General features: G+C 37.7%; 2 protein-coding genes across 2 annotated transcripts; both read left to right on the plus strand.

Moving 5' to 3' along the window:
• The first annotated feature begins 33,168 nt into the window (after window positions 1-33,168).
• On the plus strand, window positions 33,169-35,705 carry LOC128124226 (vomeronasal type-1 receptor 4-like). The gene is made up of 2 exons (XM_052760407.1): window positions 33,169-33,192; window positions 34,650-35,705. The coding sequence occupies exons 1-2, from the start codon at window positions 33,169-33,171 to the stop codon at window positions 35,703-35,705; spliced, it is 1,080 nt and encodes a 359-aa protein (XP_052616367.1).
• Window positions 35,706-55,502: 19,797 nt separating this feature from the next.
• Window positions 55,503-56,414, plus strand: LOC128124227 (vomeronasal type-1 receptor 4-like). Its single transcript, XM_052760408.1, has one exon. The coding sequence runs from the start codon at window positions 55,512-55,514 to the stop codon at window positions 56,412-56,414; it is 903 nt and encodes a 300-aa protein (XP_052616368.1). The 5' UTR covers window positions 55,503-55,511.
• The last annotated feature ends 15,675 nt before the right edge of the window (window positions 56,415-72,089 follow it).

Raw genomic sequence — 72,089 nt, forward strand, 5'->3', positions numbered from 1 at the left:
CTAATTTTAGCTTTCTTTCCCTATATTTCCTCCACTGTCCTGCTCATTTTTCTACATTCACCCTTGATTCTCCTGTCCCATCTCTCTATCCATCTGTAACAATCTATTATATTTCTATTTCCTATTGAGGTCTATCTTTACCCTCTGTTACCTTAGACTATACCTAACCTCCATGTTTCTATGGATTGTAGCCTTTTTTCATTGGTGTAAAAGGCAATAGTCTCATAAAAAGTAGTGCATGCCTCATTTTCTTTCTAAGTTGGGATGCCTCACTCAGGATGAATTTTTTTAGTTCTATCCACTTACCTGTTAGCTACATGATTTTATCTTTTTAGTGGCTGAATAATATCCTATCATGTAAATATATCACGTTTTCTTCATCCTTTCTTCTACTGAGGGACTTCTTTTTTTTCTTCTTCTTCAAATTTTTGGCTATTAGGAACAGAGCAGCAATACATTTGGTTGAGGAAGTTTCTCTGTGGTTGTAAGAAATGCCTTTTGGTTATGTGCCCATGAGCAGTACATGGTAGTTTGAGTGTAATTAGGTCCCATAAACTCACAGGGATTGGCTCTATTAGCAGATGTGGCTTTGTTGGAATGGGTATGGCCTTGTTGGAGGAAGCATGTCACTTTTGGGGTGGGTTTGACATTTCCTATGCTCAGAGTACTACCCAGTAACTCAGTCAACTTCTGTTCCTGCAAGATATAGAATTCTCAGCTATTTCTCCAGCACAACATCTGCCTGCATGCTGCCATGCTCCCTGCCGCTTTGACAATGGCCTGAAACTCTGAAACTGTAAGTAAGCAACCCTAATTAAATGTTTCCTTTGTGAGGGTTGCCATAACCCTCACAAAGGAAAACAATAAAATCTCTTCAAAACAATAAAAATCTTAATTAAGAGAGAAGGTTTTTACCAGTAGTAAGGTATTGTTCTTGAAGACATCTCTGTGCAATTTTTTGGAATAATATGAATTGTGACTGTGAGTTAGAAAAGCAGTTGAACATTGTAAGTGCTGCTTAATGGGCCATACTAGAGTCAAGGACGATAGTGGTGCTGAGTGTAATTGATGAAATATGGAGGGTTTACTCAAGAGGTTTCAGAAGAGAAGAAGTTTAGAATGTTGCCCAGAGATCACTCTTGTGATATTTTGGTGAAGAATGTGGTTGCTTTTGCCCTTGTCTGAAGAGTCTGCCTGAGGCTTAAGTGAAGGGTTTGAATTAATTCTGCTGGCAGAAGAAATCACAAAACAGCTCAGTATAGACACTTTTGTGTGGATATTAGTGTTAACTTTAATGAAGATGGATAATGAAAAGGAGCAAGTTGAACATGGTAAATTACAAAATGTAAATTTTGAGGAGAAAAAAGAATACCAGGAAGTGGAATGTATCTAAATTTTATGTGGAAGGAGATAAATGGATTAAGAAATATAATAAAGGGAGTAGTTATCTCAGAGAAAAATCATTCTGAGCAAAGTTTCCAACTTATGAAAAGAAACTGAAGAAAACCTTTTGTGGGGGCATACTTAATCCTAGCACTGGGAAGGCAGAGGCTAGTGGACTTCTGAATTTGAGGCCATCTTGATCTCTAGAGCAGGTTTAGGGACATCCAAGTTCAGGCAGTGAAGGACAGAAAGCTAGTGAAGATGTAATTGAATGAGGAGGCCATGTTCTAGCCCCAAGAAACAGAAGAATTCGGCAGGTTCAGCTACATGGTACTGGGTTTATATTTAAGGATAAAAGAAAAGAGTCATAGAATAAAGCTGTTGAGGCCAGATGTGTGTCAGGTGTGTCCCTGAATGGAGGACCAGAGAGGACACTGTGTGAGGCTATGAAAGTGAAGTCTGAATTACCTTGGAGAACAGAAGTTGTTAGAGATGACAGATTCATGGGATACCTGCCAAGGATAGCTACTAACAGAACAGGCAATCAGTCCAAGAGAAATAAGTCTGTTGGAGTCAACAAAGCTGAATGGAATTGGAAATCTGAAGAGCATTTTGACATCAGACATGGAGTTGCAGAGTTTAGAGTTTGCCCAGCTGATTTTTGCTCTTGCTTTGGTTCAGTATTTCCTTACTATGCTCCCTTCTCTTCCTTTTGGAATGGTAATGTACATACTGTGCCATTATAAGTTGGAACCATGTAATCTTTTTTTATATTGATTTTAAAGGAGACTATAGTTAAGAGATTGAATGAATCTCATAAGATACTTTGAACATTGGATTTTTAAACATTGTTGAGACGGTTATAGACTATGGTGACCTTTGAAGTTGGACTCAATGCATTTTTGCATTATGATATTGTTACAAGCTCAGGGGGTCAGGGTGTGGAATGTGATACTTTGAATGTAATTGGCTCTCATAATCTCACAGGGAGTGACACTATTAGGAGGTGTGGCTTTGTTGGAGTAGGTGTGGCCTTATTGGAGGAATTTTGTCACTGTGGAGGTAAACTCTGAGGTTTCCTATGCTCAGAATACCACCCAATAAGTCAGTTGACTTAATGTTGCCTACAAGATGTAAGACTCTCAGCTATTACTCCAACACCACATCTGCCTGCATGCCCCATGTTCCCCATCATGATAAAACTCTGAAGCTGTAAGCAAGACAACCCAATAAAATGTTCCCTTTGTAGGAGTTATCATGATCATGGTGTCTGTTCACAGCAGAAAAACAAAAACAAGAAACAAAACAAAACTTAAATAAGACAGTGATATAACTTGTTCTTTGTATAGATGGATTCAGTCTTCCACAGAACTGCCACACTGATTTCCATATTGGTGGTATAAGTTTTCACTCTGACCAGCAGTAGATGAATTTTTCTCTCACTCCACAACCTCTCTTGCATGAGCTGCTACATGTTTTATGATCTTAGCCATTCTGACAGGTGCATGATAAAATCTCAAAATAGTTTTGATTTGCAGAAGTGAATTTTGTCAGTACACTGCATGATGGTGCAGAATATAGCTGAGGCATTTCCAGGGTCTTCATCCTACCAACCCATTCCACAGAAATTGTACTTCCAGTCTCAGTCAAACCATCTTTCTCCTTAATAGACTTCTCCTTTTGCTGCCATTTCTTTAAAGTGGTACATAATTTGTCACTGCAAATGTGTAATTCATCAATATAAATTTCCTGTTTGCAATCTAAAGTTATGTTTGAGTTTGCATATTTATGTTTTGTATGGGGAATAATCCATAATTGCCAGTTCATTTTATATGTATAATGAACAAGGGGGGTCAAGACACTAACAGGGAAAACTGCAAAGACAACTGAGCCAAGCTCGTAGGAACTCGTGAACTTTAGTCTGACAGCTGTGGACCCTTCACAGGACTGGACTAGGCCCTCTGCATAAGGCAGACAGTTGTATAGCTTGGTCTGTTTGAGGTGCCCCTGAAAGTGGGATCAGGGTCTATCCCTGGTACATAAACATGCTTTCTGGAGCATATTACCTATGGTGGGATGCCTTGCTCAGCCTTGATAGTGTGTGTGGGTCTTCATCCTGGCTCAACTGAATGTGCCGGGCTTTGTTGACTCCCCATGGGAGACTTTAAACTTTTGGAGGAAGGGATGGAAGGTAGGTTGTGGAAGGAAAGCTGGGGGGGAGTGGGAGGAGGGATGGGAGGGGGATCTGTGGTTAACACATAGAATGAGTGGAAAAATTTCTTAAATAAAAAATTAAACATATATAAATATATATGTTGGCCTAAATACACACACACGTTATTTTATATATATAAATAATGAGTGTGTATGTGTGTGTGTGAGTGTGAGTGTGTATGTGTGCGTGTGCGTGTGTGTGTGTGTGTGTGTGTGTGTGTGTGTGTTATCCATATGACAGAGAGCATGTGGATATAAGAGAACATTTTGTGTGTGGGTTGGTACTGTCCTTCTATCCCTTTGGTTCCAAGAGATTGAACTCTGCATCTATACCTACTGAACAATGCTGCTCACCTTAGAAATCTATATTTAATGCATTTCTCCCTCCCAACACGAGAACATTTAACAAAATCCTATGAAATGTCTATATGTTAATATGGAGAACATGTGTCTACCACAGTTAGAGAAAATTTCTAAGATTCATTTATTTTTAATTTGATGCCTACGAGTGTTTCACCCTCATGTTATTCCTGTGCAGCACATGTTTGCAATGCCCTGCTCAGACAGAAGAGAAAGTTGAGACTTCTGTAATTGGAGTTCCAAAATGCTCTTAGCCAGTCTGTTTGCTGGCAATTGAACACATGTCCTCTGAAAGAATAGCCAGGACTTTCAACTTCTGTGCCATTTCTCCAGCAACAAAGAAAATTCCTTTTCTGCTTCCCAAATTCCTTCACACCACTACTTGACTGATAATTAAAATATTTTTCTCATATGATTTTTTATGAATAAAGAACACAATAAATGCACACTTCCTGCAAGTATCCTGATCCAATTTTCCCTTCATTCCACTCACTTCATCACTGTCCTCTGTGCTAACCATGTTCTAATATTTTATATTACTTAATATTTGCTCTTTGGAACTAAGAGGTGAGTGACTCTTATCCCACCCAGGGAGTCCTACCTATAGGACCTAGGCCCTGTGGCAAAAATCCATGCCCTCCCACCCCCACTCATTGCTACCCCAGATGCAGGCCAAGAGGAAAGAATCCTATAGGCATGCCTCCCCACCACCACCACCCACTGGACACTGCATGCAGTCTATAAGACCCACCTGCTACTCCAAACTCATCCATCCCCCTGTTATCTCAGTGGCTCCCTGAGACACAGAATCCACCAACTCTGATTCGACCAAGAGGTGAGGGACTCTTCTCCCAACCAGATGTTCCTGCCTCTAGGACCTAGGCTCTGAGGCACAACATGTATCCCAACCCCCACCCCTCACTATCCTAGTTACAGGCCAGCAAGGAAGACTCTTGTGGGCAGGATTCCCCGTACTGGACCCTGCAATCCACAAGAATCACACCCTACCCCAAACCTACTCATTCCACTATGATTTAAGCAGCTCTGTGTGAAACAGAACTCACCAGATCTGATTGGATAAAGAGTGGTTCCCTGAGACACGGACACAGCAAGAGCAGATTGGACCAAGAGAAGCTCGCTCAGAAACAGACACCACTTACATCTGTTGGAGTAAGTATTGGTAAAATTATTAAGGCCACTCCACGTAGTTAAAAGGAGATTTATTTAATGGCGTAACTTACAAATTAAGGGATAGGTAGGTCGCGGGGTCTGGGGAAGGTGTATCACAGTCAAGCGGTGTTCTCTGGAGCTCTGCTTGGTCCACCTCCACTATCCAGGGTCCCCCAACTGAGCGGCTCTCCGATCCAGATCTCAGGTCCCCAGGCGCCTCCCTTGGCCCCGCCTTGCAGGCATGACAGTTGCTAAAGTATCAATGGGGGTTGGAACTTCCAGATCCATGCTGGAATGGCTACCCACTACAAGGAAGAGATGGGTAGACACCAGTGCAAAAACACTTACAACCTAAAAAGCAATATGGCACAACTAGAACCTAGCAGTTCTACAACAGCAAGCCCTGAACATCACAGTGTAGAAAAAGGAAAAGAAAGCAACCTTTAAAAATAACTCTATGAAGATTATAGAGGCCTTTAAAGAGTAAATGAAAAATTCCCTTAAAGAAATTGAGGAAAAGGCAAACAAAAAATTGGAAGAAATGAATAAATCCCTTAAAGAAAGCCAAGAAAACCAAAAAAAAAAAAAAAAAGAAATTAAACAGGTCAAGGAAACAGTTCAAGACTGAAAATTGAAATAAAAGCAAATGAGAAGACAAAATGAGGGAATGCTGGATATAGAAAATCTGAGTAAATGAACAGGAAGTATACATGCAAGCAAAACCAACAGAACACAAGAGATGGAAGAGAGAATCTCCAGCATGAAGGATACAATAGAGGAAATAGATTCATCAGTCAAAGAAAACACCAAAGCCAAAAAAGGCATAACACAAAATGTCCAGGAAGAGGCCAAACCTAAGAATAGTAGGGATAGAAGAAGGAGAATATCACCCCAAAGGCACAGAAAGTATATTCAACAAAATCATAGAAGAAAACTTGCCTAACTTACAGAAATACCTTTAAAGAAGCTTATACAACACCAAATAGACTAACTCCCTCCCTCCCCCTGCAAAGTCCCCTGGCCATGTAATAACCAAACCGCTAAACATACAAAATAAATGAAGAATATTAAGAGCAGTAGAAGAAAAAGGCCAAGTAATTTATAAAGGCAAACCCATCAGAAAAACACCTGACTTCTCAATGGAGATTCTGAAAGCCAGTAAGTCCTGGACAGATATAATGCAGACACTAAGGGACCATGGATTCCAGCCTAGACAAATGTACCCAACAAAACTTTCAATGATACTTTTAATCACCATAGATTCAGTGCACGAGATATTCCAAGACAAAACCAGATATAAACAATATCTACCTACAAATCCAGCCCTACAGAAACACTAGAAGGAAACCTCCAACCTAAGTAGTTAGATGCACCCTCAAAAAACAGGCAATAGATAACCACATAGCAACAAATCCCAAAGAATGGAAATACACACACACTACCACCAAAAGATAACAGGAACTAACAATCATTGGTCATTAATATCCCTTGATATCAATGGACTTAATTCACCTATAATAAGACACAGGCTAACAGAATGGATATAAAAAGAGGATCCATCCTTCTGCTGCATATAGGAAACATACCTCAACTTCAAAAACTAACACTACCTCAGAGTAAAAAGCTGGAGAAAAACTCCCCAATCAAATGAACTTAAGGATCAAGCTAGTGTAGTTATTGTAATATCTATAAAAACAGTCTTCAAATTAAAATCAATCAAAAGAGAACAGGAAAGACATCATATATTCATCACAAGAAAATTCCACCAAGATGTAGTCTCAATGCTAACCAGTCATGCCCCAAATACAAGGGCACCCACATATGTAAAAGAAACAAAATTAAAGCTTAAATTGCACATCAAACCCCACACACTAATAGTAAGAGACTTCAACACCCTAATTTCAGCAATAGACAGATTTGCCAGACAGAAACTTAACAGGGAAATAAGGGATCTAAAAGATGTTATGGCTCAAATTGACTTAAGGGATATCTACAGAACATTCCACCTTAACACAAAAATAAACCTTTTTCTCAGCACCCCATGGAACATTCTCTAAAATTGACCACATACTCAGCAACAAAGCAAATCTCAACAGATTAAAAAAAAAATTGGAATAATCTCCTGAATTCTATCAGACCACCATGGCTTAAAGTTAGAATTCAACAACAAAATTTAGGAAGCCTACAATCTCATGGAAACTGAATAATACTCAACTGAATCACCATGGAGTCAAGAAAGATTTAAAGAAAGAAATTAAAGACTTCCTAGAATTCAATGAAAATGAATGTGCAACATATCCAAACTCATGGGACAATGTGAAAGCAGCACTAACAGGAAAATCCATAGCACTAAATGCCCACACAAACAAGGTGGAGAAATCTCAGATTAGTAACTTAACAACGTACCTGAAAGCTCTAGAACAAAAAGAACCAAACTTACCCAGGAGAAATAGAAACCTGGAAATAATCAAATTATGGCCTGAAATCGATAATAGAAAAAAAAAGAACAATACAAAGAATCAATGAAAAAAAGTGTTGATTCTTGGAGAAAATCAAAAAGATAGACAAGCTCTTATCCATACTAGCCAAAAGGCAGAGAGAGAATATCCAAATTAACAAAATCAGAAATTAAAACAGAGACATAACAAAAAAAATGAGGTAATCCAGAGAATCATCAGGTCAAATTTCAAAAATCTGATTTCCACAAAATTGGAAAATCTAAAAGAAATAGACAAAATTCAGGATATATTCCACATATCAAAATTAAATGAAGACCAGATAGACAATTTAGACCTATAACTCCTAAGGAAATAGAAACAGTCATTAAAAGTCTCCCCACAAAATAAAGCCCAGAATCAGATGGTTTCAGTGCAGAATTCTACCAGAATTTCAAAGAAGAACTAACACAAATACTCTTCAAATTGTTCCACACAATAAGAACAGAAGGAACCTTACCAAACTCTTTTTATGAGGCTACAGTTACCTTGATACCCAAACCACACAAAGATGCGACAAAAAAAGAGAATTACAGACCAATCTCCCTCATGAACATTGATGCAAAAATACTCAATAAAATCCTGTCAAACTGAATTCAAGAACACATCAAAATATTATCTGCCATGATCAATTAGGCTTCATCCCAGAGATGCAAGATGTTTCAACGTATAAAAATCTGTCAATGTAATACACCATATAAGCAAAATGAAAGAAAAAAAAAACACATTATCATCTCATTAGATGCTGAAAAAGCCTCCAACAAAATTCAACTCCACTTCATGGTAAAGGTCTTGGAGAGATCAGAAATACAAGGAACATACTTAGACATAAGAGAGACAATTAAAAGCAAGTTGATAGCCAATATCAAATTAAATAGAGAGAAACTCAAAGTGATTCCACTAAAATCAGGAACAAGATAAGGCTATTCACTGTCCCCATAATTATTCAATATAATACTCAAAGTTCTAGCTAGAGCAATGAGGCAACAAAGAGAGATCCAGGGGATACAAATTGGAAAGGAAGAAGTCAAACTTTCTCTGTTTGCCAATTTTATGATAGTATACATATGTGACCACAAGAATTCTACAAGGGAATGACTATAGCTGATAAATACTTTCAGTAATGTTGCAAGAAACAAGATTAACTAAAAAAAAAAATCAGTAGCTTTCCTATATACAAATGATAAATGGGCTGAGAAATAAATCGGAGAAACATCACTATTTTCAATAACCACAAATAATATAAATTACCTTGGGGGTAACTCTAGCTAAGCAAGAAAAAGACGTGTATGGCAAGAATTTTAAATCTCTGAAGAAAGAAATTGAAGAAGATATAAAAAATGGAAAGATCTCCCATGCTTATGGATAGGTAAGATTAACATAATAAAAATGGCAATCTTACCATAAGCAATCTCCAGATTCAGTGCAATCCCTGTCAAAATCCCAACACAATTCTTTACAGACTTGGAAGTAATAATATTCAACTTCATATGAAAAAAAACAAAAAACCCAAGATAGCTAAAATAATCCTATACAATAAAGCAACTTCAAGAGGCATCAATATCCCTGACCTCAAACTCTACTATATAGGTATAGTAACAGAATCAGCTTCGTATTGGCATAAAACCCCACATGTGGACCAATGGAATCGAATTGAAGACCCTGATATTAATCTACACACCTATGAACACCTGGGTTTTGACAAAGAAGTCAAAACTGTACAATGGATAAAAGAAAACATCTTCAACAAATGGTTCTGGCATAACTACATGGCAACATGTAGAAGATTGCAAATAGATCCATATCTATCACCATGCACAAATTCAAGTCCAAGTGGATCAAAGACCTCAACTTAAATCTAGTTACACTGAACCTGATAGAAAAGAAAGTAGGAAGTGGTCTTGAACTCACTGGCACAGGAGACCACTTCCTAAATATAACACCAGTAGCATAGACACTGAAACAATTAATCAATGGTACCTCTTGAAACTGAGAAGCTTCTGTAGGCAAAGGACATGGTCAACAAGACAAAACGACAGCCTACAGAATGGGAAAATATCTTCAACGACCCCACATCTGACAGAGGGCTGAACTCCAAAATTTGAAGAATTCAAGAAACTAGACATCAAAATAACGAAAAATCCAATTAAAAAATGGGCTATGGAACTAAACAGAATTCTCAACAGAAGAATCTTAAATGACCAAAAGACATTTAAGGAATTGCTCAGCATCCTTAGTCATCAAGAAAATGCTAATCAAAACAACTCTGAGATACTGTCTTACACCTGTCAGAATGGCTAAGATCAAAAACACTGATATTGTTGGAGAGGATGTGGAGCAAGGGGAACACTCCTCCACTATTTGTGGGAGTGCAAACTTGTACAGCCACTTTGGAAATCAGTATGGCAGTGTCTCAGAAAAAGGGAATCATTCTTCCTCAAGACCCAGATGTACCACTCTTGGGGATATACCTGCTGCAAGCCATAAGAATATGAAATAGAGATTCAGCTGTATATGATAAAGCTATATCTAAAAATATCAAAGAACCCTTCTAGAAGGAAGCCATATATGAAGGAATATTTTATGTTATTTGGCTTTTAATATCAGCTGTCTTCTGCTATGAATTTCTTGTATGCTCATATATTACTAGGCCACAATTGCACACAGTATATATTTCTCAGACCTACTGCTGATCTTAACTAGGTAATACCCCTACAGAGACAATGCCTGTCTCCTAAGCCTAGGAGACAGTCAGGTTGTAGATGTGTAGCTTTGTTTCTTATGTAAATGAAGCTCAGACCTTCCTTCCCCAGACAGGCCAAATGGCATTCCAGTGTAATTGACTCAGAACAAAGGGGTTTTTACATAAACAGGTGCAGTGAAAACTGGGACAGAGTTCCTGACTCTGGTTTAGGTTTTAATATGGCTCAGCCTGAGGGGAGAAGAGCAAGGAAAGGAAAAACTTCGCAGATTGTCAGTGGATTTTGAGTCAGGTCAAGGGAGTAAGAGAGGTAGGAAAGATGAGAGATGGAGGAACAGAGGACAAAGATGAGATTGATAGCAGAAGAGCTTAGTTAAGGCTATGAGAAGACAGGAAAAGAAGAAACAGAGAGGAGCAATTTATAAAAACAGAAATAAAGCTGTGTAGATAGAATTTAATCTCAGAGGAATAAAGTGAACAGATGAAAGAGCATGGTGTACATAGAATCTATTCCTTCAGATTACCCCATCTGGCCATAGCATCTTACCCAGGACTCTGGGAGAAATCTCCTCAGGGCATGCCCCTGGGAAAATTTTGATATCTGGCATCTTTTAACATGGTACTCATAGGACCAGGGTGAAAGGACCAAGCAGATGCCATATCAGGCTGCTCAGTCTTCTCTCAGAGAGCAGGCATCAATTTCAGTTTCCTGAGACTTGAGCAAGCAGTTTCTGAGAGGGCCATGAACAAAAGACATAATCCTTGCAGTAGCTCCCTTTCTGCACGTACTCTGACTGCTCAAAGTTTAGACAGATGTTTACTGTCCAGGGCCCCTCACCAACTTAGAGTTATGTGCATGACATGCTAGGCCAGCCAGTCCCCATGGCAGCTCAAAGACAGAGCCTGGACCACTGAGCCTGCCCCCACAGTCAGTACGTGCTTGGCTAGCCAGCCCCCATGATGGCTCAAGGATAAAGCCTGGGACTTGTGCTTGACTGCCCCCAAAGTGATAATTGTAACCACCAACCAGTAAATTCAAAGGTTACATACCCTCACCCAATTAAAAGAGAACAGAGATAAAAATAAACCAATCCGAGTTGCACCCATGCAAACCACCCCCCCCCCCCAACCCCCCTGAAAGGCTTGTGGTTTTTGCCTTTAAAACGCTAGCCACACAAAGAAAGAGCAACTCCTCCCTGCCTCACTGTATTGGGTGTAGGAATGAGTTCCCTGTCTAGACTTGTATCTACAGAATAAACCTTGTTGCTGCATTCTGGACACCTATGGTCTTCAGTGATCTCTTTGGGGTCATGATCTGGGCATAACACAGGGCAAGACCAAGTACATCCAGAGAGAGGTGTCACTTGGCAGAGGCTACCAGAGAAGAGGCAAGCTTCCTCAGGGAGCTGTAAAGGTGACCACTGAGGAGTTCAGCTACAGAACAGACCTCACCAAAGGATGTTGCAGACTCAAGTAAGAATATTTCTTGCACTATGTGTCAGAATGAGTCTGAAGAAAAACAGATTTGATAGAAGTTACAGGACACAGGCTTAAAATGAAAGGCATTTCAATCAGCTCCAGTCAGTTTACAGGTTTAGATAAGGAAGCAACCAATTATCTTAATCCTAGGATAGCCCTAAAAGCAGCTGACCTTATGAAATAGCTTTACAGGCAGACTGTGATAAATGGCAGAAATTTGAACCCCTCCCTTCTATGGAGAAACCTGCCATTATTTCATTTGGGGTTTTTCAAAGAGATAACACCAGGAGACCTCCTGAGGATGTGTACTAGAGGCAATGAGGTTTGCTATTTTTCTCTGAGGTGGCAGTCCATGTTACACTTTGTTTTTTGTTTTTTTTTTTTTTTTCTGCTAAGATTTGTTGGAAACTAAAGGGTTAACTTGAACAGTAAAATTTTGAAATTGCCCTGAAGCTAGCTTGAGCTCCAGCAGCATTCATTTAAATAACCATACAAGCCACTCCTGCCAAAGCCAGTTTAAAACTAATTGCAATTTAAACTATTTCTTCAGCCACCTCCTGTTACTGTATTAAAAAAAATATCTTTTTCTCCCTTTTCCTCTTTCTGAGTTGAATGTTTTTACAAAGTTCCTGGTTATTTAGGAAGATCTTGGCCAAGTCCAAGAACTTCCAGTTAAGTCATTAAACATCCAGTTCTATGGAAGAAGGATGCTTCTCCCATGACCTGAAAATTCTATGTGCTTTTCCTTGGACCTCCAGAGACATCTAAAAACCAGGAAATCCTGCCTAAACAAATGCTTACATCTGCGCTTTTTTTCTCTTTGAAAAACTCTCTGTGGTAAGTGTTTCAGCTCACTTAGACCTGCAACTCCACTCCTCGCCCACCTTGCCATTCCCAGTAACTGGTGGCAAACTTGATACACTGGCCGCTGTCGTTGAAATAATCCTCTTCCTTTTGTCGTTCATATAATAACTATTGGGGTTTTTTTTACTTTGCTTATGTTATTTCATAATACACCATAAAGAATTCATTAAATAAATACTCACCTTATATACTGTATTTCTGAATAAGAGTTTTTGTTTCTGTATTAATATAATTTCAATACAAACTTATTGTTTTTAAGGCTAAACCTGACAGATATAAATCCTAAGTTCTAAGTTTATAAGAACAACTAACTTATAAACTGTTAATAATAAGTTTACTTATACTATTAAAAATAATTAAGAAATAGAAACTATTGATTAATTGATCAACTTAACTTTAAACTATTAAGGATAAGTTATACTTAAATTATAAGCTATTAAAGATAATTATTAGGATACAAGTTAAAGCTTGATTAACTTATAAATTATCCAATTCTCTAATGTATACAAAAAACTATGTTTATATAAATAGCATGTATGCTAAATATTAATATAATAAGTTCCTCACTTAACCCCTGACACTTTAAAAATGTTTAAGCTTCCCTCTTTAAACTATGCCATGCCTCTTATTGCCAGGATTTTGTGCAAATTAAGCTTTGAGATCATTTAGATTATATCCCCATTTACCAGCTCTAAAGATAATTTGCCTTGCATTCCAATTTCAAATGAAAGATAGCTCACCAGATTTCAAAATGACCTTTTTTTTTTTTTTTTTTCCGTTTTTCGAGACAGGGTTTCTCTGTGTAGCTTTGCGCCTTTCCTGGGACTCGCTTGGTAGCCCAGGCTGGCCTCGAACTCACAGAGATCCGCCTGGCTCTGCCTCCCGAGTGCTGGGATTAAAGGCGTGCGCCACCACCGCCCGGCTCAAAATGACCTTTTATTGTTCCTTTGATTAAAGGAATTCACTTTACATTGGCTGTTCTCAATAATCCATCACCTATATCTCCTGATGAATTAAATAAATAGATACTTTTGGATGTAAAGTTTTTATAAGGGTATGAAATTTTAGATAAAAAGAATATTCAGGAAAGTTAAAATTAACTTATGATATATAAATGAACAGTTATTGGGATAGATAAATGTAACATATAAACATGTTATAAATGATACATGACTCTCAATAAATAACCTAGAGATACTGAGAATGTATTTATCTATGGATAAAGTTTTTATTGAGGTCTGAGATATATAGGTTTTAGGAATGGACTTATGTATGTGTTAATACAAGAGTCTATGGACTTCTCCAGAAGGGACACTGGGGCTATTTATAGACCATAGCTCCTCTGCTGTACAAGATATTAAAGTTCTTCCTGGAGGGATTGAATCCTGACTTTACTTGAGAGATTAAGATCATCATATAACCCCCTACAAAAACAATTCAGATTCATGCAGAGAGGTACCCTACAGAGCTGCTGGTTTGGATTCTAGTGATGTGGCTTTGTGGGTTCAGGAAATTAAATATTCTAAACCAACTAAATGCTTAAAATACAGGGAAAGAAAATAATTCGCTTGCTAGATATAAGCATGGATGTTTCTTGCATTTCAGGAAAATATTGGCTGAGTACTTGAGACCACTAGTACTCCTTCATCTCTTACAGGCCTAGATCAAGCTAATATTGTTACCAGAAGCTCAGGATTATCAAGATGGTCAGATAGAGAAAATGATAACATATTCTGTCTAGATGTATCCCATCCTTACCTACCACCCTGGGGAAGAGATGTATTGCAACTAGTGGGTGTATTATTAATCTCTGCTATGGACTAATATCAGCTCAAAAGCTATAGATGGGTTCTACACAAAAATGGCTTATATAAACAAGCCCAAGACAGAATTGAGCCATTATTCCAGAAATTAAAGGTGACAGACATGGTCTAGGTTATCAGGATTTGTCCTGGGAGCCACGATCCCCCTCACTGCTGACCAAATTTCAGGAAAATCTGATGTTCCTATCTAGGTCAAACAATGGCCTTTGAATACTGAGAGAATTATAGCTGCTACCTGTCTGATGGAAGTAAAACCTAAAAGTAGGTCATATAGAGCTCCCCACCAGCCCTAGAATTACCCCAATATTTGTTACTTAGAAAAAAAATAGGCTAATAGACTGTTACAAGACCTTTAGAAATTAAATAAAATTTATTGGACCCAATGGGAACTTTATAGCCTGGCTTGCCATCTCCTATGAACATCCCTAGAAATCAAAATATAACTGTCATAGATTTACAAGATTGCTTCTTTACCATACCTTTACACCCTAAAGATTGTCAGCATTTTGCTTTTAGCCTGCCTTCTCCAAATTTTCAGGGACCCCATCAGATGTATCAATAAAAATCTTACCTCAGGGAAATAAAACTAGCCCAACCTTGTGTCAAAAGTTCATAAAATATATTCTGATGTTTATCTTGTTCATTATATGGATGATATATTGCTTTCTCATGCTGACAGAGTCATTTACAGTTTTCTCATAGTCTTCAACCCAATTATGTATCTCTCTATATAAAACAATATATATATTTCACAGGTGAGAGTATACTCATATCAAACTATGAAACTTATAAGTCTGTAGATTGGCAGATAGCCCTATAGAATATACTGGCACCTTTTCATATGTTTTTCCAACAACTACAAATTCTCTCCCTATGGGAGCTTACCTATGAGGCCTACATCCTTATGATTTATGGCTATAAGAGGTAACATAATATTCTTCACTGCTTTTCAATTTTAGGAATGTCTAGAGCATTTCAAGAGCACTTAAGAACTGGTCCTTAAGTTTTCGTATCTACCACTACAGGCATTCTTTATTACCCCCCATGTCAAGCTATGATGAAAAGAGAAAAAAAAAAAAACTCATCCTAAATACTCATCTCCCCATATCTTAAATCATGCTCTGTTTGTAATGAATATATTCTAAAGACTATACTAATTTTTTCTTCAGACATTTCTCCACAAAGTTACACCTAAGCATCTAGGACCTTCTCACTGGTAATTGGGAATGTCCTGATGTTTTCATAACAACAGAAATAGGACATGCTTACATGTTTTCACAGGACACTGACCCACCTTTATTGATCCTGGATTACATGATCACACCATATGACTAGGCCACTGTAGGACAAAGGTGTTCTAAAGCTGCCAGTCTGATTACAGACTGTTAATTACTCATAGATTCTTAAATATTGAGCTTTGACTTTATGAATAAATTGATACAATTCCAAGTCATTTTGATGAACTGTTCATCAATGATATCAAAACTTATAAAAATATGATTAGAAATAGTAATCCTGTCCTAAATATATTTTCATTAATTTTGATCAAAAGATAAACAGTATTATATACCCTGACACAAGTTATTACTGTCCTCTCATAGCTAATGGTTTGATATTGCTTTGATTACAAATTTAAATTATTAGTTCAACTCCAACTGCAGCCTTGGTCCCACAGATGCCCATGACTAATTCAGGTAACTCTTTATCTAACAATGTCTCTTTAATATACTGTTTAACAAAATTTATGGCCTGAAGCAGGAGCCATCAGTAAATACTAGTGCTGCTGGAGGAGGCAAAGGATCAGATTTAGTTCTACATGGAAAGATGACAGGATGTAAGCATATGAATTTTAACAGATAATGGGCAAGTAATTCATTTGAGAAAGTGTTAGTATTTCCTATCTGAGCTATTTGCCAATTTACAGACTCATAAGATAGTATGCTGTTCAACTGTATACAGAAGGATTATCACATGGACATCTTGTCCAAATAATTCTTTACTCCATCTCCTTCATTTGCCCAAAAGGAATGCAAACAGAGATACATTCTGTCACAATCTTTTTGTGAGTTACAGGTAAATGTAGCCATTCTAGAGGCTCTCCTTGACACAAGCAGGCAGTGGGACTGTACTCAGTAGGCAGAATAACCAGATTCCATGGTTTGTTATAATCTACATGAAGGTGTCTTTAGGATTAAGTCCCTCCTCTAGTAGAGTCAAGGGTGCTTTAGCCTTGGGTGTTAATTTTTGTGGTGATCTTGGATTAGGGTCATCACAAAGAATGTCAAATAGGGGTTTGAATACAACCATGGGTATATCCAAATGGGTACATACCCAGGATATATCACCAAGCAGTTTTTTGAGAATCCTTTTAAGTTTTTAAACAGTCCATTCTCAATTGAAAAGATTGTGGGGAAACAAAATCCATATGAATAACACATCCCAAATATGAAAAGGGTAGTTAAATTAGGATTTTTCTCAGGGGCCCCTTGAAGACCATATAAAACCAATTGTTTCACCAGAAATTGTAATGCTTGTTGTGATTAGACTCTGTCAGCAAAAGAAATCAATATATCATTCATATAATGAACAAGATAAACATCAGAATACATTTTATGAACTTAACAAAAAGTGCTGCATCCACAAACTTTTGGCACAAGTTTGGAATAGTTTTGCTTCCTTGAGGTAAAGTTTACCACTTATACCTCTGATAGGTCTCTGAAAATTTAGAGAAGGCAAGTTAAAAGTGAAATGCTGACAATGTTTAGCATGTTTGGGTTGGTAAAGAAGCAATCTTGTAAGTCTGTGACAATTATATTTTGATTTCTAGGGATGGTCATAGGAGATGGGAAGCCAGGCTATAAAGTTCCCATTGGCTCCATGATTACATTTTATTTTCTAAGACCCTGTAACATTCTCTATTTGTCTGATTTTTTTTCTCAAATACAAATATTCTGGTGTCCCAAGGTGTAGATGTAACCAACCGTCTTATCAAATAAGAAACACAGAGCCGATTCAGAGAAGAAAGCCAAGAGGTCAGAGCTAAGAGCCTCACCCTTCCTGCTTCAGCGATCCTCTTCAGTCAAGAGAGCTCTCCGAAAGGGACCTACTTCCCCTGTGTATGTCTTTATATACTCTAGCTGTTCTGCCTTCTCATTGGTTGTAAACCCAAACATGTGACTGCCTCGTCACTGCCTGAATGTACCGCCCTCCAGGTCCTTAAAGGTGTGCGCCACCGCCACCATGCACTTGCTATGGCTCTAATAGCGCTGACCCCCAGGCAACTTTATTTATTAACATACAATTAAAATCACATTTTTGTACAAGTAAAATACCACCACACCAAGGACTGGTGGAGGGCTCTATATGCCCTTATTAACTTGTTTCTCCAGCAGACAGGTAATAGCTTCAATTTTCTCAGCATTCAAGGACCATTGTTCAACCCAGATAGGAGCATCAGACTTCCATGTAATGGTTCAGCAGTGAGATGAACAGTGGCCCCTAGGATAAATTTTGATACCCTAAGTCATGTATGTCATTTTTAATTTCTGAAATAATTGACTCAATTCTGCCTTAGGCTTGTTTACACAAGCCTTTTTCAGGGTTAAAACTCATCTATAGCATTTGAGCTGAAACTAGTTCATTAGCAAAGATTAATAATATATACATTTATTGCAGCAATCTGTTCCCCACAGGAAGGTATCAAGGGAAGGGCATATGGACAGAATGTGCCATGATTTTCTCTATCAGACTACCTTAATATTCCTGAGCTTCTGGCTACATTATTAGCTTGACCTAGATCCACTAGAGAGGAAGGAGGAACAGTCGTCTCCCAAGTACTCAATCAATCTTTTCCTGAAATTCAAGAAATGTCCCATGCCTGTGTCTAGCAAACCAGTTGTTTTCTTTCCCTGTACTTTAAGAGTTTTAAAATTCTTAGTTTCCTGAATCCAAAAAGGCATTTCCCTAGAATTGAAACCAGCAGCTCCCTTTGGAGCTGCATAGGCTGTTCTTTGTTGTCTTTCATGGGAGCAGCAGCAGCTGTTCTACATGTTGTCTTGCATGAATCTGAATTGTTTTTGTAGGGGTCAGAGAACAGAACAGCCACTAGGTAGACATAGAGGCCAGAAAATGGTGGCACACACACCTTTAATCCTAGCATTCCACAGGCAGAGATCCAGATGTATCTCTGTGAGTTCAAAGCCACACTGGAAACAGCTACGCATGGTGATTCATGCCTTTAATCTCAGGAAGTGATGGCAGGAAGCAGAAAGGTACATAAGGCACGAGGACCAGCAACTAGAAGCTTTTGGCCTGGTTAAGCTTTTAGGCTTTTGAGCAACAGTCCAGCTGAGATCCTTTCCGGTTAGGACTCAGAGGCTTGCAGTTGGAGGATACAGGATCAGCTGAGAAGTTGGCAAGGTGAGGTGGCTGTGGCTTGTTCTGCTTCTCTGATCTTCCAGCATTCACCCCAACATCTGGCTTCTGGGTTTGTTTTTATTAGTAAGACCTTTTAAGATTCATGCTACAAAAACTTTATCCATATTCTAACCTTTATGACTTATTTTATAATTTTAGACCTAACCTAGGCATACATCCTCAGTCCATATAGGGTATTTACTCAGACTCATTTATCATTTATAACATATCTAGATGTTTATATGCTATAAGTATCTATCCCCAAAACTTGTGAAAACGTGTCATAAGTTATTTTTTGTCTTTTCTAAACATTCTTTATATCTAATCCTTCATATTCTTACAAAAACTTTTACATCTCAAAACATCTTTATATTTAAATCATTAGGAGACATAGGTGATTGATAACTGACAGTAGTCAATGTAGAGTGAATTCCTTTAAACAAAGGAACAGTAAAAAGTTACTTTGAAATCTGTTTGGTGAGCTAATTTTATTTGAAATTGGGTAGTAAGGCAAATTGTTTTGAGAACTGGTAAATGGAAATATAATCTAAATGATCCCAAGGTATAATTTGGGAAAAACCTTGGCAATAAGAAGCACGGCATAGTTTTTTCTATAGTGGGAAGCTTAAACATTTTAAATGCCAGGGGACTAAGTAAGGAATTGATATATTAATGTTTAGCATACTAAGCATGTATATAAACAAAGTTTTGTATACATTAGAGAATTTGATCATTTATAAGATGATCAAGCTTTAGCTTCTATGCTAATATTTTTATTTAATAGCTTATGATTTAAGTAAAACTTATTCTTAACAGTTTATAATTTAATTTGGCCAATTATTCAATAAGTTGTATGTCTTAGTTATCTTTAAGAGTTTATAATTAAAGTAAACTTATTCTTAACAGTTTATAACTTAATTGCCCTTATAAACTTAGAACTTTAAGTTTTATCCCTGTTAGGTTTAGTCTTAAAAATAATAAATTTGTATTGAAGTTATTTTAATACAGAAACAGGCACTCCTATCAGAAATATAGTACATAAGGAGAGTGACAAGTTAATTAATCCTTCATGGTATATCATGAAATAAGATAAGCCCAGGAAAGAACCCAAAATGATTGTTTCATGAGTGAAAAGGGAGAAGGATCTATTTTAAGCTATGTCAGACTGATTGTATCAGGCCATCCAGTCACAAGGAATGGCAAGGTGAGAGAGAGGGTTGAAGCCCCAGGCTGAACTGAAAGCTCAGATGCAGACAGCAGAGATGTACAGAGATTAATTTCAGGCAGGCAGTTAGGCTCAGAGGAAAAAAAAAGATGGTAGATGTTCAGAAAAGAAGTAAGCATTTATTGTGGCAGGATTTCTCATTCATCAAATGTCTTTGAGGTCCAAGAAACCCATTCAGAATTTACAGATCATGGGAAGAGCATCTTCCTCCCACAGATCTGCTTCTGAGTAAGTTAACTGGAAGTTCTTGGACTCGCCCAAGATTTTTGTAAATAACCAAGAACTTCGTAGTAACAGTCAACCTAGGAAGAGAAAGAAAGAGAAAGAGACACTTTTATTAATGCAGCAAGAGGAGGAGAGCTAAGAAATAGCTTATGACTGTTGGGGAACTGACATTATTTTTTAAAGGGACTCTGGCAGTGAGGCTGGTTTTGTTATTTAAATGAGGGCTGCTGGAGCAACTAGGGAATTGCAAGGCAGTTTTAAAGTGCAAGGTTTGCCCTTTTGTTTCCAGTGAGTCTTAGCAAAAAAGGCTGTTTGTAGCAGGAGCTGCCACTTTGGGAAGCTTGGGAGAATGAAGCAAACTTCATTGGCCCTAGTTTACATTCTCAAAAGGTCCTGTTGTGTGATAATATTGTTTTATCTATTTGTAAGACCCTGAATGAAATAACAGCAGATTTCACCCTAGGAGGAGGGGGTAGAGCCTCTTCCACCTGTCATTGTCTGCCAGTGAATCCATCCCATAAGGTCAGTGGCTCTCATGGGTCCCCTTAATCTTTCTTTACATTTCCCAGGGGGCCTTTTGGAATTAAGACAGTCTATTGCTTCCTCATCAAGTCTGTAAACTGACTGGAGCTGACTGAATTGCCTCTCATCTTAAGCCCATATGCTGTAACTTCTACTGAAAGCTATTTCTCTTTAGACTAGTCCTGACCCATGGTACAAGAAATATTCTTAGGGGATGGAGTGCTAAAGGGGAAAGAAAATTCAAACTACTCACTGCTTGATGGGGAGATACAGGATCCCTGGGGTCTGCAGCACCCTTCAGTGAGGTTCACTTGTAGCTGAAGACTTCAGAGGTCACATTTACAACACCCCCCACCCCCAGGAAGGTGGGTCTCTTCACTAGACAGCTTCCACCAAGTGACACCTTTCCCTGGATATACTTGGATGATTTCATGAGTACCATGTTCAAAGGCACCGGGTAACAAATTTCCCACCAGTACCTGCTGGTGGAGATTTCTCCCAGGGCCCAGAATAGACACTATCAGCAGTGAAGAATTAAATCTGAGGGATATCAAAAGAATCTGAGCACAGTGAGCTCTTTATTTCATTCACTTTCCTCTAAGTCAATTCTATCTACACAGCTTCTTTTCTGTTCTCATACTTAGCTTCTCCCTGTCCCTTCTTCTGCTGTTCTCTCATTGTTCTATCTTAGTTCTTTCCATCTTCATTCTTCTCTCTGTCTCAAGTTTCTACCTTTCATACACATACAATCAGCAATTCTCTGGTTGCACCACTTTCTCTAAGGGCAGAAGAACTTCAATCTGTTGCTAGGCAGCCTGCATCACAATGAGTAGTATTTGGTTAGTAAAAGCACTTTTGCTGTGAGTTAATTGCAAAAGGGGGAATCTTTAGAACTGGGTATAACACCTGGACTAAGATAAAAGAGGGAGGATAAAAGCTTAATTTGCACAAGAAACAAAGCTTGGCAAACTTCATCTGCCTGGCCTTGTGCGTTGTCTCCTTGGGTCAGTAGAAATTCTTACCTTATCTCAGTAACTGGCAGTTGGCCAAAACACCACCCCAGAATTGTAAGTAGTAAATCTGTTAAAATAGAGTCTTACATTAATAAACTGTGGTGAAGGTAAGGAGTTCAGGATTAAATGTTAGTGGTAATTTTCTCTTATCTGTAGGTGAGAGGAGCTAATGCTTATTTATCTGCAGTCTGTCCTAGGATATAGGAGAAGTATCTCAGATGAAATACTTTTGTCTGGAGAATGGCCATGGCCAGATGTTTGCTAATAAAGAATAAACACAGCTGGAGAATTTTATACAATATACCCTAATAGCATATGGGAAGTTGTGCCCAGGAAACGATCAACCATCTTGTTAGAAGTTCATGGGGAAAGAATCAAATGGGAAAGATCCAATAGATTCATTGCATTGCAGGAAATAGCTAATATATTCAAAAGCCAATATTACCAATATTCCTTAAATTTTGGCTTCCCTCTGGAAAAGTTCTTGACTCTTGCAGGTAATAGCTTTTGCCATTTTCAGCTGAATTCCTACTTCATATTTCTGTGACTTCCAGCATCCAGGTACTGTTTTGTCTAGATAAGGAATAAAATAATTCATTCTCATTTTAAGTATGCAAGTGATATGCTTTACTTAGTATCCAGTTATTACCTCACTCATCACCCTGAAAAGGTCAAAACAAAAAGTTAAGTAGGTAGCACCTTTTCTTTTTAAGATTAGCTGAAATGAATATGGGAGTTTTGTCAGCTGGTTGAATCAGCACCCTTCATGAGCTGTTCACATTCTTTGAGGCCTACTGTACTCTTCAACTAGAAGCTGTGACTTTCCCCTTTTCCACCTGTTGAGTGAAACAGCCAGACAAGTGCTGTCAATAAAAATGCCCTTCTTGTGGTTTTATTCCTCAGGTGATCTTGGCTGCTTGGTTATTTCACAGAAAGCTCTTTGTTCTACATTCTAACTTCAAGGGAAACTGAAATGGTTAATGGCAATGAACTTGTACATCAGAAGGTCCTAGTCACCTCATAACTGATCTAGCCTGCACAAATACCAGAAAACAAGTAGGACTAATATCTCTCACATTGTAAAAAAATCAATTCAAAATGTACGATGGTTTTAGTGCAATCTTGATTTTTGTTTACCATCATTTTATTGAGAACTTTAGCATTGTCAGGGATATTGATTTATAAATTCCCTTTGCTTTTGTTCTGTCTTTATCTGGTTTTGCATCAGTATAATGCTTACTTTATAAAAAGAGTTTGAAAGAATTTATTACAACCATTATGGAAATCAGTTTTGGAGTTTCTCAAAAAAAGTGGAATATGAAACTACTATTTGACCAAGGTTTTCTACTCTTGGGCTTATACCCAGAAAACTCCTTATCGTACCATAGAGATATTTTCACATCCATTTTCACTGCTGCTCTAATTATTACAACAAGGAAATGGAGGCCACTTACATATCAAGAAACAGATAAATTGATAATTAAATTTGTGCTCAGAAAGAAATTGGACTATTTTTGAACTACAGTTTAAGAGGAAATCACAAAGTGTTTAGGAAAATTAATGTATTTATAAGGGATAATTTTAAGACAGGTCACACAAGCATAGAATGAAAAAAAGTTACACGGTCTCCTGCATATGTAGATACTATCCTCTAATGTCTACATGAATATACACAAATTAGTGTAAATGAAACATCAGTATAACATTTAGAAAGGAATCAAAGAAAAGTAGCATTAGGTGATGAGCAGGTATATTGATCTAAGATTTATGAAAGAGGATATAAAAATAATTATTTTTCTATTTTCTTCTCTAACATTTTCCCTTTCCTTTTCTATGGTGCCTAATGGCATACCAATGCAATTGCTAGTGAGAATGTAAAACCCTAAGCAATGCCACATGGCTTTAGCATGGCTATTCTAACTACACAGAAGTTCAGTGAAATATACAAAATTTTGGCCTGGGCAAGTATTCCTTAGAGTGGCTAACTCATTGTAGTGCTTTAATGCTTTTATTTGTGAGTTCATGATAATAAAGTGATTTTAGTTTAAAACAAACAGGTATCACAATTCATCCAAATTCAGGGATGGCCAATATACAGCTATCAGTAAATGTACTGCATCACACAGAAGCACTCAAAGACAGAATTCACTTGATTATCATGATTGCCAAAAACCTGTGTTTCTTTTTCTTTTTTGAACATTTTATTAAAAAATTGATCCTATTTTCCCACAATATATCCTGATTACAGTTTCACTTCCCTTTATTCCTCCCCATTTCTCCCCACCTTCCCTCTCATGCAACTGTTCCACTGCCTTTCTGTCATTACAAAAGAACAGACTTCTAAGACATAATAACAAACCATAACGAAATAACATACAAAGAGATAAAATAAAACCATCACATGGAATTTGGACAGGGCATATTAACAAAAGGAAAATAGTACAATATAAGGCAAAAGAATCTGAGATCCAATCATTCACAAATCAGAAATCCCATAGAAATATAAAACTGGGATGGACCTGTGTAGGTCCTATGCTTTTGGTTCATTCTCTGTTAGTTGACATGATCTTTGCTCAGTTGACTTAGAGGGCTTTGGTTCCTGGTGTCATCCATCCTCTCTGGCTATACTACTACTCTTGTCTCCACTTCCATGAAATTTCCTGAGCTCTGAATGGACAGATCAGGTTGAGACAACCCATTTTTAAGCCGAGATGTCAGAAAATACTTTTAACAAAATCTAACACCCCTTGATCATTAATGTCATAAAGTGCTGTGGAATGTTCTGTATGGCAAATGTGTTGCTAATTAGTCAATAAATAAAACACTGATTGGCCATTGGCTAGGCAGGAAGTGTAGGCGGGACAAGGAGGAGAATAAAGCTGGGAAGTGGAAGGCTGAGTCAGAGAGACACTGCCAGCCGCCACGATGAGAAACAGCATGTGAAGATGCCGGTAAGCCACGAGCCATGTGGCAAGGTATAGATTTATGGAAATGGATTAATTTAAGCTGTAAGAACAGTTAGCAAGAAGCCTGCCACGGCCATACAGTTTGTAACCAATATAAGTCTCTGTGTTTACTTGGTCGGGTCTGAGGGGCTGTGGGACTGGCAGGTGATAGAGATTTGTCCTGACTGTGGGCCAGGCAGGAAAACTCTACCTACAAATGGCGTCCAACGTGGTGGCAAGAGTTTCCACCTAAAAACTGACAAAAAAAAGATTCTAAAATGGAGCTAAAAACAACTTCCTAATTGTCTCTCTCAAATGAGCGGCAGCTGCCTGTTTGAGCTACTGGTGGGTTCCTAGAGTGCGTGCTCGACCTGCTGTATGGCGGGAATGAGGCCTCTGCAAGTGGCACATTAAGCTGCATGGTGGATTTAGCCTTTGCTGGTACAAAACAAAAAAAGAGGTTTCTGGACTACACGCTGCTTGGATAAAAGCATAGACCCACACTAGCTCCCAGAGCTCGTGGTAAACCACCGCCATGTTGGGAAGCTGAGGTGGGCGGAGCCAGCAGCCACAGCTGCTGCAGCTTAAAGCAATAGATTCACAATAAGACAGATTCAGATGTAATAGTTTACAATGTGTGTAAAAGATACGTAGGCTTGAAAGAGACAAAAAAGATGATATATAGAGTTATAGAAACAAATACATAGTTTTAAAAAATAAAGTCTTTAAAGAGACAGTAAAGGTAGTATAAAAAATAAGCCATGTAAAAATGGATATTACACAGAGAATCTGCATTGTGTTGTCTTTGGGACTTTTAACTGCAGAAAAACATTTGATTGTAAAAGCTGTTGAGTTATGCCAAAATGTATATTTTAAAGGTACCTTGACTTCAAAATTTGAATATAAGGATATGTTACTTTGGAAAGGAGACTCTGCTTTTGTTCCCACAGAAAGCCAGAGGCTATGGATTTGTTCCAGATTAAGATACATCAGGTTTGACCAGCCAAGACCCCCTGAAAGGTCTCCGATGACACCATGGCCCAGATGATCCAACATCCAGAACGATTTGAAGGCAACTGGCTCAGACGATACAGCCTCATGGACTATTTCATAATCCTAAAATTTTCTTTGTTTCCCCATAAGATACAGCGCCCCCCTCCAGCAGGAAGTAGTAAGAGAAGCTACGCCCAAATTCCCAAATTATATGTAATTTTACTTTGTTAAGGTTAAAACCTTCCTTTTTGAAAAAAGAAAAAAAGGGGAAGTGCTGTGGAATGTTCTGTATGGCAAATGTGTTGCTAATTAGTCAATAAATAAAACACTGATTGGCCATTGGCTAGGCAGGAAGTGTAGGCGGGACAAGGAGGAGAATAAAGCTGGGAAGTGGAAGGCTGAGTCAGAGAGACACTGCCAGCCGCCACGATGAGAAACAGCATGTGAAGATGCCGGTAAGCCACGAGCCATGTGGCAAGGTATAGATTTATGGAAATGGATTAATTTAAGCTGTAAGAACAGTTAGCAAGAAGCCTGCCACGGCCATACAGTTTGTAACCAATATAAGTCTCTGTGTTTACTTGGTCGGGTCTGAGGGGCTGTGGGACTGGCAGGTGATAGAGATTTGTCCTGACTGTGGGCCAGGCAGGAAAACTCTACCTACAATAAAGTGTCTAGAGATGAATGGATCATATGTCAACATAATAAAGGCTACATATTGTAAACATGCAGCCAAGGATTAGGACCCAAGAATCCAAGAAATAAGAGTCACAACATTACTAACCACCTTCATTTATATTTAACATTTGTAGTTGTCAACAGTTTTTCTAAATAGTAGCTTGATGGGGAAATGACCTGCAAAACTTTGGAAAACTCAAAGAGTATATATTTTCTATTTGAGCCATGTGGATAAAGAGAAGAGGTTCATAGAAATAAATAGAAAAGTGGGGGAAGAAAAATGACCACAATAAAATGAAGGGGATTGGGGAGAACAGGACAAGACAATGATGGGCATGAGTTGATGAAAAACACATCAAAGAGCTCATGCTTGAGATGAAAACAAGGAAGAATGGTGGAATGACCTACTCTGCAGCTACCAAGGCCCAGAACAAGGGATATGCGTTGGCCAACCCTAACATCCACCCAATCAGTGATCTGTTGGCATAGGTGAAGGGACCAGTACTGCAGACCCAAAGCTATAAGATTTCCACAACACAGGGCAATAGCAGGATAATCAAGAGGAATTCCAGACCACTGACTCTCATCAATGAACACTGGCAAGTAAAGATAAATGGATAAAAGGTTTTGCTGCATGACTCACATAAGCTGAAGTTTTCCTGGCCCTGCCTGGCCCACAGTCAGGACACATCTCTCTCACCCACCAGTCCTTCAGCCAAGTGAACACCAAGTAGCAGGCTTCTTGCTATCTGTTCTTATATCTTAAATTAACCCATTTCTATTAATCTATAAGTTGATACATGGCTCGTGGCTTACTGGTATCTTAACATCTGCTTCTCATAGCAGCAGCTGGCAGTGTCTCCTGATTCAGCCTTCCTGATGCCAGAATTCTCCTCTCTCTTTGTCCCACCTATCCTTCCTGCCTGGCTACTGGCCAAGCAGCACTTTATTTATTAACCAATCAGAGCAACACATTCACAGCAACTCATTGTGTCATACCATAACTTCCATGATGAGATTGATTTTTTTCCTTCTCATTTTTTTCTTTTTCCTCTTAAATTTTGTTTTATTTTATTTGTGGGGGAAGGTTTCATTGGCAGGGGTGGATATGAAGGGACAGGGAAATGAATGGTATAAAGAAGCATGATGTGAAAGACACCAAGAATAAATAAAAAGAAAGAAAATAAAAGAGAAAAGAGAACTGTCCCAAAGAAAATGACACAGACTTGATGTGTCAAGAGTATGTATTAGTGTCATAGACGACTTGAGTTGCTTAGAAGTTGAGCATAAAAGAATGTGGAGTGGAATACAGAGGACATAGATGTTAGTCTAATATATTTGAATTAGAAGGAGGCACAATACAAGGGGATGAATGACACAGTTGATTGACAAGGGACTGACGTCTAGGAAGGTCATTGGTAAGGACTGTGAACTAACAAAACCATAGAGTCACTCAGAGTTTGCAGGGTGGAAAAAGGATGCAATAGAGACTAGTGAGGTATGATGAGGTGTAGTGGATTTGTGAAAATCACAGTGGTAGAAATACAGTGGATATAGACAATTAATTCACAATGATTCTGTGAAGCCATTTAACCCTTTTTGACCCTAGATATTGGTCTATAGTATAATGCACTTACCAGTCCTCAGAGAGTATATGACACAAATACCATTTACTCTGAGTCTAAGTCTCATGCTTGCCCAGTTTTAGACACTAATAGCTGTCACCATGCCTAGGTTTCTTCCAGATATTGATTTAAATGTTGGATTCATAACTGTGTAATATAATATCTGAGCCTGTCTTTGGAAAGGGACATACATAATGGGACTCATTGTTTTGTTTATTTACTATACTATGATTGAGAAGATCTAACACCAGAGGAGTACCATGTTGTGCTCAAACATCCCCATCTGGGATACAGTGAATGACTGTCCAGTTGTACAGAATCTATATATTCTTCACTGTGATCTTCATTTAAACAAAAGCTATTTATAGATTAATACAATCCCAATGAAAACCCCAATCTTCACACAGCAGCCCCTAAGAGGCACAAGTACCACCTCCACCAATTGGAAGAAGAGGTGAATGACTTGTTTCCCAGCTAACTGTCCCAATCTCTAAGCCTTAACTCACATCCTGTGCCCCTCACCCTCCAATCTCAGTCCCAATAACTAGCTAGCCAGTAAGAGTCCTGTGGATAGGCCACTCCACCACTTCCTCTACCCATTGAACTCTTCAAGACCTACTCTACCACACAAACCCAGCAACTCATCATCTTTCCCCAGCCAACAATCTCCTGCAAAATCAGCAATCTCTAGAGGCACAAACACCACCTCCACCAATTGGAAGAAGAGGTGAATAACTGGTATTCCAGCTAAATTACCCCAATATCTAGGCCCTAAGACCCCCAGGGGACATTCTGCTCTTCTCCCTCCTATCTCAGCCCCAGCAGCCAGGCAGCAGGTAAGAGTCCTGTGGGCATCTTGTTCCACCACCACCACCACCACCACCACCACCACCACCACCACCACCACCACCTTCACCCACTGGACTCTGAAATCTACAAGACCCATTCTGCTGCCCAAACCCACTGAACCCATCATTCTCTCCCTTCCCCCTATTCAACCATCTCCCTCATCAGCACTCCCTAGTGGCACAAGCACCACATCCACCAATTAGAAGATCAGCTTTCCCATGAACAGCCTTCTCCAGCAATATCAGCAGACCCTATAGCCACAAGCTACACCTACGCAAGTTGGAAGAACAGACACAGTCAAAACTTACACCAGTTTAAGGAACAGAATCTACAGGCACAGGCAAAACCCACACCTGTTGGAAGAACAGACCCCATAGACACAAATAAAGGCCACTCCAGCCAGAAACACTGGATAATACATTGGATCTAAGCACCCAAATCCCCACAAACCTCAGCAGAGACAGCCCTCTTTGACCTGTCAACCACCCATTCACCAGAACCTTGGCCAAAAGTCAATAAACAAAAGAGACAATAAAGGAACAAAAGACCCATCCAACAAAGATAGGCTGACTTCCTACACAAAGAGATCCACTTGCCTCTGTCTTCCAAGTGCTGAGCTTAAAGGCAAGTGACCAAAACTACCCAGCTGTAATTTTGATCCAATTAATCAAGCTTTACTTCTGTGTTGAGCAAAGCTGGCCCAGCAGCTGTCCCCCCTGATGTGAGGTTTATGAGAACTACTACGAGATAAATTTCTAGGCTCCTTTTATATGTCAAAACCATAAACTTGGGTTTGCCAGAGGAATTTGGCGACATAGAAACCTTGCAAGCAAAATACTGAAGAAGATAGCAGTTTAAGTTTATCTGGTAGAACACCTGGTGTTGTGGGAAAGAGTGGAGATCAAGGCAGAGTCTGAGTCTGGAACAAGTCAAATTCCAGGAAACAGAGAGTTTAGTTTTACATTAAACAGAAATGAACTTATTTTGATCTTATAACAAGATGACTACTGATGTTAAGATGGAGTCAGTCTGGTTCATTACATGAGGAGAACCTAATGCTATTATTCTGATCAAAGGACAAAGTAATAAACTGGCCTCTAGGATCTGTTCTTTATGATGACTGATTAGTATATCTCTCAACCCTTATTAGAGAAGCTTCTTTTTGAAGTCTATGGGGACTGACACATAGGACCACATTATTAAAGGTGCTGAGAATAAGATACACTGGAGGGCCCAGCTAAAAATGGGACATCTGTATAATACTTCTTCCTCCAAAGAATCAGGAATCATCATGGAAAAAGAGGTAGAAAGTGTTAAAACTTTTTTGGTGATACATGATTCCAAGGATTCTGTTTTTTTCCAGATAAAACAGAGCCCTTGTGCAAGTGAATTTAATTGTTATGACTGTGTGTGCAAAATTTGCACAGATCAATCTAGAAAAATCCCAGCAGAGTAGAGGAAGTCCAGAAGTCCTACTCTTGTTGGAGAGCTAATGGCCACAGATGGCTTCTGGGAGAGGATGTGTCAGATGTTTCCCTTTTAGAGACTACTCATGATTCCAATGATGCCATTCTACTTGACACACAGTAGTGTCGCTAAGTAGACTTGGTAATTTTTAGTTTTAGTTTTGTTTTATTTGGTTCTTTATTTTAAGGAACATATAAACATTTCAGTGGGTGGATAGGAAAGGAATTAGAAGGGGATAATCATTTCTAGACTTGATTAAGACACATGTGCATACATAAAACACTCAAATATTCAAAATAATAAATGTTATAAATGTTCTAAAAATGTTATGTTTATGTTCTAAAATTAATTATGTTGGTTTGTATTGGAAGAAGTCAGTGAAGTGTGGAATCCAAAGAGGCACAGGAACTTCTCTAACTTTCTCATGAATCTGAAGTCAAAGTTTCCAGCAGCTTCCACTGGAGACCCGGTCAACCTTCAGAGATCATGAAAACTCAACGCCTTTTCAAAACACTTTGTCCCTTTAGATAAAAGAACAAGGAAATCTGAAGTGTCTTTACTAATTAATTGCTAGAAAGTTTTCATAAATTGTCTAGTCTCCCAAAGCTAATGCTGTCACTGTCATTGCTACTACAGGTGAAATGAAAATTGCATTTCTGGAGGGAGGTGAGGTCACAGAGTCACAGAGCTCTACGTCAACCTTGTTCTAACTCTCCCACAGTTATGCTTATTAATGAGACTGGATCTTCCCAATGAACCCACCATCCTGCAGAGACAAGAATCCAGGTGAGTACTTTGTATTTCAGTCTGAGTGGCAGAGTCAGCAAAGAAGAGAAGACTGAGTAAGTGTGCATGTATGATAATAGGAATCTAGGGTAGAAACTGAACCCTGGAATAGGCAAAGGCACTAGAATAATTTCATACTAAGAGATGAGCTGAACAGATCAAAGTGTTTCTAACCTTGTGTCAATTCTTGCTTCTTACCGTGATAAAAGTCCCCCAACAAGGATGACTGTGGGTAACACCAGGATCATGCAGCCCATATGCAAATGTGCTGAAGGGTTGTGGTAATAAGTCAATGTGAGAATTCAACTCAGCTTACATAATGTATAGTCTTATTTTTTTAATTTACCATGGTTTTGTGTCATAATAAACATTAGAATGGAAATATAAGAAACACACATCCCTGGGAAGTACAGGGTGTGACAATGTTTGTGGAGTAAAAAGTATTCGTGTGTTATACTACATTTATGATCTGGTTATTGAAACAGTAACTGAATCTATTGAATGGCCATTGCTACAATCACTGGTTTGAAGCCTCTCACTCTTGAACTTGGGAAGGGAAAATGAAAGCGAAGGTGCAGTATGAATATCAGGCAATGACTGCCAGGACCAAATGTGCCTTGAGTTATTTCTTCTGATTTTATCATACTCTAATATTAAGCACAGCATGATGGCTTGCCTTCACTCACTGTTTAACATTATTGATAATGGAAGACAGAGCCTTGTGCATGGTATCCCGGAGTTCCACCATTCAGCTAAATTGATATTCACACATAGTATGCTATATCTTCAAGGACAATAAGTAAGGTTTCACATTATTATTTTTTAAATGTATTTATTGTGTATACACTATTCTGCTTGCATATATGCCTGCAAGCCAGAAGAGGGCACCAGATCTAATTACAAATGGTTGTGAGCTACCATGTGGTTGCTGGGAATTGAAATCAGAACTTATGAAGAACAGCTAGTGATCTTAACCACTGAGCCATCTCTCCAGCTCTAAGGTTTCACATTCTTAAGATTGCACTTTATTATCTCGCATGCCACTCTTTGATTTGAATGCATCATAGATTTCATTGTAATTGATTCATCAGTATAAAAATTAACAAATAAGCTAGGTATTTTGAGAAAACCTTTAACACAAGGACATGGATTTGAGGCTAACATGATCTACGCAATGAGTTTGTGAACAGCTACATCTATATAGTGACACCTGGTCTTGAAAAATAACAAAAAAGTAGCAAGTACATGCCGATATTTAAAAGAAGTGTTTTAGGAATTTAATGTTCTTCTTATGCGATTATTTGTTAACTACATAATAGCATTTAATGTCTTATTTTGTACAGATTAATTGTGTAAGTAATTCATCTCTATTACCTGCTAATGCCTTTACACCTGCACTGACAACAATTTGTATTTCTGGTAGCATCATAAACATCAGGTCCACCTTGTGTCTCTGAAATAAACTGGAGTTCGGACAGTTTTCTGTCAGGTCAGACTGCACTTCGAAAACTGCACTTTACTAAAAACTCAGAAGCACTGGAAGTTGACATTTCCTATGAGATAAACCTTTATGTCAAAATCAAAAGTTATTTCTAAAAAGATTTATATGTCTGTCTATATTTTGTGTGCATATATGTTTTTGCCTGCATGAAAATATTAGCTCTTTGAGAATGCAGTGCCTGCAGAGGCCACTAGAGGGTGATTAGAATGGAATTAGAGTCACAGGCAATTGTAAGGCGTAAATTGTAAGGACCAAAACCAGGTCCCTTACAGTAACAGCACATTTTTTCTTACCACTGAGCAGCCTCTCTAGGACCACCTAATGAAAACATTTTAAAACCAAAAGCATACAACCAAATACCTATAAAGTGAACAAAAATCAAATGAGGAACACAAACTGCCCTGAAGGCTGGAACATGTTTTAGACCATCCAACATGGCTTTGTTAGAGTACGTTGAGGTGATTTTGTGCCAAACTAGCCATGGCCAAGTCCTAGTATTGGCTCTGCCTGTGTGCACTTTTTGGATTTAAAGAGGCACATGCTCTTTGTGATTCTAAGTTCAGTTTTTGACAGTGGAAATAATGATATTGTCTATATTATACAGTTTTAAACATCAAAGAGGGTTTCAAACTTAGAGTACAGTGGGTAATCATAAATTGTCATTGCCATTTTCCTTCTACACATACATAAATTATATTTAACTGACAAAATTATATTTACTAATATACACTTAACTCTTTACAAAATTTTAAAAAATGAATATTTTCATGTGAGAATACAGGATATCAATGGACCAGTGTGACCACACTCTACCTTCAATATTTGTACTTTTTTCCGTCTTCACATGTGTGGTGGGGTAGATGCACTGGCATAAATTACCTAGAAATGTTCCTGGCCTCTCAACAAGTAAACAACTCTAGGTAGGTAGAACGTTAAAAAGCTTCCAGGGATGCTGGGCTTTCACTTGTCCCTTGTTGAACAGTGTGTATCTGAAACTATGTAATAGCTGGCCCTGCACTCTCGAGAGATAGCCCCACCCACAGGCAAGGATGAGCCAAAGCTGAGGTCATGGACATAGGGAAGTTGACTCTGCCCCACCTGAGGTAGGTGGCCCCAGTGGCCCAGAATGACCATCTCAGGTACCACCCAGGCCCACACCCAGGCCATGGTTTGGTTCACCCTACCATCTACACAAATTAGGACATGCAGGAGATTGAGAAGAGACTGGTCCTGTGAAATAATACTTGCAGGACCTTCAAGACTCAGGCCAGTCATGGGATATCCCAGAGGAGTTCCAGTGAGAATCTAGTAATGATGGTGTACATGAAACAAGAGTCTTTGAACTGGACCAGTGATTATTGCTATGAATATTTGCTAGTAAAGCTAATAGGATGAAGTAATATAATATATGACACACTGAGGCCCACAATGCTACCAGGATGAATGAAAAGGTGTTGGTGAAGTGGGGAAGGAGAAGCTAAGAGGGGTTTTGTTTTTGTTTGATTTCTTACTTTCTTGCTTGTTTTGTTTTGTTTTCTTTTGTTGGAGGGCACTGCACAGGTGAGCAGAGATATAGCAGAAGCAGAAGGTGAGCAGAATTGGGATGAATGAAGTGAAACTCCCAAAGAATCAATTAAGAAGTTAAAAATTAAAAAAAAACTGTCATATTGCCTATGTATATGATCATCAGAAGAAGCAGCAAAATCATCAAAAAAGAACACATATGTGTGTGGAGGCCATTTGACGACTTACAGTACTATGCATTATGAGTAATAATTTTTCCTGCCAGTAACTTTGAGAAATTCTTGCTATGTAGTCTAGGCTGAGATGGTACTCATAAGCTCTAAGGGTTATTCTGATTTAGTCATTTCTATAGCTCTTTGGATTACTAATACCTTTCATTCATTTCACCAAGAGAAATGGCTGTGGCCATTATCTAAGGAAAATCATTCCAAGACACAGAATCGACTTCTGGAATATGACCATCAAAATCATTTTGTTGTCAGAAACTACAGCTGGAATTCTGGGAAATTTCTCTCTTCTATACTACTTCCGAGTTTACTATAGAGAAAGCAAATTAAAGCCCACAGATTTGATTCACATGCATTTAATGGCAGCCAACACATTAATTATTCTCTCTACAGGGGTGCCAAACACAATCACAGCTTTTGGGTTGAAGCAGTTTTTAAACCATTCTGCATGTAGATTAATTCTGTACATTCAAAGAGTTGGCCGGAGTGTGTCCTTTGCTACCACCTGCCTCTTGAGTGTCTTCCAAGTCACCACCATCAGTCACAAGGAATGCTGCTGTAAGGATCAAAGAGTCAAAGCTTCAAAGTACATTGGCTGCTCCATTGCCCTCCTCTGGGTTTTGTACATGTTGATAAATGTCATTTTCCCTGTGTACCCATTTATTAAAAGGAATAGTAAAAATCTGACAAGAAAACGAGATTTTGGATTCTGTTCCACTGTAGGGAGAGATGAAATCAATGACTCACTCTATTCAGCACTGGTGATGTGCCCTGAAGTCTTCTTTTCTTTGCTCATGGCCTGGTCTAGTGGCTCCATGATTGTCATTCTGTACAGACACAAGCAGAAGATTCAACACATCCGTAGCACTCGTGGTTCCAGTAGAATCTGCTTTGAGTCCAAAGCCACCCAGAGAATCCTGGCCCTGGTGTCTATCTTCCTGTCTTTTTGTACTCTCTCCTCCATCTTACAAGGCTGTGTTGCTCTTTTGTATAATCACAGTTGGTGGCTGGTGAACATCAGCTGCCTCACTTCTCTGGGTTTTCCCTGTTTTGCACCATTTGTTCTTATAAATCGTTACTCTGTGGGACCTAGACTCAATTTGGTCTGGATAAGGAATAAAATTTCTAATTCTTATTTTAAGTATATAAATGATATGTTTTTTTCTGGTATCCAGTTGTTTACTCTGCCATCTCCCTCACAATGCCAGTACAGAAAGTGAAGGAGTTGGTGTCTTATCTTTTAACAATTGACCAAAATGATAAATTGGGAGCTTTTTCAGCTGGTTTAATTAGCAGTCTACATGAGCTTATCCCATTGTAAGAGGAATATCTCACTTTACAACTTACCCTTGGAATGCTTCCCTTTGTCCTGCTAATATACAAAGCAGCCAGAAAAATATTCTCAATAAAGGTGGATTTCTTTTCCCACTGTCATTCTCTAGAGCATCCTGAGTGCTTGATTATTTCACAAATTGCTTGTGGGTCCTACAGTCTAATGGCAAAGAAAACTGAAACAAAGGCTGGCCATGAAGTTGTGCTTCAAGAGTTCCTAGTCATTCACAATAGCTCTAGCCTGCACTAGTACCAGAAAAGTTCTTCAGCCATAACTTCCCAAATACTCTGCTTTTAGCTGCACTGGAGACAATCAGTTTGGTTTGCAAAGTTTGTAGGAATTGTCCTCAACAAGGTCTCAGAAAGAACATCTTACTTTACCACTTAGTGAAAAAATATGAGCAATGGAAGTGAATGCTGTTTTTAATGTTATCTTGAATTTTACATGTCAACATGTTTTAGAAATTTTTCATCAATGTTCATCAGGGAGAATAGTCTGTGAATTTCCTATATTGATATCTGGTTTGGAATCACTGCAATACTTGATTAATCAATAGTTTGGAAGAAAATTAATAGTGTGAGTATGGAAATCAGTTTAAAAGCTGCTAAGAAAACTAAAAAAGAACTAATATTTGACACAGCTAAACCACCCCTGGTCCTATACCCAGAGAACCCCATATACTTCCACAGAGATATATGCAAATCCATTTTATTACTGCTCTACTTATTATAGTAAGGAAATGAAGATCAGCTATATATCCATAAACAGATAAATCCATATCACATTTGTTTTCATACACAAAATGGACTATTATTCAACCACAGTGTTAGAAGAAATCACAAAAAGTGTAGGAAATTTGATGGACTTACAATGAATATTAAACCATATTCCACCAACTCAGAAAGAAAGAAAAATCAAATCCTCTCTTTTGTATGCAGATCTTATCTTATAAGGCTCAAATATTTATATGTAGGTAGATACATTTAACTTTATTATGACACTTAGAAAGGAGATCCAAAAAGGTAATGTTAGGCAAAGTAGCAGTAAGTTAGTTATGTGAGAGTATATCAAGTTAGTTATTTTTCTATCTTCAACTCTGCAAATTTTTTATTTTGCAGTGGATAAGGGCATAACCATATACTTTCTGGTGACAGTGTAATACCCTAAGCAAAGTTCTATGGCTACAGCATAGCTATTCTAACTGTACAGAACTAAATTGAAATATAAAGGAATTGCGTCTGGGTAAGTTTTCATTTGCGTGGCTATTTTGTTGGAGGGCTTTAATGCTTTTATTCATGAGTTAATGACAATACAGTGATTTTAGTTTAAAATAAAATGGTATCACAACTTATCCAAAGATATAGGGATGGTCTAGCTATAGCCAGCAATAAATGCAGTGGACTCAAAGACTGATATCACTTGATTATCTTATTACATGCCACAAGTATCATTTTCCCTTATATTGAAAATAGTTTTATTTCTTATACAATATGTCCTGATTACAACTTCACCAGCCTCTACCTCTCTCAGTTCCTCTCTACCTCACCTCCCAATCAGATCCACTTCCTTTTTGTCATTGGAAATACAGGTTTCTAATATATAACAATAAACATGACAAGAAATATATAATGAGATAACATAAATCCCATTGAGGTTGGAGAAAACCCCTCATTCATATACTCAGGAGGCCCATAAAAATACTGAATGGAAAGCTATAATGTATGTGCAGAGGACTAGATGGTGATGTGTGCAGTCCCTGTTCTTGTGGCTTCAGTCTCAGTGAATCCATAGGATCTTCCCTCAGTTGATTCAGAGGGCTTTGTTGTCCTGGTGTCTTCCATCCACTCTGGCTCTTGCACTCTTTCTGCCTCCTCTCCCATGGGGTTATCTGATCTCTGAGTGGATGGATTGACAGAAACATCCACTTTGTCAGCCCTAATGTCAGAAATACTTTTAATAAACTCCAGCATTTCTTCCTCATAAAAGCCATGGAGTGTCAAGAGATACAGGGATAATACCTCAGCATAATAAAGGTTGCATACTATAAACCTACTGTTAATGGTTAGAAACCAAGAATATTATACACAGGAGTTACATGCTTACTAACCACCTCCAGTTATGTTTAACCTACAAAAAGGTCCACAATTTTTCTAAATAGTGCCATAGTTGTGGTACATTCTATAAAACCCAAGTCATTTGAAAGCATTTTATATTTGAGACTTATCAATGAAAGGAATAGGTTGGGTGAACGATAAAGATATGATGAGGGAAGTTAAGTGGGCACAAAAAACTGAAGGGAACTAGGGAATACAGGACAATTGTGTATCTGAGTTGTATAAAAGTGTTCCAAAAATGACAAAGATGCTAGGTGTCAACAGTATTATTGTCATTGAGGATTTGAAAATGCCTAAAACATGAGGGAAAAACCATTTGGAGTATTGTCTAGTCTAAGATACTGTGATTGAGAAGAGTCCTAGAACATGAGGATGGAGTCAAAGATGACTCCAAATGGAATGGAGGCTCAGAAGGTCACTGCTAAGGAGCTTAAACTAAGGCAAACACAGAGTCACTCAATGAGTTTGCAGGGTGGAAATGGGATGCAATAGACACTAGTGGAGTATGATGAGGTGTAGTGGATTTGTGAAAATCACAATGGTAGAAAGATGTTGGATATAGGCAATGCTTTCACAATGACCCTCTAAATACTCTGAACCCTTTTCCGATCTTAGATATTGGTCTATAGTACAAAGCATTCACCATGAATCAGAAAGCACATGAAACTAATAACATTTAAAGTGAATCCAGATTACATCCATGCCCAGATTTAGACACAGTAACCACTGTCAACATGCCTAGAAATTTTCCAGACTCTGAATTTAGAACTTTATGTTCTAATGTCTGAGTCTGTCCTTGGAAGTGAGCATACAAAATGAGACTCATTATTTTGTGTAATTAATACGCTGTTATAAAGAAGATTTACCAGCAGAAGGGTGCCAGCTGTTTTTCAAATTCCTAGTCTCCTTTACTTTACAAACATATAAAACTAGGCATATATATATATATACATATATATATATATATATATAATGATGTGTTTTGAATTATACGAAATGTAAATATATGATAAAATACATGTTTATTTTTATAATAATTACCATTATATGCATATTTATACACTGCTAAATTCATCTAGTGTTGGTCATATGTATATAATTTAAGGGCTGACTACATAATCTTGGATAACCAATCCCTAGGGAAGACAGATTCTCCTTTTATGTGCACTCATTAATTACTTGTGGCTTTCCATTCAGAGGTGAATTGTCAGATTCCCCATCCATGTTGGCTTGTCAAATGGTGCTGCGACTGATCAGGCCTTGTATTGAAAATTATATTCCTGAAATTTTATGAATAAGCTTAAGGCTAGATCAAGAGGAGAGAATTCATATATGGTACTGTTAACTTAGCTCAAAAGTTTAACAACTGAGGAGGCCATTAACCTTGAAAAGAATTTATTATTTCCACCTTCCTACACCAACATAATTTAAAATTGTATTCTATGTACTTATTCTGATACTCAGAGGTAAGAGAAGGTCTCAGCCCTCATCAGCAAAGAAGCTTCCATTGATAGTAAGTAGAGATCATTTTAAAAGATCACAGTTTTTCAAAATGCAGTGAACAACTGACTATAAGGTGCTGAGGCACAATTTGATGCATCTAGAACTCATATACTACAATTAAATCTCAGAGAACAACTTTCAGAGAGTGAAAATATAAAATTCAAGGGACAGTACATATGCTGAGAGAGTATATCCTCTCTGTATAAAAAGGAAGTAGAACATATAGGCCCTTTCTAACTACCTTCACATTTCCTTTATTTACTCCCACATTTAAATCCATATATAACAATTATAGGCCAACATGTTCATGAGAGTAAACATACACTATTTTTCTAAGCTAAATTCAATTTACAGCAAATTTGTTCTTTTATTTTTTTCTCCACAAATCAATAAAATTCACACACACAGAACTTATCACTGATTATGATACATACTCCTAATGCTCTTAATTGCTATGATACCTACATTTCTCTATTGATTATGATCTCATTGAAAGAAGTGGTAATTGTTTTAATATTTACATCCATCTTTAAATATTGGCCTGAATATAGATGAATTTTCAGTAAGTGTTTGATTATAGGAATGATAAAATATTATAACAAAAAATAGAAAGAGGGCAGGCAATGTAAATGTTGGAACTCTCTGAATTGTAGTCTGTTGTTTGATATTAGCAAGTACAGCAGAGCATGGAGACTGAGGTGTAGTGACTGATAGGCAGACAGGGACAAAATGCTTGAAAGCATGGAGCTATTTACTCATGGGCATTGACCAGCCACTTAGTGATTTCATTTCCAAAAGTTAAATACATGGATAAGATGTCAGATATTGTATAAAAGAGTACAAAATTGTTCACTGGGACAAGGATGGTTTGGGTGGCTCTGGTGTCAGGACATGACCTAGGACACAGGACTCTATACTGTGTTAGAACCTCTGATTTTGCTTCAGCAAGATAAGCACCATGTAACTACTGGCCCACATCATGAGTCCCAAACACATGACATCAGAGGAGCCCAATAAGGTTACATATAAGGTGTGGATTAGATTTTCAGATTTGGGCACAGTACAGCATAGGAAATCTCTAAACCCAGTGCAGTTCCTTTCATCCCAGATATCTGTCAACAGCAGAGCAATGAATCCATTAATAATAAGTTGCAGGGACTAGCAAAGGATAACAGAATGTCCAATGATCTTGGGGGATCTGGCTTTAAAATATTTGTACTTGGCATTCCTTGGAGAGATCATGTCAGACTGGAAGAAACTTAAGATGGATGTGGAGCATAGGGACATTCTTCTGGCCACTCTATAGAAATAAAAACCAGTCAACATACAAAGCTATATAGAATATACATCAAACAAAATGCAGCATTGTCTGAGGGATTACTTCATGGAAAAGAACCATGAAGTTAGCCCCAGTCATGTTTTTAACACTTTGGTCTATATCCCTGTCCCTAATCTCAGAGAATTCATCCATGATAAAACAGCAAAACAAGGCTGACTTCAGAGCATTTCCTTTGCTGTCCGGGACAGCATAGCCATGTCTGTGGATGGCATTGTAATATACTTCTAGGAGAGAAAGAGATTTAGGTAACAACTCACAAGAGTCATGTCCCATTCGATCATATAAAACTCTGAAATTACAAGGGTTGGAGGGAGGCACCTTTACAAACTGAAGCATGTTAGGTAGGATTTCAAGGTGAAGTAGATATATTTTAGACTGACAGGTCATCTTCAAACACTTTAGAAATTTACTGAATTTAAGGTGTTTTAATAGCGTAGATTCTTCTTTATGACTACGAGACATGTCTGCTCCTAAGAGCACCAATCTCTTTTAATAATCCTTGTTTGAATATAAAAATGAATTTTGTTCATATGACTGTTCCTTTCTTAATTAAACTTAGAAACACCACCTGCATCTCCAAACTATCCTACTGAAGCTTGAATTATTTTGTAAGCCTATATAGTGTATGTATAAAATACAATTGTATAAAGTGTTGATACTGATCATATAAAAACATTAAAACATCTTTACCTAAAACTTGAATTCAATAAATGTAAAAGTTGCCTCAATATCAGAATTAAAGTTATGAGAACATTTACCTATTTTTTGTATGTTATCATTATTTACACCTAGAAAATTATCACTAATTCAGTGTATATGTACAAATATATTATAAATTAAATTTCATTCACATAAGTAAATACAGTATCTAATATTAACAAGTATACAGAGAGAAAATATGTACTATATGCATCTACCACCCAGGAAGTACCCAGAAGGCAACATAATGTCTACTAATTAGAAATTCAGATATAAGTGATGTAAACATCCAGCTCCAATAATGAAAACTATATTTGGTACAGTGAGAGAACCCCATTAGAATTACTTGATATTGGTATCTACAGATGTCTGACTTTTCTACATTTTATACACATAAATTCAACATTAGTTCCTCAGTATTATTACTCCTCTTCACACAGGGAAAATAGTCTCTTAAAGTTCACTGTGCACTGAGATTTACACTAGGAAAAAGAAAACCATTGATCGACTTCTTCTTGAAGGGGAGTTTATACAGTTAAGCAAACGTGGCTCAAATCTGTAATAAACCACTTCCCTATCACACCATGGCTGCCATGCATTGAAGCTTCTCATTAAATAGAGCCTGAGATATCTTCAAGGGATAGAGGAGAACCTCTAAGCACCATGATGACAAGTTACAGTCACAAAGATCCCATCTCCATATTACTGGTACTGACCTACAGCTAAAACAATAGCAAATAGTTCCAAGAAGACCTGAACAGGACTGAAACAGAACCTCATGTACAGGTTTCTGAACCTTTATTATGCTGAGGCGTCATAGATCATCAGTCTCTCTGTAGGTATTTTACCTCTGCTGGTTTCTCTAAAGAAAGAGAAACCTACTAATTTAACAAAGCTTGCAGTTATAGCTTCTGTGGGCTTGAGGGAATAAATCAAGACTCATTAAAATACGTTTCTCTGTGATGACAAATCCTAGATAGGCACTCAGTTGTCAATGTGACAGACAGCCTGTCTCCATGTAGGAGGGAGTCCATCATACAGTGTGACTGACATGTTAATATGCTGAGACCTCATCTTCCTTGTGTTCCGTTTGAAGTTACAGCCATAACACTGCCTGCTGAGGAATTGATGTCATCCCTGAAGAATAATTCTTCCCATTACAAACTGAAAAACTTTCAATCTGTATTGAAAGACCAAAAAGATATGCTGATGTCTTACCTGGGTTCTGCTCTCCTAGGGTTTTAGGATACAAAGGAACCCAAGGAGCTGGAGGAGAGGTATGGATTCTGGAGAAGAATGAATAATGGTGAAAAGGGACGCTATAGGTGGATTTTGAATTTCAGAATCAATATCCCCAAAATTTACTGATTAAACCAATAGAAAATGACATTAACACACACAGAGGCACACAGACACAAACAGACAGACAGACAGACAGACACACACACAGAATAGTAATCTAAATTATTTTTCCAGTAAGTCAAACAAAATAACAAGAATTAACAATTATTGTTCATTAATATCTCTCAATATGAGCGGACTAAATTCCTCATTAAAAATACATAGGCAAACAGAATGGATAAGCAAACAGAATCCATCCTTCTGCTGTTTACAAAAACATACCTCAACATTAAAGCCTCCACATCTAACAAAGCACTGATATCACAAATATATAAATAAATCAAGAAATTAAACATCAACAAACTAAATATTTTTTTTTAAATGAGGTGGAGATCTAAACAATTCTCAACAGAAGAATCTGAAATGGATGTGTAACACAAATCTAAAAAGGTCTTATTAATAAAAACAAACCTGGAGCCAGGTATTGGGGTGAACGCTGGAAGATCAGAGAAGCAGAACAAGCCACAGCTTCCTCACCTCACCAATACCTCAGCTGATCATGTTTCCACAGACTGGAAGTCTCTGAGTCCTCATCCAGAATGAATCTCAGCTGGACTATTGCTCAAAAGCCTAAAAGCTTAACCAGGCTCTAGTTCCTGGTACTCATGCCTTAAATACCTTTCTGCTTTCTACCATCACTTCCTGTGATTAAAGGCATGAGTCATCATGCCTGGCTGATTCCAGTGTGACTTTGAACTCATAGAGATCCAGATGGATCTCTGCCTCCCCAGTGATAGGATTAAAGGCATGTTTGCCACCATTTTTTGGCCTCTATGTCTGTCTAGTGGCTGTTCTATTCTCTGAACCCAGATAAGTTTATTAGGATGCACAATATATTAGGGGACACAATATATCACCACATGAAGGAGCAACACTTAAAGAAGTGTTCAACATCGTTTACAATCAGTGAAATGAAGTTCAAAATGACTCATAAACTCTATCTTTACCTGTCAGAATGGCTAAGATCAATCACAAGAATGACATCTTATGCTGGTGAGGATGAATAGCAAGGAAACAATCCTCCACTGCTGGTGGGAGGTCAAACTTGTATAGCCACTATTGAAATAAATATGTTGGTTTCTTAGAAAATTGGGAAACTTTTTAACTCAAGACCATAACATTCTTTGGCATATACCCAAAGATATTTCATCCCATCACAAGGACACTTGCTCAACTATGTCCATAACAGCTTTACTCATAATAGTCAGAAGCTAGAACAGCCTAGATATCACCCAACTAAAGAAGGGATAAAGAAAATGTTGCACATTTACAGATTAGAGTATTACTCTGCTGTTAAAAACAGTGACATCACTCTTAAAGCTGATAAACACCTTCAGTAATGTGGGAGGATACAAGATTAACTCAAAAAAATCAGTAGCCCTCCTATATACAAATGACAAATGGGCTGAGAAAGAAATCAGAGAAACATCACCTTTTACAATAGCCACAAATAATATAAAATACCTTGGGGTGGGCCGGGCGGTGGTGGCGCATGCCTTTAATTCCAGCACTCGGGAGGCAGAGCCAGGTAGATCTCTGTGAGTTCAAGGCCAGCCTGGGCTACCAAGTGAGTTCCAGGAAAGGCGCAAAGCTACACAGAGAAACCCTGTCTCGAAAAACCAAAAAAAAAAAAAAAATACCTTGGTAACTCTAGTAACTCTAGCAACTCTAACTAAGCAAGTGACACAGACCTGTATGACAAGAACTTTAAGTCCCTGAAGAAAAAAATTGAAGAAAATATCAGAAAATGGAAAGATCCCCCATGCTCATGGATAGGTAGGATTAACATAGTAAAAATGACAATCTTACCAAAAGCAATCTACAGAATCAATGCAATCCTCATCAAAATCCCAACACAATTCTTCACAGACCTGGAAAGAACAATACTCTACTTCATATGGAAAAAAAAAACCCAGGATAGCCAAAAGAACCCTGTACAATAAAATAATCTCTGGAGGCATCACGATTCCTGACTTCAATCTCCACTATAGAGCTACAGTAATAAAAACAGCTTGGAACTGGCATAAAAAACAACATGTTGAAAAAAAAAAAAACAGGCGGTGGTGGCGCATGCCTTTAATCCCAGCACTCAAGAGGCAGAGGCAGGTGGATCACTGTGAGTTCGAGGCCAGCCTGGTCTCCAAAGCGAGTTCCAGGAAAGGTGCAAAGCTACACAGAGAAATCCTGTCTCAAAAAAACAACAAAAACAAAACAAAACAAAACAAACAAACAAAAACCAAAGAAACAAACTCAACATGTTGATCAGTAAAACTGAACTGAAGACCCTGACATTAATCCACACATGTATGAACACCTAGTTTTTGACAAAGAAGCCAAAACTGTACAATAGGAAAAGAACGCATCTTCAACAAATGGTACTGGTATAACTGGATGTCAACATGTAGAAGACTGCAAATAGATCCATAACTGTCACCATGCACAAACCTTAAGTCCAAGTGGATAAAAGATCTCAACATAAATCCTGTTACTCTGAACCTGATAGAAGAGAAATTAGGTAGTAGTCTTGAATACATTGGCATCAGAGATCACTTCCTAAATATAACACTAGTAGCACAGACACTGAGAGCAACAATCAATAAATGGGACCTCTTGAAACTGAGAAGGTTTTACAGGGTAAAGGACATGGTCAATAAGACAAAACTACAGCCTACAGAATGGGAAAAGATTTTCACCAACCCCACATCTGACAGAGGGCTAATATCCAGAATATATAAAGAACTCAAGAAAGTAGACATCAAAATACCTAACAGTCCAATTAAAAAATGGGCTATAGAGCTAAACAGAGAATTCTCAAGAGAAGAAGCTCAAATGGCTGAAAGACATTTAAGGAACTGCTCAACATCCTTAGTCATCAGAGAAATGATGATCAACATGACTCTGAGATAACATCTTACACCTGTCAGAATGGCTAAGATCAAAAACATTGAAGACAGCTTAGGTTGGAGAGGATATGGAGCAAGGGGAACACTCCTCCACTGATGGTGGGAATGCAAACTGGTACAGCCACTTTGGAAATCAGTATGGTGATTTCTCAGAAAATTGGGAATCAATTCTCCTCAAGACCCAGCTGTACCATTCTTGGGCATATAACCAAGGAATGCTCAATCATACCACAAGGGCACATGCTCAACTATGTTTGTGGAAGCATTATTTGTAATAGCCAGAACCTGGAAACAACCTAGATGCCCTTCAACTGAAGACTGGATAAATAAAATGTGGTACATATACACAATGGAGTACTACTCAGCAGAAAAAAACAATGACATCATGAGGTTTTCAGGCAAATGGATGGAACTAGAAAAAAAAAAAAATCACCCTGAGTGAGATATCCCAGACTCAGAAAGACAAACATGGTATGTACGCACTCATAAGTGGATTCTAGATGTACAGCAAAGGATAACCAGACTGCAATTCACAGCTCCAGGGAGGCTAGTTAGTACTAGGACCCTAGGAAAGACACAGGGATCGTCAAGCAACAGAGAAATGGATGAGATCTACATGAGCAAACTGGGGGTGAGGAGAGGTAATATAAGGCAAGGGTCGGGGGAAAGAGAGCTTAGGGGTGTAGGAAGTTCTAGTTGGATCAGGAACAGAGTGGGAGAACAAGGAAAGAAATACCATGATAAATGAAGACACCATGGGAATAGGAAGAATCAGAGTGCTAGAGACATCTCCAGGAATTCACAAAGCTGACTCCACTATAGACTACTGGCAATGGTCGAGAGGGTGCCTGAGCTGACCTCCCATGGTGATCGGATGGCTGAACACCCTAACTGTCATGACAGAACTCTCATCCAGTGACTGATGGAAGCAGATGTAGAGATCCATGGCCAAGACTCAGGCAGATCTCAAGGAGTCCAATTGACAAGAGAGGAGATGGATCATGTGAGCAAGAGATATGGAGACCATGATAGGAAAAAGTACAGAGACAATTAGCCAAACTAGTGGAAACACATGAACTGTGAACCAATAGCTGAGGAACCCCCATGGAACTGGACTAGGCCATCTAGACAAGTGAGACAGTTGTTTATCTTGAAATGTTTTGGGGGCCCCCAAGCAGTGAGACTGGGACCTGTCCTTAGTGTATGAACCAGCTTTTGGAACCTAGTGCCAGTACTGAGACACTTTGTTCAGCCTTGGTGCAGGGAGGAGGGGATTGGACCTGCCTCAACTGGATGTACCAGGCTGTTCTGACTCCCCAGGGGAGACCTTGCCTTGGAGGAGGTGGGAATAGGCTGGGGCATGGGAGGAGGGAGAACAGGGAAATCCATGGTTGATATGTAAAATGAATAGAAAATCTCTTAATAAAAAGAAAAAAAAACAGTGACATCGTGAAATTTACAGGCCATCTGAAAAAAAAAGTTGATCTTGAAAAAATCATCCTGATTAAGATCCAGAAAGAATAACATGGTATTTACTCACTTATAAATGGATATTAGTTGTAATGTAAACAAATAATCATGCTATCATCCACAGACCCAGAGATGCTAAGTAACACAGTGAAATTAATGAGGACATAAGGATCTCCCTGTAAAGGGAAAATAGAATAGATTTCACATATTTACTGGCAGCGGGTAGAGTTGGGATTAGTAGTGATCAAGTTGTGGGGAGGACGGGAGAGATAATGGGAGAAACTACTGGAATTAGGGACACATTTCTTTTTGTATTTTTTTTTTTTACGAGACAGGGTTTTTCTGTGTAGCTTTGTGCCTTTCCTGCATGTCGCTCTGTAGACCAGGCTGACCTCGAACTCACAAAGATCCACCTGGCTCTGCCTCCCGAGTGCTGGGATTAGAGGCGTAGGCCACCACTGCCCGGCTAGGGATGCATTTCGGAAGTGCTAGTCTAGTGCCACGAAAACGCAATTGAATCTACCAGAGTAACCCTAACAACAACAAACCTGGTGCAACAGGGTCGTGAACATCATTGGAGTAACTAACAATTTCATGAAGAACTCAAGGTTCACTTCCTGTGATGGAACCTATGCATTAGGATATTATCAGGGACAAGAATATGTGGCTATGGGGTACATAGACCCAGTGGTAAATCCACTGAATAAACACAAAGACCATCAGTATAATGATATTCACCCAAATTTTGTTGTTGTTGTTGCTTTCATTGGTTTGGTATTTTATGACAGAGTTTCTGTTTGTAGCCTTGGCTATCCTGGGCCTCCTTCTGAAGACAAGGCTGGATTCAAACTCAAAAATATCCCACTGCCTCTGTCTCCCAGATGCTGGGATTAAAGGCAAGCATTATCACTTCCCACTGACAAACCATAATTTTGATCCAATTAAGCAAGCTTTACTTCTGTGCACAGCAAAGCTGGTCCAGCAACTCTGTCCCCCTAATGTGGGGCTTAGGAGAACAGCCACAAGATAAATTTCTATACTCCTTTTATAGGGGAAAATCACAATCTTCGGGTTGCCTGAGGAATTGGACAACATAGGAACCTTACAAGCAACATACAGGAGCAGGTAACAGTTTAAGATTAACTCAGCCCATTTCTGTTAATCTAATCTATATGTTGCCACATGTTCCATGGTGTTACCTGTGTGCCATTACATGCTGTTCCCTGGATGGTGGGCTGGCTTCTCCACACACAGATTCCTCTTCCCTTAATTCTCCTTGTCTGTTTATTCCACATATACCTCCTGCCTGGCTCATGGCCAATTAACATTTTATTAAATAAGTATACAAAAGCATTATTCCACAGCACTCTTCCTTCAAAAATTAAGGATTATTATAAAAGAAGAGGCAGAAAGCGTGCTAGAACATTTCTGGTGGTAGGTGATTCCAAGAAAACTGGTTTTGTCCAGACAGAAGAGTGCCCTTGTACATGTGAATTTGCTTGTTATGACCCCATGCATAAAACCTGCAAAGATCAGTCTAAAACAATCCCAGTAGACTGGAGGTGTTCAGGAAATCCCACTCTTAGTCTCTTAGCTGAAGATCTAATGGCTCCAAGAAAACTGGTTTTGTCCAGACAGAAGAGTGCCCTTGTACATGTGAATTTGCTTGTTATGACCCCATGCATAAAACCTGCAAAGTTCAGTCTAAAACAATCCCAGTAGACTGGAGGTGTTCAGGAAATCCCACTCTTAGTCTCTTAGCTGAAGATCTAATGGCCACAGATGGTTTCTGAGAGATAATGTGTCAGAAAGAGACTACTAATGATTCCATAGATGCCACTCTACTAGGCACATAGTAGTGTCACTAAGTAGATGTGTTGATTTTTAAGGTTTTTTTTTTTTTTGCTTGTGTTAAGGAACACATTAAAATTGAAAGAAATTGTAAAATTGTAGTCTGTGGATAAAAAAGGAATTGAAAGGAGAAAATCATTTGTAGACTTGTCTAAAACACATATGCATGTACAAAACACTCAAAAGTTTTAAGCAACAAATGATACAAATATTCTACAAGTTAACTGTGTTGGTTTGTGTTGGAAGAAGTCACTGAAGTGTGGAATGCAAAGAGACACAGAGACTTCTCTAACTTTCTTATAAATCTGAACTCAAAGTTTCTAGCTCCTTCCCCAGGTGCCCTGGTCAGCCTTCAAGGTCATGAAAGCTCAGTGCCTCTTCAATACACCTTACCCCTTTGGATAAAATCACTAGGATCTCTAAAGGGTCTTTGTTAATTAACAACCAGAACTCTTTCATAAATGATCTAGTCTCCCAAAGCCAGCTCTGCCACTGTCATTGCCACCACAGTTGAAATGAAAATTGCAGTTCTGGAGGGAGGTGAGGTCACAGAATCAGTCCTCTACATCTGCCTTGCTATAACTCTCCCACAGTGATGCTTATAAATAAGACGAAATCTGCCCAATGAACCCACCATCCTGCAGAGATAAGAAACTAGGTGAGTGCTTTGTACTTCATTCTGACTGGCAGAGTCAGCGAAGAAGGAAGGTCTGAGTAAGTGTTCCTGTCTGGTAATGAGATAGAGGATAGAAACAGATCTATGGAATAGACAAAGATAGCACAAGAATAACTGCATAAGTAAGAGATGAGTTAAACAGATCAAAGTGTTCCTACACTTGTCTCTGTTTTTTTCTTCATGTAATGTAAGTCCCCCACCAAGGGTGACTTTGGGGAACACCAGCACAATGCAACCCATTTGTGAGAGTGCTGAAGCATTGTGGTAATAAGAAAATATAATAATTCACCTCAGCTAACATGATGTGTAGAGTCTCTTTTCACTATTATTATTTTAGTTGAATTTACCATAGTTTCATGTCCTAGTAAATATTAGAATGGAATTATAAGAAGCACACTTCCCTGGGAAGTGCAGGATGTGACTAGGTTTGTGAAGTAAAAAGTTCATATGTGGCATTAAATTTATTATCTGGTTATAGAAGCAATGACTGAATCTGTATTGAATGGCCATTGCTACAAAGACTGGTTTGAAGACTCTACCTCTTGTACTTGGAAAAGGAAAATGGAAGGGAAGGTCCAGTATGAGTATCAGACAAGGACAGCCGGTATCAAGTGTATCTTGGGTTATTTTCTCTGGTTTTATCATAGTCTATTATTAAGCATGATTAGATGGCATGTCTTCACTCAATTTTATCCTTATTGCTAAAGATAAGACAGAGCTTTGTGCATGATGTTCCAGGGTTCTGTCAACTAATTTCGTACTATCATTTAGTATGCTGTATCCTTCTGGCCAATATTTAAGGTTTCACATTATTCAGATTGCACTTTATTATCTCACATGCAGCTCCTATATTTGAATGCATCATAAATAGTATTGTAATAGATTCATGAATATATGAATATATAAGAATAAGCAGATAAGTCAGACGTGTGGTGAAAATCTTTCATCCCAGGACTTTGGAGGCAGAGGAAGGCATCTCTCTGTGAATTTGAGCCCAACTGGATCTATGTAGTGAGTTTGAGGGCAGCCACAGCTACACAGTGATACCCCATCATGAAAAATCACAAAAAAAGCAGCAAGTACATGCTCAGTTTTAAAAGAAATGTTTAGGAACTTAATGTTCTTCTCATGCTATCATTTGTTAATTACATATTAGTGTTTCATGTTATATTTTGTACAGATTAATGATGTTAATAATTTCACTGTATTATCAATTATAGCCTTCACCCATGTAATGACAACAGTTTATACTTCTTGTGCATCATAAACATTATGTGCTTCTGAAATCAAACTGGGAGATGGGACAGTTTTCTGTCGGATCAGATGGTATCAGAACACTGCACTTTACTAAAAGCTCAGAAGAACTGGAACTTGACATTTCCTATGACATAAACCTTCATGTCAAAGTGAAAAGTTATTTCTAAAAAGATTTATATGTCTATATTTATTTTGTGTGCATGTATGTTTGTGTCTGCATCTATGAGCTCTTAGAGAATGCAGTGCCTGCAGAGGTCACTATACGGTGAGAGAACACTATGGAATTGGAGTCACAGGGGGACCAAACACAAATCGCTTACAGTAACAACACATTTTCCTTACCACTGAGCATCCTCTCTAGTACCCCATGATGAAAACTCTTTAAAGATAAAAACATACATCTGAATACCAATAAAGTGAACAAAAATAAAATGAGGAACACAAACTGCACAGAAGGTTGAATCATGTTTGATACCACCCTACATGGCTTTGTTAGCATAGACTGAGATGACCATACTTGTGCCAAACTAGCCATGGTCAAGTCCCTTCAATATTGACTCTGCCTCTAAGCGCTTTTTGGATTTAAAAAGGCACACACCTTTTTTGATTCTAAGTTCAGTTCTTGACAGTAGAAATAGTGGTAAGTCTATATTATATAATTTTAAATATCAAAAAAGAGGTCAAACTGAGAGTATAGCAGTGAATCATAAATTGTCATTGCTGTTTTTCACATATACATAAATTATATTTAACTCACAAATATTATATTTTCTATTATACACTTAACTCTTTACAAAATTTTTAAAAACATATTTTCATGTAGAATACAGGATATCAATGGATGTGACCATTGTGACAACACTCTACCTACAATATTTGTCTTTTTTACATCTTCCCAGATGTGACAAGGTAGAAGAACTGGCATCTTTTTTCTAGAAAATTTCCTGAACTCTCATTAAACCCAGTGCCAGGTATGTGGAACTTTAAAAAGCTTCCAGGGATATTGAGTTTTCATTTGTCCCATGTTAAACATTGTGTATTTTAAACTGTTATAGTTGTTCCCTGTACTCCAGAGAGATATTCCCCACCCCTCATCACAGGCAAGGATGAAACAATGCTGAAGGCATGGGCATCGGGGATTTGACTCTGCCCCTCCTGAGGTGGGTGACCTCAGTGATCCACAAAGATTGGCTCAATTATTGCCCAGGCCCACAACTGGGCCCACTCTAACATCTACCCCATTTAGGACAGGCGGTAGCTTTTGAAGAGACTGATCCCATGAAACAATACTGCAGGGATCTCCAAGACTAAGGGCTGTCATGGAATATCCCAGAGAAGTTCCAATGAGAATCCAATGATGATGATGTACAAGACCAGGTGCCTTGTACCAGACCAGTGACTCATTGCAATGAACATTTGCTTGTGGTGGTATTTTACTTGTACTGAAATGTGATTTTAATTGTATGTTAATAAATAAAGTTGTCTGGGGGTCAGAGCTATTAGGGCCATAGCAAGTGCTTGGCGGCGGTGGCACACGCCTTTAAGGACCTGGAGGGCGGTTCATACAGGCAGTGACGAGGCAGTCACATGTTTGGGTTTACAACCAATGAGAAGGCAGAACAGAAAGACTATAAATACATACACACAGGAAGTAGGTTCTTTTTTCGGAGAGCTCTCTTGGCTGAAGAGGATCCCTGAATCAGGAAGGGTGAGACTCTTAGCTCTGACCTCTTGGCTTTCTTCTCTGAATCGGCTCTGTGTTTCTTATTTAATAAGACCGTTGGTTACATCTACATTTGCTAGTAAAGCTAATAGGATGAAAGGGTATAATATATGACACATTGAGGCCCCCAATGCCTCCAGGATGAATGAAGAGGTTTTGGAGAGGTGGGAAGGAAAGAGAACCTAAGAAGGTTTTTTTTTTTTGTTTGTTTGTTTCTTTGTTTCTTTTGTTCTTGTTTTTGTTTCTCTGATTGCTTGCTTGCTTGCTTGATTGTTTTGTTTTCTTTTGAGGGAGGGCTCTGCAGGGTTGGGGGGAATGGAGGGATGAGGAGGTGAACAGAATTGGGGTGAATGATGTGAAACTCACAAATAATAAAGAAGCTAAAAATTAAAAACATATCATATTTCCTATGTATGTGATCATCAGGAGAAGAAGCAAAAACATTAATAAAGAACATGTTTGTGATACTGTTCTGGTGAACTTTTCAATAATCTCACCTCTCAGTGAGCATTAGTGTTGACAAAAATTGTAAAATGTTTGTTGCAATATAAGTCTCAAACTGTGATTCCATGAGTTTCATGTGCAGACACCAGCAGTCATTCCTTCAACAACCTTAAAACAAACTCAATTTCATTTATGTTTGAGATCTGCACATTTTCAAATAAGGAAACAAAACTCATACCCATACATCTCATGGGAATGTCACAAGGAAAATATCACTTAGAACTCTACAGATCAAGCACAAAATGATACTGCAAGATTTAAGACCTAATGATATGCAGAATCCTATCCTGTGTCTGTATTGATTAATTGATCAAGAACTGTAACTGGGCTAATGTGGTCTGCGGGTTGAAGTATGCAAAACTATTAGTGAATTATAACTATCATTTTTCTTTGATGATGCAAAGAACTTTATTTTGGTTGACATTCTTTGGACTGGCATTTAGGCATGTAGGTTGTTTTGTTGTATTAGTTCCCCATAAGCAGATGTGTCCAGTTTCCCTGAGTGTTTATGGTGACATTCAAAGGCATTGCCAGGCCGTGTTGTTCTTGGTTTACCCAGAATTATACCTAACTTTGGTGTTGTCAACTATATTTTCCTTTAATATTTGTCATTTTAATTATGTATTATATTTTGGTAACTAATTTTTAATTAAATTAAAAGTAGCAGGTTTCTTTTATGCTTTTTCCTATTTAGTGTTTTGATTTAACCAATCCCACTTTTTCCCTTTGTCCACCCATATCCAGCATATGTGATCCAGACATATTTCTTCTATGCTGTTATTATTGTATTTTCTCATCTTCACTGGCATCTTATGGAGTCTCTTTTTAATCCTCTTATGGGCCACATAATAGCTTTTGTGGCCTTGATACACAGTCACTCCCACATAATCACATATTTTAAAAATGATAAGCTAAGAAACAACATTGAGACACAATGTATGCTATTGATCCTTCAAGGCCTGTAGTACCTCACTTACTAGAATACTTTCTATTTTCTGATGCAGCCATTTTCTAGGGAGTTTCCAGTCCCAGAGCATGGTTAAAGAGAAACTGCTCCTATCTGGTAGTTCCTAAGGTCATCTCTGCACTTTGTTTTAACTTCTTCAGATTTCAAGATTCGCTGGCAGTTCTTCTCAAGTTCCTGATTGTTCTGCCGATTGTCCAGCTAACTGTCTTTGCAAAGCAAATTAGTGAAGTAATGTCTTCCTTCCTGAGGCTCCTTGGTTCAGCCTGGTACTGATTCACAGCTGCTTCTGCCTACATCTTCAAGGAGATCTCACCCTACTAAAGAGGGCTACACACACATTCTCCTGCAGGAAGAGTATTGCGTCCTGAGAGTCTCCTCCATCTGCACTAATGTGCTGTTTAACCAACTGCCTTCTTTTCTACAATTTCTACTCTAGACTTCTGAGTTTTGACTGAATTTCACAGACATAGTTTCAATAGAGACAATGAACATTTCCCCATTAGCTGTCAATCTTCAGATAGTGGAGCTCTCCTTGTTATTTCTGCTGACTTATTTTGCCTACTATTATTCTGTTGAGTATTGTGTGGCATTTTATCCCATTGGATGTTCTGAGTGCTCTAACAGTCCTAACCCAAGTGTGCACAATAGTGTGTGTGTCTAGTTGGTGTGACTTTACATAAAAGCTAGCTCTTAATTTAATAAGATAAAAGCTGTCACTTACCCCATCATCTGAATATGTTTTATGCTCTTAATAAAATTTTCTTGTATATAACTCTAGATATATTCTGAATGACATTATAAACTTTTCATTACTCATCTTTTAATGTTAGATGAGATACATATGAAGAATTGATGTCTTTGAGTGTTTTTACAGCTACTAAAATTATCTTCTTGTATACCAATTCTAGAAAATATTAGTATATTTTCATTCTCTTACATTATGCTTGATATATTGGCTCTCACATTCCATTGCTTCTCACAGGCCAAATATCCTAGCCCATAATACTGCCTGTTGCATCATTATGAAGGCATATCCCTCAGCCACATGTGTGTGCTGAGGTCTTTAGATAGCTTAGAGTAGTATGCATGGTAAGAAATTATTGCCCCTGTCAGTAACTTTGAGAAATTCTTGATATGTAGTCTAGGCTGAGATTGTACTCCAGAGCTCTAAAGGACATTTTGATTTAGTCATTTCTATAGCACTTTGGATTACTAATACTTCTCATTCATTTGACCAGAGAAATGGCTTTGGCCATTAATTACATAAAACCATACCCAATCACAAAATGGACTTCTGGAATCTGACCATCAAAATCATTTTATTGTCACAAACTACAGCTGGAATTCTGGGAAATTTCTCTCATCTTTACTACTATTTAGTTCACTATGCAGAAAGCAAATTAAAGCCCACATATTTGATTCACATGCACCTCATGGCAGCCAATACCTTAATCATTCTCTCTAGAGGAGTGCCACACACAATGGCAGCTTTTGGATTGAAGCAGTTTGTAAATTATTTTGGATGCAGACTGATTTTATATATTCAAAGGGTTGGCCGGAGTGTGTCCATTGGCACCACCTGCCTCTTGAGTATCTTCCAGGCCATTACCATCAGTCAGAAGGAATTCTGCTGTAAGGATCAAAAAGTTAAATCTGCAAAATACATTGAATGCTGCATTGCCCTCCTCTGGGTCTTGTACATGTTGATAAATGCCATTTTCCCTGTGTATCAATTTATCAAAAGGAATAGTAAAAATGTGACAAGAAAACGGGACTTTGGATACTGCTCAACTGATGGGCGAGATGAAATCAGTGACTCCCTCTATTCAGCACTGGTAGTATGCCCTGAAATCTTCTTTTCTTTTCTCATGGCCTGGTCTAGTTGCTACATGATTGTGATTCTGTACAGACACAAACTGAGTGTTCAACACATCCATAGCACTTGTAGTTCCAGGAGAATCAGTTTTGAGTCCAGAGCCACCCAGAGCATCCTGGTTCTGGTGTCTACATTTCTGAGTTTTTATACTCTCTCCTCCATCTTACAAGGCTGCATTGCTCTTTTGAATAATTACAATTGGTGGCTGGTGAACATCAGTTTCCTAACATCTCTATGTTTTCCCTGTTTTGGACCCTTTGTTTTTATGAGTCATTACTCCATGGTGCCTAGAATCACTTGTTCCGGATCATGAAAAAATTACTTGTTCTTATTTTAAGTGTGTAAATGATATGTTTTGTGTGGTATACAGGTGTTTACTTACACGTCACCCTCAGAAAGTCAGTACAGAAAGTTAAGGAGGTAATGCCTTGTCTTTTAACTATTAACAAAAATGGTGAGTTGTAGAGTTTTGTCAGCTGGTTGTATTAGCAGTCTCCCTGAACTTATCCCATTGTATAGAGGATGATCTCACTCTTCAATTTACACCTGCTAGGCTTCCTTTTTGTCCAGGTGATGTCCAAAGGATGAAGTAAAAAATTCTCTCAATTAAACTGCCCATCTTCTGACTTTTATTCTGCCAGGGCATCCTGAGTACTTGGTTATTTTACAGACCGCTTGTTGGTCCCACAGTCTAACTGCAAGGAAAACTAAAACCATGTTTGGCCATGTTGTGCTTCAGGAGGCCCTGGTCCATTCATCACTGTTCTACTCTGCATCAGTACCAGCAAACTTCTTCAGCCATAACTTCCTAAATACATGCTTTCAGCTCCATGAGAGACAATTAGGTTGATTTGCTCTGAAGCTTGTAGCAACAGTCCTCAACAAAGTCTCAGAAAAGAGAATCTTCCCTTGCAACTTTTTTCAAAAAATATGATCAGTATCTTTCATCTCCTACAGAAACCAATGGGAATGAATGATGGTTTTGATGTTATCTTGAATATTGTTTGCATCTATGTTCATTAGGGAGATTAGTCTGTAAATTTTCTTTGTTGCTGTGGTGTTGTTATCTGGTTTTGTATCAACAGAGCCTAGGTCCAGGGGAAGGTGTTTTAACCTGACTCAAGTGAGTGTATCAGGCTCTGATGACTCCCCACTGGAGGCCTTGCCTTGGAGGAGCTGGGAATGGTGATTGGGATGGTGGGGTGAAGGCTGGGGGATGGGAGAGAGGGGAGGGGATCTGTGGTTGGTATGTAAAATAAATAGAAAATTACATATTAAAAAAGAAAAGAAAAAAAAGAGTTAAGAAGTCAATTAATACACCCATTGAGGACATTCATCACAAAACTAAAAATGGAACTACTTTATAACCCAGCTATTCCACTACTGGACGTATACCCAGTGAACTCCATATTCTTCCATGGAGATATATGCACATCTATAATTATTGCTGCTCTATTTACTGTAACAATTAAATGGAACCCACATATATGTTAATAAACATATAAATCCATAATCAAATTTGTGTTCATATATAAAATGGACTATTACTCAACAACAGTGGTTGAAGAAATCTCAAAATTTGTAAGAAAATTGATGGACATACCTAATAACATTAAGCCAGATCACACAAACTCAGAAAAAAATCATACGTTCTCTTTCATGTGCAAATCCTATCCTATAATGTGCAAATGTGTATAGGTAAATGGGTGAGTATAACTATATTATAATACGTATAAAGCAGACCAAAAAAGGTAATGTTAGGCAAAGGAGCAGGCGAAAGCATTTGTTAGTTATGGAACAGTATATCAAGTTAATTATTTTTCTAATTTCAACTCTGCCATTTTCTTATTCTGCAGTGGATAGGGTCATAAATATAAGATTGCTAGTGACAGTATAAAACCCTAAGCAAAACTCTATGGCTTCTCCATTGCTATTCTTTTTTTTTTCGAGACAGGGTTTCTCTGTGTAAGCTTTGTGCCTGTCTTGGATCTCACTCTGGAGACCAGACTGGCCTCGAACTCACAGAGTTCTGCCTGCCTCTGCCTCCTGAGTGTTCACCATTGCTATTTTAACTGTATAGAACTAAATTGAAGCATGCTGAGCTTAGGTCTGGGCAAGTGTCCTTTTGAGTATTTATTTCAATGTTATCTCTTTAATGTTTTTATTTATGAGCTCATTACAATAAAGTGATTTAAGTATAAAATAAAATGGCATCACAATTTATCAAAAGATATAAGAATGGCTGAGCTATGGCCACCATTAAATGTAGTACATCACAGAGATGGACTCAATGAAAGATATCACTTGATTATCTAATTAGATGCCACAAAAATACACTTTCTTTTTTCCCTTTTATTGAAAATAGTTTCTTTCCTTATATACTATATCCTGATTAAAGTTTCTCTTCCCTCGACTCCTCGAAGTTCCTCTCCACCTCCCCTCCCAATCTTAACAACTTCCTTTCTGTCATTAGAAAATAAGTCTTCTGTTATATAACAAAAATTGATAAAACATAAGATAAAATATATCTCATCGAGGTTGGACATAACAAACCCACTCATTCATATACTCAGGAGGCCCATAAAAATACTAAACGGAAAGCCAAAATGTATTGCAGAGGACTAGATGAAGACCTGTGCAGTCCCTGTACTTGTGACTTCAGTCCCAGTGAATTCATAGAGTTTTGCTCAGTTGATTCAGAGGGCCTTGTTGTCCTGGTGTCACCCATCCCCTCTGGCTCTTGCACTCTTTCTGCCTCCTCTCCCATGAGGATGTCTGATCTCTGAGGGATGGATTTGATGGAATCATCCACTTTGCCAGCCCTGATGCCCGAAATGCTTTTAATAAAATCCAGCATTCCTTCATCATAAATGCCATGGAGTGTCAAAAGATACAGGGGTAACACCTCAGCATAATAAATGCCAAATATTACAAACCTACAGCCAAAAGTTAGAACCCAAGAATAATATACATAGGAATTACATGCTTACTGACCACTTCCAGTTATGTTTAACTGGCAAAAAGGTCCACAACTTTCCTAAATAGGGCCATAGTTGGTGAACATCCTGTAAAAAAAAAGTCTTTGGAAAGCATTTTCTATTTAAGCCATATCAATACAAGAAACAGGTTGCGTGAACGTTAAAGATATGATAAGGGAAGTTAAATGAGCACAAAAAAAAAAAAACCTGAAGGGAACTAGAGAATACAGGACAATTGTGTATCTGAGATGTATAAAAAAAGTGATCCCCAAAATGACAAAGACTCTAGGTGTCAATAGTATTTATTAGTGTCATAGAGGATTTTAAAATGCCTAAAACATGAGCTGCAAAACATTTGTAGTAGTGTCTTTTGTAAGATATTGTGATCGAGAGGAGTCATAGAACATGAGGATGGAGTCAAAGATGATTCACAATGGAATGGTGACTCAGAAAGTCACTGCTAAGGAGCTTAAACTAATGCAAACACAGAGTCACTTATAAAGTTTCCAGGTTGGAAATGGATGCAATAGACACTATTAGGATAATATGAGTTGTAGTGGATCTGTGAAAATCACAGTAGTAGAAAGGTGGTGGATGTAGACAATGCTTTAACAATGACCCTTTAAAGACTCTGAAACCTTTTCTGATCCTAGATATTGGACTACAGTATAAAACAGTGAACATGCATCAGAAAGCACATGAAGCTAATAACATTTAAATTAATTCCATGTTACATCCATTGTCAGATTTAGACACAATAACCACTGTCAACATATCTAGGAGTTTTAAAGATCCTGAATTTACAACTTTGTGTTACAATGTCTGAACCTGTCATTGGAAGTGATCATACGTAATGATATTCATTATTTTGTGTAATTAATATACTATAATAAAGAAGATTACCATTAAAAGGGTGCCAGCTGTCTTTCAAATGCCTAGTCTCTTTTACTATACATACATATAAAATTAGACATATATACAATGATATATTTTGAATTATATAAAATGTTAATATATGATAAAATATATTACATATATTTATTTTTATAATAATTAGCATTATATGCATATTAATACACTGCTAAATTCTTTCAGTGTTGGTCATATGTATATAATTTTAGGGCTGACTACATAATCTTGGATAACCAATACCTAGAGAAGACTGATTCTCCCTTTATGTGCACTCATTAAATAGCTTTCAATCCAGAGGTGGAGAATTGTCAGATTTCCCATCCATGTTGGCCTGTCAAATGGTGCTGCCACTGTTCAGGCCTTGTTTACAAAATCATGTTCTTGAAATTTCATGAATAAACTTAAGGCTGTCTCAAGAGGAGAGAAATCATGTCTGATACTGTTAACTTAGCTCCATAGTTTAATGAATGATGAGGCCATTAACCTAGAAGAGAACTTAGTATTTCCACCATCCTATGCCAATATAATTTAAAATTGTATTCTATGTACTTACTCTGATACCCAGAGTTAAGAGTAGGTCTCAGCCTTCATCAGCAAAGAAACTTCCATTGGTAGCAAATAGAGATCATTACAGAAGTCCAAAACTAGTTAAAATGCAGAGAACAACTGTCTATGGGGTGCTGAGCCACAATTTGTTGTATCTACAACACATATACTGCAATTAAATCTCAAAGAACAACTTAAAAGTAGTGGAAATGTAAAATTCAAGGGTCAGTACATATGCTGAGAGATTATATTCTCTCTATATAACAAAGAAGCAAAACATACAGGCCCTTTCTAACTACCTTCACATTTCCTTTATTTACTCCCACATTTAAATCCATATATAACAATTATAGGCCAGCATGATCATTGATTATGATACATACTCCTAATGCTCTTAATTGCTATGATACCTACATTTCTCTATGGATTATGATCTCACTGAAAGAAATGGTAATTGTTTTAATATTTACATCCATCTTTAGATATTTTCTTGAGTAGAGATGAATTTTCAGTAAGTGTTTGATTATAGGAAAGATAAGATGACACAACCAAAGAATAGAAAGAGGACAGGCAATGTAAATGTTGGAACTCTGAATTGTAATGTGTTGTTTGATATTATCAAGTGCAGCAGAGCATTGAAACTGAGGTGTAGTGACTGATGAGCAGAAAGGGACAAAATGCTGGAAAACATGGAGCTGATTGTGCAATGTCAATGACCAGTTACCTAGTGATTCCAGTTATAAAAGTTAAACACATGGTTCAGATGTCAGATATTGTATAAAAGAGCACAAAACTGTTCACCAGGACAAGGATGATTTAGGTGGCTCTGGCGTCAGGAGATGACTTAGGACACAGAACTCTATACATGTGTTGGAAGCTCTGATTGGGTTTCAACAAGATAAGCACCATGTAAATACTGGCCCCCATCATGAGTCCCAAACACACATCAGAGGAGGCCAATAATGTTACATATAAGGTGTGGATTAGATTCTCAGGTTTGGGCACAGCACAACATAGGTAATGTCTAAACCCACTGCAATTCTTTCTATCCCAGATGTCTTTCTACTGCAGAGGAATGAATCCATTAATCATCAGTTGCAGGGACCAGCATAGGATGACAGAAAGTCCAATGATCTTGGGGGCTGTGGCACCCAAATGTTTGTATTTGGCATTCCTTGGCATGATCATACCAGACTTCAAGAAACTTAAGAGGGATTTGGAGCATAGGGACAATCTTCTGGCCACTCTATAGAAACAAAAACAAATTAATATACAATACTATATAGAATATACATTCAACAAAATGCAGCATTGTCTGAGGTATTGCTTATGGAAAAGAATCATGAAGTTAGCCCTAGTCATGTGTTTGACAATTAGGTCTATAACTCTTCGCTGATCTCAGAGAATTCATCCATGGTAATACAACAAAGCAAGGCTGAGTTCAGAGCATTTCCGTTGCTGTCTGGGCCAGGATAGCCATGTCTGTGGATGGTATTCTAATATACTTCCAAAACAGAGAATGAGATTTAGCTAACAACTCACAGGTGTCATGTCCCCTTCATTCATGTAAACCTCTGAAATTACAAGAGTTAGAAGGAGGCACATTTACAAACTGAACCATGTTAGGTATGTTTTCAGGGTGAAGCAGATATATTTTAGGCTGACAAGTCATCTTCAAACATGTTAGAGACTTACTGAATATGACATTTAAGGTGTTTTAATAGCATAGATTCTTTTTTATGACTATGAGACATGTCTGTTCCTGACAGCACCAGTTTACTTCAATAATACTTGTTTGAACATAAAAATGAATTTTGTTCATATGACTGTTTTATTTTTTGTGCCATTTAAAAACTGCACCTGTTTTTGCAATCTATTCTATTGAAGCTTGAATTGCTTTGTAGGCCAATATAATGTAGGTATAAAATACAATTATAGAAAGTGTCAATACTGATCATATAAAACATTAAAACATCTTTACCTAAAACTTGAATTCAATAAATATAAAAATTGCCTCATTATCAGAATTGATGTCATGAGAACATTTACCTAATTTTTTATAAGTTATCATTATTTACACATAGAAAATTATCACTAATTCAGTGTAGGATTTTTTGTTTGTTTTTTTGTTTTTGTTTTTCAAGACAGGGTTTCTCTGTGTATCTGTGTAGCTTTGTGCCTTTCCTGGATCTCGCTCTGTAGACCAGGCTGGCCTTGAACTAAGAAAGATCCACCTGCCTCTGCCTCCTGAGTGCTGGGATTAAAGGCATGTGCCACCACCACCTGGCAAGTGTAGTTTTATAAATATATTACAAATTAAATTTTATTCACATAAATACAGTATCTAATATTGGCAAGTATATAGAATGAAAATATGTACTTTGTCTGCATATACAACCAGGGAGTATATTTATCCAGAAGACAAAATAAAGTCTACCAATCAAAAATTCAAAGATTAGTAATGTAAACATCCAGCTTCAACAATGAAAATTATATTTGGAACAGTGAGAGAACCCCATTAGAATTACTTGATATTGGTATCTACAGATGTCTGACTTTTCTACATTTTATACACATAAATTCAACATTAGTTCCTCAGTACTATTATTTCCCTTTACAAATGGAAAATAGCCTCTTAATAGCCACTGTGCACTGAGATTTACACTAGGAAAAAGAAAACCATTGATCGAATCCTTCAGGAAGGGGATTTTATATAGTCAAGCAAAGGTGGATCAAGTCTATAGAAAACTACTTCCCTATCTCACCACGGCTGCCATGCATTGCAGCATCTCACTGAATATGACCTGAGGTATCTTGAAAAGGTTAGAGAGGAGAATCTCTAAGCACCATAAGTTACAATCACAGAGATCCCAATGCCATCTTACTGGTACTGACCTACAACTAAGACAATAGCAAATACTTCCAAGAAGAAATGAACGGGACTGAAAGAGCATCTCGAGTACAGGTTTCTGAACCTTTACTAAGCTGAGAAGTCATCGATCATCAGGCTCTCTGTAGGTATTTTATCTCTGATGGTTTCTCTAAAGAAAGAGAGAAGTACTAGTGAACTCTACTAACGAAGCTTGCAGTTGTAGCTTCTGTGGGCTGGAGGGAGTAAATCAAGACTCACTTATTAAAATAGATTTCTCTGTGATGACAATCCTAGATAGGCACTTAGTTGTCAATGTGACAGACAGCCTGTCTCCATGTAGGAGGGAGTCCTTCATACCGTGTGATTGTGACTGACATATTAATATGCTGAGACCTCATCTTCCTTGTGGTCAGTTTGAAGTTACAACCATAATACTGCCTGCTGAGGAATTGATGTCATACCTGAAGAATACTTCTTCCCATCACAAACTGAGAAACTTTCCATCTATTTTGAAAGACCAGAAAGACATATTGAAGACTTACCTGGGTTCTGCTCTCCTAGGGTGTTAGGACACAAAGCAACCCAAGGAGCTGGAGGAGAGGTATGGATTCTGGGGAAGAGTGAATAATGGTGAAAAGGGACTCTATGCATGGATTTTGAATTTCGGAATCAATATCCCCAAAATTTACTGATTAAACTAATAGAAAATGACACTAACACACACACAAACACACAAAGACAGACAGACAGACACACACACACACACACACACACACACACACACACACACACACACACAAACAGACACACACACGCACACACACTAGCAATCCAAATTATTTTTCCAGTAAGTCAAACGCAACTTGTAGAAGTTCTTTGTAGGAACAAGATTTGGATTACTTAGTGCCACAGTTCTGTCACAACTTATGGAACACACTGGTATTTTAACTTAGGAGTAAGGGAATTAGATATGTACAGTGAAAGCAAAATTTCCACATAGCATAGGTTGCTCTTCTTATGGATCTGGAGTAACTCAGAGATTCTTCATGGCCTTGAATCTATTTTAATAAGAACAGGGTTTTTATATAGCTACTGGCACCTTTACAGATTGGGCCCAGGTCTGTAGCCATGTGTAATATGAATCTTAAAATGTCTTATTAAATAAAAAAAAAACAGAGTCAGGGTAGCTCAGTTGGTAGAACATGGGACTCTTAATCTCAGGGTCATGCGTTCAATCCCCACATGGGGTGCCAAAGGTAGTTGGAAGTTTTCCTGTTTCCCAGCTGGCCAGCAGTCAGGACTAATTTCTCCCAGTCATGTCCCACAAGTAAACACACAGAGGCTTGTATTAATTGCAAACTGTATGGCCATTAACTCAGGCTTATTACTGACTAGCTCTTACACGTAAATTAACCCATAATTTTTATTTATGTTTCTCCAAGTGCCTTGTACCTTTTCTCAGTCCTGCCTTCACATCTTGCTTCCTCTGTGTCTGGCTGGTGACACCTGACTCAGCCTTCCTCTCCCCAGAATTCTCCTGGTCTGCTTACACCACCTATACTTCCTAATTGACTACTAGCCAATCAGGATTTTATTTATCAATCAATCAGTGTAACACATTCACAGTATAGAGAGCAATATCACACATCATTTCGCCTTTTCTGTCTAATCAAAAAGGAAGGTTTTAACTTGAACATAGTAAAATTACATATAACAAAACAGATATTAAGGAAGAATTGCATTTATAATATCTAGTCTATTTATATTTGGCAAATTAAAATAAATATTTTATTTATCTTATATTTGTGAGTCCAGGATTTCTTATCTAACATCTTTTATCATAACATAGGAAAATGATAATCATAACTATCTAGTCTTCAACTATATGAAAGACCTCAGAAGGATACAAAATTACCTAAGTAAGCAGGAAATGCATTGTAAGCAACTTTCAAATTTCTGGAAATGACAGAGACAGCTATCTGCCTGAACAGTCATCAAAAGTTCATCTGCAATGTTGGGGTATCTTTCTTCAGCCTATAGACCTAGAGTCTGTCAGTCACCTCTCTCTGTGTCCTGTCACATGTCTGGAAGTTTCTTCAGCAAAGAAGGAACTTGAAGGACAATTTTGTCTTGCAAATTTCAGTGGTCACCTTCTTATGTATGGGTCCTGCTTCTCCAGTTTATACAACATACTGTCAATCATTTGAGGCAAGGGCACATTTTATGACCAGTGGCTAACTTTGCCACAAAGAAAGCAAACTCTGTAATGCATTTATTCAATGACAGCCATTCTCCTTGAAGCAATTGGTGGTGCCAGGAGCAGATGTGTCTCATTGTCCAGAAAATTCTAAGTTTTCAAAATATTTTAAATGCTGTATTCTGCAGATCTTTGAAGTATTTGAAGATTGTCTACCTAACTGAAATTTATCTATGTATACCTAGAAAACTTAAATTTGATTATCATAGAAGACTAATTATTAATCTGTATTTCTTAATTATGCATTACAATTTAAATGAGTTACATAACATAATACCTTAAACAAGAGTAGAAATATGTATAGTATAATAAAATAAACTTTAAATTTGTATCAATAAACTAAAATCTATACCAATATAAAACATTTTATACAAGTTGCTCTTTAAAAGTAGATTCAATAATCTGCCATTTTATCCTATCATATCTATAGTCTATATTTCCATATAATATCTCCCTTTCTTCTTTTAAAAAAAGTTGACTATGATCAATAACAATTTGTAACCAACAACCTAAACAAAGGCAAACATCCATAATCCATTTTTTTTGGATATGTAGGCACAGTATTCTATGATACTTCCTTCTGATATGGGGTGGTGGTAGTCTTATGGGGATCCTGAGAAAATTCGAGATAATTGATAACTCCTGGGAAGACCAGCTGTAACCTTTGTTGTTAGGAATCATCTGTTTATGTTCAGGAGGTCTGACTTGATGAAATCTGATCCAATGTAACCTGGAACAAAGCCATAGCCACTTGCTCCCTGTGGAAACAAAACCAGAGCCTCCTTTCCAAAGCACCATAGACTTAGATCTAAATTTTGAAATCAGGACACCTTTAAATTATAAATATTGTTTTAACTGAGCAGCCTTTATAATTAATTTTTTTCCACAGTTAAAATTCCCAAAGACAGTATAATCCAAACTCTCTGTGTTATTTCCACTATTACATGGCTTATTTTTATTTTTCTTTTACTTTCTCTTTAAAGACTTTATCTTTTAAAATTTTCTTTTTCTCTACATAATTATATATCCTCCTTTTTCTTTTTCTTCCATACCTACATGCATTTTTACACACAATGTAAACTGTTTAGAATTCTATTTCATCTGAATCTGTCTTATTGTGAATCTATAATCTTTCTCTAATCAGAAAAGATTTTAAACTACTAAAATACATGGCTGGGATTAAGGTGTCAGCTTTGGCTGCTGGCTTTGCCCACCTCAGATTCCCAATATGGTGGAGGTAATTCATTGCCAGCTCTAGGAGCCATGATCTCCACTGACTATGGGAGGCCATGGGTCCATGCATCCATCAAGCAGTGTGTAGCCTAGAAATCTTATTTTTTCTATACTAGCAAAAGCTGTATCCATCACACACCATGCTGCATGGCTTGCAGATGCTACTGTATACAGTGGCAGGAAGCTGCCATGCTGCACTCAAGCCCATAAGCAGTGAACGTGCCATACTGTAGCTCAAGTCCATACACCATGGCATCACTATATCTTGACCCTTGTGAGACAAGAAGTAGAAATCTGTTTTTGCCTCTCTTATGGTATATTTAGAAGCTGTTTTTGAACCTTATAGGCCTTATGGAATTTTGAGAGCCCCATGTTGGATGCCAAATGTAATATGAATCTTAAAAGGTCTTATTAAATAAAAAGCATGGAGCCATAAATTTGGGTTAAAGACTTAGAGAGATCAGGGAAATATAGAAACCACCAGGCAACCTCCCATCACCAACTCCACAATGTCCGAAGAGTAACTTCCTTTCTACCCAGGCTTATATGCCTTCCTTTTATGCCCTCTCATTAGCTCTTAATCCAGCTACCTAGCTTCCTCTTCTTACATAGCTATGTCACTGTCTGTTTGTCTGTACAGACATCCAGGTCTCTATGGTTGGTACCAGGATTAAAGGAGTGTGTTACCATGCTTGGCACTGTTCCCTAGTGTGATCATGAACACACAGAGTTCCTGTCTGCTAATCAATTAATGGTGTGTGCTCCTTGACTTCTTTGTTTACTTAAAATGGTTGGCATTTTACCCCTGATCTCCAAGCAAGGTTTATTTATTAATGCATAAATAAAATATCACCACATTTCAGCACAAATAAAATATCACCACAGCCGTGAGCTCATCCAAAATATAGAAGCTAGACCTATCAATCTAGGCATTGTAAAGTCATAACTCACAAGGTTATGTGTATTCTGCCTACATGTAGATAGAGGCTGATTTAACAATACATATCTTGTAGGTGTCTTAGTCATCTTTCAGAGCAGAGTAAGGAAGTTTGATTACAAATGCTGAAAATGCAGTTAGCCTTATGACCTACTATCTTTTAAGAATAGCAAATTTTACAATATCATTCTATTTTTAAAAATAGGTTTTCATGCCTGGAACAATCATAATGTGCAGTTATGTTACATCCTATAAAGTTTAGGGACATTTGAGGTTTATATATACAATTTAGGCATAGTAATTACAACCTTAAATGCATTTGAAGCAAAACTTCTTCTGTGATTATGTTAACTGTGAATCATAAAGACCAAAAGCTCAGAAGTCAGCTTTGTTCATTCTATTTCTATATTCTCAAAGGGAATTTTAACATGTGTTACACTGTGAGCTTGATGAACTTGATGACCATAGTGCCATGCAACATTGACAATGGGGATTTAAAAAATGGGTAAGATAAAGTATCAGGTGTCACTGCTCAAGTAACTCCAGAAGAGATGAAGGAAAAGAATGAGAATCATGTGAAAAGAAACCTGAAAAAAATTTACACAAAAGTAGGTAAGTCAGAGTTGTAAAGGAGTAGTGTGAGTTAAACCTTAATTAAAAGAGCCATAAGATTGAAGCATGAATCTTAAAGGGTCTTATTAATAAAAAAAAAAAAAAACCTTGGAGGCAGGTATTGGCGTGAACTCTGAAAGATCAGAGAGACAGAATAGGCCACATCAACTTCACCTCACCAACTTCTCAGCCAATCCTGTTTCCTCAAACTGGAAGCCTCTGAATCCTCATCCACAATGAATCTCAGCTAAACTGCTGCTAAAAAGTCTAAAAGCTTAACCAGTCTCTAGTTCCTGGTCCTCACACCTTATGTATCTTTTTGCTCCTTACATTACTTCCTAGAATTAATGGTGTGAGTCATCATGCAGCGCTGCTTCCAGTGTGACTTTGAACTCACAGAGATCAAGACGAATCTCTCCCTTTGGAATGTTAGGATTAAAGATATGTGTGTCACCATTTTATGGCCTCTATATCTAGTTGCTGTTCTGTTCTTGGACCTCAGATAAGTTTATTAAGGTGCACAATATATTGTGGAACAAAATATCACCACATAAGATGGCTCTGGAAATCTTTAAATTCTGGCTTTTCCTCACTCAGGTTTATGCATAAATCACTCAGACATCATGGAAGATTTAGAGTATCCAGTGCTCCTCATGTCCCTAGAGACAATAAATCAATGCACAGAACTTTTGAAGGAGAATGTGGAATTGCTTTTCTAAAAAGTCCTTTAATTGAACATTTCTGTTTCCTAAAATAATACAAAAGATATTAAAAGTAAGCAGAGAACAGTGTAAAAGAATAGCAAATCAGAGAAAAAAATCTGGTTACAAGTAATATCTATAGTTATTCCTAACCTCCACTGCCCACACCTCATTCCAAGTTTACTCATGGAGAGCTGATCTATTTCACCTTCCCAGGGTGAGCCATCTGTCCCTCTTTGGGTCTTCCTTGTTAACTAGCTTCTCTGGAGCTATGGGTTGTAGTCTGGTTATCTTTTACTTTACATAAAGTATCAAATTATGAGTGAATGAGTACATACTATATTTGCCCTTCTGAGTCTGGGTTACCTCACTCAGGATGATATTTCCTAGTTCCATCCATTTGCCTTCAAATTTCATGATGTGATTGTTTTTGTGCCGAGTAGTATTCCATTGTGTATATGTACCACATTTTCTTAATCCATTGTTCAATCGAGGGGCATCTAGGTTGTTTCTAGGTTCTGGCTATTACAAATAATGCTGCTTTGAACATAGTTGAGCATGTGTCTTTGTGGTATGATTGAGCATTCCTTGGGTATATGCTCAAGAGTAGTATAGCTTAGTTTCGAGGTAGATTGATTCCCAATTTTCTGAGAAAATGTCACACTGATTTCCAAAGTGGCGCTACCTGTTTGTACTCCCACCAACAGTAGAGAAGTGTTCCCCTTGCTCCATATCCTCTCCAACATAAGCTCTCTGCAGTGTTTTTGATCTTAGCCATTCTGGCAGGTGTAAGAAGGTGTCTCAGAGTTGGTTTGATTTGTATTTTCCTAATGACTAAGGATGTTGAGAAATTTCTTAAATGTTGTTTGGCATTTAAGCAATTCCTTAAATGTCCTTAGAGAGTTCTCTGTTTAGCTGTACAGCCCATTTTTTATTGGACTGTTAGGTATTTTGATGTCTAGTTTCTTGAATTTTTATGTATTTTGGAGATCTGCCTTATGTCAGATGTGGGGTTAGCAAAAATCTTTTCCAATTCTGTATGCTGCTGTTTTGTCTTACTTACTGTGTCCTTTGCCTTACTTTGCTTCTCAGTTTCAGGAGGTCCCATTTATTAATTGCTGTTCTCAGTGTCTGTGCTACTGGTGTTATATTTAGGAAGTTGTCTCCAGAGCCAATGCATTCAAGACTATTTCCTACTTTCTTTTCTATCAGATTCAGTGTTACTGGTTTTAAATTGAGGACCTTGATCCTCTTGGACTTGAGTTTTATGCATGGCAATAGATCTGGATTCATTTGCAGTCTTCTGCATGTTGATGTACAGTTATGCCAATACCATTTGTTGAATATGTTTTCTTTTTACCATTTTACACTCTTGGCTGCTTTGTCAAAAATCAGGTATGCATAGGTATGTGGGTTAATTCAAGGTCTTCAGTTCAATTCCATTTGTTTACATGTCAGTTTTTATGCCAATACCAAGCTGTTTTTTTATTGTCTATAGCTCTGTATTAGAGCTTGATGTCAGGGATGGTGATACCTCCAGAAGTGACTGTGTTGTACAAGATTTTTTAGCTATCGTGGGTTTTCTCTTTTTCCAAATGAAGTTGACTGTTGTTCTTTCCATCTCTGTGAAAAAAATTGTGTGGGATTTTGAAGGGTATTGCTTGAATCTTTAGATTTCCTTTGGTAAGTTTGCCATTTTTCTATTTAATCCTACCTATCCATAAGCATGGGATATCTTGCCATTTTCTGACATCTTCTTCAATTTCTTTCTTCAGTGACTTAAAGTTCTGGCCATACAGGTCTTTCACCTGCTTAGTTAGAGTTACTTTTTTTGTTATTTTATTTTATGTTATTTGTGGCTTTAAAAGGGTGATGTTTCTCAGGTTTCTTTCTTAGCCCATTTATGATTTGGATGTAGGAGGGCTACTTTTTTTAGTTAATCTTGTATCCTGCTATATTACTGAAGGAGTTTATCAATTGTAGATGTTCTGTGTTAGAATTTTTGGAGTCATTTATGTATACTATCGTATCATCTGCAAATAGTGAAAGTTTGACTTCTTCCTTTCCAAATTGTATCCCCTTGATCTCCTTATGTTGTCTTATTGCTCTAGCTAGAACTTCAAGTACTATATTGAATAAATATGGAGAGAGTGGACAACCTTGTTTTGTTCCTGATTTTGTTGGAATCGCTTTGAGTTTCTCTCCATTTAAATTGATGTTGGCTGTTGGCTTGCTATAAATTGCCTTTATTATGTTTAGGTATGTTCCTTGTATTCCTGATCTCTCCAAGACCTTTATCTTGTAGGGGTGTTGGATTTTGTCAAAGTCCTTTTCAGCATCTAATGAAATGATCATTTTTTTCTTTAAATTTTTTATGTGGTGTATTACATTGACAGACTTTTATATATTGTACCATATTTGCTTCTCTGGGATGAAGCCTACTTGATAACGGTAGATAATTGTTTTTATGTGTTCTTGATTTTGGTTTGCCAATATTTTATTCAGTATTTTTGCATCAATGTTCATACAGAAATTGTTCTGTAATTCTTCTTTGTTGCATCTTCTGTGGCTTGGGAATAAATATAACTGTAGCATGATAAAGGGAGTTTGTTTTTGTTCCTCCTGTTTCTATTGTGTGGAACAATTTGAAGAGCATTAGTATTAACTCTTCTTTGAAAATCTGGTAGAATCATGTGCTGAAAACCTCTGGTCCTGGGCTTTTTTTTTGTTTGGATACTTTTAATGACTGTTTCTATTTCCTTAAGTGTTATAGTTCAATTGATTAAATTTATTATCTGGTCTATTTATTAAATATCTATTTATTAAATCTTAAATTGATTATCTGGTCTTGATTTTACTTTGGTATGTAGTACCTATTCAGGGAATTGTCCATTTCTTTTATATTTTCCAATTTTGTTGAGTACCAGTGTTTGAAGCATG

The sequence above is a fragment of the Peromyscus californicus genome, unplaced genomic scaffold, assembly GCF_007827085.1.
Source record: "Peromyscus californicus insignis strain IS unplaced genomic scaffold, ASM782708v3 Scaffold_4__1_contigs__length_199733344, whole genome shotgun sequence".
NCBI lineage: Eukaryota > Metazoa > Chordata > Mammalia > Rodentia > Cricetidae > Peromyscus > Peromyscus californicus.

What these genes read in the sequence shown, in the direction of transcription:
- LOC128124227 (XM_052760408.1), top strand. Translation starts at nt 55,512, where the DNA reads ATGGACTTCTGGAATCTGACCATCAAAATCATTTTATTGTCACAAACT.
- LOC128124226 (XM_052760407.1), top strand. Translation starts at nt 33,169, where the DNA reads ATGGCTTTGTTAGAGTACGTTGAG. An exon ending in CTTTGTTAGAGTACGTTGAG is followed by an intron (nt 33,193 to 34,649) that starts GTGATTTTGTGC and finishes CATTTCACCAAG; the next exon opens with AGAAATGGCTGTGGCCATTA.